Source organism: Nelumbo nucifera, chromosome 6 (assembly GCF_055504915.1).
Source record: "Nelumbo nucifera cultivar China Antique chromosome 6, China Antique-T2T, whole genome shotgun sequence".
Taxonomy (NCBI): domain Eukaryota; kingdom Viridiplantae; phylum Streptophyta; class Magnoliopsida; order Proteales; family Nelumbonaceae; genus Nelumbo; species Nelumbo nucifera.
In genome coordinates this window covers 12851825-12912772 of record NC_142654.1, presented here as the reverse complement: position 1 = coordinate 12912772, position 60948 = coordinate 12851825, and the positions used below count along the sequence as shown (strand labels likewise).

The window sequence follows — 60948 nt, the reverse complement described above, 5'->3', positions numbered from 1 at the left end:
ATTTTTATAAATAAAAAAACTGAGTTAAAAAATATAAAAAATACATATAACATATCTAAAACATATATATATATATATATATGACGTGGAATGATCTGAACCGTTCGACCCGGCCGGTGGAACCGATGACCCGCGACCCGGAGGCTAAACGGTTTGGCCTCCGGGTCGGCTTTTAAAACATTGGTCCAAATAACCCTTGATGCTTTTTGGAGCCACGTGATTGGAAGTTACAGCTTTCGCTGCAATTTCATGTTCGTCAAGTACGAAGTACGTGGCTCTGTTGCGCAGGCTTGCATCAGAGTTCAGACCAAAAGGCATTTGCGAGAGAGATGGCTTCCTTCCTCGCGGCCGCAGCGGAGAAGGTTGGTCCGGCCGTGCGACGACAAGCTCTTACGCTGACGGAGGCTGCAGCTGCTAGAATACACCATCTGTTGGAGAAACGGCAGCGCCAGTTTCTGAGGCTTGGTGTCAAGGGTCGTGGTTGCAACGGTTTATCTTATACCCTCGATTACGCAGGTCCTAACTTCTTTAGTTTCGTTTATATGTGTTAATTTGACAATTGGGTGTTCTAAATTTCGATGAAAATTAGTCTTTATGAGATATGGTTGATGGAAAAAGGACGCCTTGCTTGATAGGTAGAAAGCAGAAAAAAGAGACACCTAGAATTTTGATTGATTTTTCTTTTAATTCATGGGGTTACCGATGTATAGATTCATAAAATGGAAAAGGAAAAATTTCATGTTTCATTACTTTACTGACTTTACCATGGGAAAATCCGTGGGGTATGCTTAAAATGAGCTTGATTGTGCTCAACTGTGGTTAGGGAAAACAATTGGGAATCGAGGAACAATTGAGCTAGCGTCTCTGCTGTAATTTTTATTTTTTGCTCTTTGTTTGTGTGTATATGGGTGGGTGGGTGTCTACTCGAGTCTCCTTCTAGATAATCGTGCGGCCATTTTGTTTTGCCTTGTTCATTCCATTCGTTTCCTGGGTTTAAACTTCTATTACACGTTAAATCCAATACAATATCTATAAGAGGAGCTCATGCGCTATTTGTTAATTTCTAGTTTCTAGTAAGGATGATGAATTGAATATATGATTGGTGGGTCTTTCTAGGAAACAAAGTATTGAGCTTCAATTAGTGTCACTTGTTTGGTTTCTCTTGCTTAACACAGTTACAGAGTTTTGACCAAGAGGCTAGGACCATTGGGAGGATGGGGTGGAAGTGGTGCTTGGTTAAATTGGTGCTCCACCATTTTGAGCTAAATATCTACTTTGTACATTAAAGCTAGTACAATCAATATTAGCTGACGTAGAGACTAAGCCTTGAGATCTAAGTTTCCTCTTTTTATGGATAATTAATAGATAGATATAAAATTTGTATCTATCTATTAGAGCTATTACACAGTATATAGACGTGTATACATACAGTCACCTTCAAATCATAATATACCTACTTGATCTTTCCCTTAGATTAGTTTTTAAAGTATGCATGAATGATGAATTAATGATGTATGACTGAGTTGTTGGACCATGGGCATAATAAAGTCAGATATGTAGGTGGAATCCATTTTTAGATTGAATCTAAAAACACTTTTCAAGAAGCATAATAGGAATAACTGAACAGTTCTATATAGTTCAAGGCGGTTATACAGCTTTGATATGAGATATGCATGATCTTCGTGCTTAGAAACTATTTTTGAACATAGAAAAAACTGAAGTGGTAAAAAATGATTTAAAGGCTTACAATTTGACAGTAAACATGGTTCTTAATAGAGCACAACATCAGGATGCGATTCTAGTAGGCAACCCCAAATAATTGGGATTAAGGCAGAGCACAACATCTGAGTTTTTTATACTTCTTATTTGGAGTATCTGCAGTATAGTTGTCTTATCTATTAAGTATGACTGAGAAGATTCATCATGCCTTAGCTGTGTTTGGTTTGAATGAAAAGGTAGGGAAAGGTAGGGAAACCTTTACATTTACAAGATTTGTAAAGGTTTCCCTACCTTTTCCTTCAAACCAAACATAGCCTAAGGAATTTTCTGAAAGTATCCATAGAATTGGAGCTAAAGGTATGGCCTTAAAAGGGAAAAGAATTAGAGCTAAAGGTATGAATTATAGTCAGATTGGAATTCAAGAGTGGATTGGATGCGTAGATATGGAGCTATGCAGTCACTTGGCTGGGGGCTGGGGTTCACTCTTCTTGGCTAGTAATAGATCTTACATTACTTGCACAAGGTTCCCTCTCTTTGATGTGGTAGACAAGCTTATGAATCAGGTTGGACCATGATTTGTAGTTGCCCAGGCAGTGAGTAGCCTTAAATATAATTTTTGAGATAACTCTAGTTCTTCAACCGTGTTTCTAAATGAACCTTATGACTGTAGTCCATAAAATTTTGGTGTATCCTAGAAATACTAACATTATGCTATAGGTTTGCATTGAAATAAACCCACATATTTACATGACTACATAATGTATTGCAGTGAACATTTAGGAGCATTCCTTCCATACCATTCAGGCTAATCTAGAAAAAGTGAAGAATTCAATAATTTAGCCAAGAAGCAATTTCATGTAGCTATCACTATGCACAAATTCAATTCAGAATTTTCGAACTGCTCAATTGCAACACAATGACTCATTATTACTTAAAATATTAGCAGTTAAGGTAAAAAAGGGAAAGCACCATCCTTTCTGTCAAGGAACAAAAATGGAATTAGATAGATATGACACCAAATACAGTTTCTGTAGAAATTATATTTAACAAGAACAGAGAATTGTAGACAATCTTATTGCTGCTCCTTCAATCAAATAATTTTTGGAATTGTAGTCCCAATATTTCTTTTAGTCTACATTTTCATGGTTGAAAGGGAAATCTAATACACGGCCTGTGATGGAAATTGTTGTCCCATTGCCTTCAAATATGCAGATGAGAAGGGCAAATTTGATGAGTTGGTTGAGGACAAGGGTGTTAAGATACTGATCGATCCAAAGGCACTCATGCATGTAATAGGTACAAATATGGATTTTCTAGATGACAACCTCAGGTAAGCTGCAACTTTCAAATGATTGCCACCTACTTTTACCTTTCTGCTTGTACTTAAATGCGTGCATGCATAGTTTTTTGTTTTTTGTTTTGAATGGTTTAGACATAGATACCAAGGAGGCTATTCAGTGGTTCAAGTAAGCTGTCAATGGTGATGTTTATTAATATTGGAGAACTATAAAGTCTGGACACTCCTTGACATGGCACAAAACTCAGACAAATTAAATTATCCAAACCTTGAACTATTGCATGCATATCCAAGGGTGACTATGATTGGATGGTCTGAATTGTTGAATTGTTTCCTAGGAAAATACATTTATGCATTTAATTATGTAATTTCTTTTTGTTCTCTGTTATATGGTGTTTTTTAATTGTTGCTTTCCCAATTTTCCTCTTCCATTTCCTTGATTCATGCAGTGTTTCCAATTTCCAGGTCTGAATTTATATTTATCAATCCAAACTCCAAAGGACAATGTGGTTGTGGGGAGTCCTTTATGACAACAAGCAATGCTGGAGCTACGGAAACTAGTGGTAGTTAAGAATTGTAGCATTATTGATGAAACTAAAAAACAAGATTCCAAAATAATCAAATCCCTTTGGACAATCTGGATTCTAACAGTAACCTTCCAAACTCCTTTTATAAGCACTGCTGAGGCTTGCCAAGTTAGTCTTTGTAGTTGCTAACATTGGATTTGGAGCCACATTCTTCGTATATATTGTTGCTAACCCCATCTCATAAATAATTATATTTTCCATAAGGAGTGTACACTTCTAACATTCTTGCTGTATTTTTTACAGAAACAAAGCAGTAGTGTAAATGGGAAGAATGAGGATATTGTTTGTGAGAACTCTTCTAGCTTCTCTGTTTGTTATTGATGTTGCATGGCAATTTCTTTTTGTGTTATCCTTCTACATTATCTTCTTTCATCATGCATGCCTCGTTGATACCATCCTAGATGGAGCAGTTTGAATAATGCAAATGATAGTGATGATTCTATTTTCTACTTCATTTCTTTCTTCATTTCCGTGACATGTACAGAAATCCAGATTAAGCAGCAATGTTTAGAAAAGATATTTAAGATGGGATCTTCTTGGTTCAGCAGTTCTGAATCCATGGCTTCTTTTTCTTCAATGATTAGGTGACGTTTCAACATCTTCGGCTGCTTTGGTCAAAATTCTACTTTCAAAAAATCACTATTAAAAGAATTACTTTGAGCCAAAATGATTCCTTTTTGAAACTAATTTTTTAGCTTTATAGAATCACTTAGAATGAGTTTTATGTGTGTGTGATTCTTATAACCACAAAATTCATCCGAATGTGCCAATATTTGTAGTAGCAAGTTTTAATGTGTCAATGGTTGATTGGCTCTTTCATGAGTTGGCCGTTATTCTGTCTAACATGCATCCCAACTGCGGCCAAAGAGAAAGGAAAAAGGGAAAAAGAACTTTGGTGTGAAAGGGGACCTTTTGGGCTGGAATCATAAAAAAGGACTAACTAATTAGTTGGCAAGGCCAAAAGAAGGAAGAAAGTTAACTTGGATTCTAGACTGTCTAGCCTGTCCGTGACTATTTTAGATCCCTGTTTGGGAGGGCTGAGATGAAGATTCAGCTAAAATGGCTGCTTCTTCAGATAAGCTATTCAAAGAAGCTGAAGCAGACAGCCCTTCAAATGACTGATTGACAGCCGATTTGGGCTCTCTGAATGCTTTACCAAGCTGTCCATGTGGAGCCCACCTTGGAAAGCCTCAAAGCCAGAAGTTGCTGCACTTCATCCCTCCCAAACGTGCACTTAAGCTTTGGTTGAGCTGCTTTGAAGATGCTTCAACAGGGGATGAGGGAGCCATTTATGTTGCTGACTAAAAACTCTCGGCAAAATCCTGCCATTACTACCCATGGATTCTAGAACATCAGCAATACATAGGGCTGTAATTGGGTTGGATTTAGATCCGAGTTAGACATTCAAATAAGATCCAATCTGATTATTGAAAATTTAAATTTGAGTTTGATCTGAAGTCCAATTGGATGTGAAAGTATACCGTTTTATTGTCCGCAAAAAGTCAATTATTTTTTTTAATTTATGTACAAATTTATATAAATACAAAATATTAATGGGTTAGACTCGCATTCAATCCAATCATTAAACAAATGTGGATTCTAAGATCCAAATACAATCTGATTATAGAAACGGATCATCCCAATCTGAAATAAGTGGACTAGAAATCAGGTCAGTGGACTTCTCAACTTCATTCCCATAATTATGGATTTAGTGACAACTCACAACTCAACTATGTAGTTATCTTCCATGCATTTTAAAAGAATGGCTGTGCATAATTCATTTTTAGAACCATAGTTTTGAAAATCGGACCGAACTGGATGGTTGGACTGGTTGCCCGTGAGTTGGTTATGGATTGGGGTCTGGTTTTAGACCCCAAAACCGTCTGACCTGGCACTGGACCAGGAAATTGGATGGTTTGACCCAGGAACCAATGGCCAAAATGGTTCTGTTCTGGTCTGGTTTTTAAAACCATGATTCAAACAATCAAGCTGAATCTGAACAATGGTGTTTTTAGGGTCCGTTTGGCCTGTGATTGGAATTGGAATTACTTGTTCCTTAGCGGCTCTGCCTATTTAGTTCAAACGGGAATTAGAATTGGATTCCCGATTACATGATTTATGAATGGCTCCTTGGGAGCTTGGCATTGGACAGAGAAATAGGGTTTTAAGGGAGGGGTGGGGTTAAGGCATTTGTCTCTTTTTTTTTTTGGCTAGTTGGAATGAGATTTCTGTTCCCAAGGGGGAGACTGTAATGATAATTCCCTAAGGTTATGTTTGGTTTGAAGGAAAATACATGGAAAGGAAGGGAAAGACAAGACCCTATCTTTTCCTTCAAACCAAACATAACTTAAATGATGGGGGAATTCCATTCCATTGGAATCCCATTCCGCCCAGCCAAATTTCAAACCCCTATTCTCGTGAGCCAAATGGATTCTTATGGTATGTTTGGTTTGAAGGAAAAAGTAGGAAAATGTAAGGAAACCTTTATAAACCTTGTATAGGTGTTCCTTCCTTTTCCTATAAACCAAACATAGCTTTAATGATTTCCCTGGCCTTACCAACTCGCCCAATAAAAAATTGGGATTCCAATGTTACTGACAAATTTCACATACATACATACATATATAACCCATCAACTTCTCTCTTTTTGCTCTTCACACACGTACACTTCCAGCTCCAGCAGATACAAACAATTAAAATATACATCGAATTTGGGTCAGGTCCTTTGGGTTGTCTGAGACATAACCCATTTACGCATTTAATTAAAGTTGGATCACTTTCTAGCTCAAAATCTTTTCTGGGCTGATCATTCGGGTTCAGGTAATGCAATTGGCAGGTGGCGTCCGACTCCACACTATGACAAGGTGGGTGCGACACTGCGACTATTTGTAGTAGTGAAGATGTTGGATTCGGGCTGTCAAGGGGTTGGGCAGATCTGAGAGAACCGAACCAACCCCGCCCAATTATATAGGGTCCATATCTGCATTAATGTCCTAGATTATAATTGAGTCGGATCAATTTCGGTAGATCCGAACCAATAAATATGCAAAATCGGTAATATATTACAACTGTGTATATAATTATGTATATGTATTTTGCTAGTACAGAGACATCCCCTATCAAACCTATATTTCTGATGATATAGTTATAGACTTATAGTAGATATTGTGATGCCCAAATTACACATTTAAAAAACATGTTAAAAGTATAGCTGTCAATTAATTGGGTTTTATTCAGGAGCCCAAATAAAAATTCTGCACACATAGCATCTAGCTCCACATTAGGAATATCTCTCTATATGTAAAATTCATGAAGAGATATTCTCAATGTGCGACTGGATTTTCATACTTACAAAGTATATACAGTTTTTGCTTGCAGGGAATCTTGTAACCTTATTGAAACTGATAAACCTGATCAAATTTGGGTTAGTTTCTAGGTCTCTTATTACAAACCCTAGAGGATCTTGTTCAGAACCGGTTCTAAACATTTATTTATCAAGTCAGACCAGATCTACCCTGACCTTGGTCCAACCTAACTCGTTCACGTCACTATGCTGGATAGAGCTTTAAATGGATCATAATGAATTGGATATAGGTGAATCTGTATTTAATTAATTTATTATACTTGAATTCAAATTGGATCATATAGTATAAAGAAATTAACTAAAAATCCTCGGATTTCCTACCCTGTACTTTAGGGGTAGTGACAATTACCACTTTAATTTTCATTTGTGACAAAGACCCCTTAAACTTTTAGATTCCAAAAAATATCCCATCTCCGCTAAATTGGGTGATGGAATAAGTTAATTTTCCCAAATACCCCACTCAATAAACTTGTATAAAATGGATATTGTAACATAAAACGAACAAACTTCTATGGAAATAAACAAACACAACATGCAATTATTATCAACTAAACTAGTAACAAATGGGAATTGAAAAAAATAAGAGAGTTAAAAATCATTAGAAAAAAGGGTAGAATGGGAATTTATAAAAGTTTAAATAGTCATGAAAATCTTTTTTGAAGTTAATTGATGGAACACTAATGGAGGGGTCTTTGTTGGAATCTGAAAATTCAGGGAGGTGTTTGCTACTACCCACAAAGTACAAGGTATTAATCTATAATCTATAATTTACCCTTTAATAAAAGCACAACATTCAAACCAACTTTAATGCCAATCAGATTGAGCAGGGTGGATCCATATTTGATCAAATTTGGGCTATGGGTGGGGTCAAATTCAAATTCAATTTTAGACAATTGGATGCCATTTGCAGTCCTAAAGTTGGACGGCCCTCTTACCATTGAAGGTTGTGTCTAGGGGGTGATCACATATCAACCCAAGTTGCCCTTCCAGGCCTGTAATTTTTTTTTTACACCCCAAACTTTACTCTAGGTGAATGAATGATCTTCTTATAATTTATTAACCATTTACAAACAATATAATAAAAAGATAGGGAGAATGACGATTCATCCCAGGGTCAGAATTAATAGGCTCAAAGTACATTTGGGATAGGTGTCATCTTGGAATTGATGCCAATTCACGGTGGGTATGGGTGCATAAAGTATGGGTTTTTAACCTTTTGAATGTTTATAACTCTGCAGTGGAAATCATAAATCTGCATTGGACCTATCCGTACTTCTCTGTAAAAGGATATAACTTGCCCTGCCCCAAAGCCCAAGATCACAAAAATCCCTCTCTCGCACTCTCAACCCAACCCCATACAAGCCAAGTAAAAAAAAAAAAAGAAAAAGAAAATACAAATAAACCTAAACACTACCATCTAATCTAGCATTTGACAAAGATCTAATCCTCTCTTGAAGCTTATAAAGATTAAGATAAATCCTTAAAGCATTTTTATCATCACCTGAGTCAATGCCCCCATTAGCAAAATAATCCACTGACTTATTAGCCTCCCTGAAAATGAAGAGAGAGGAAACACTCAACTGTGGTTTAAAACGAGTCACATCATATTGATGGTAGATATTCCAGCGGGGAAGAGCCATAATGATTTAGAAAATACATCAAAATTGATTATCATACTCTACCATTAAATCATACTACTTAAGAGCAAGACATAATTAAGGGTGCCAATTGGAGTGAATTTGGTCCGATCTAATCCAGTCCAATGTGAAGCCGTTACAAATGGACTAGGTTCAATCCAATTCAATGAATGTTTTGAACCATTTTAGATCAGTCCAATTTAATGTTTGGACCATCCAATTTGTTCAAATTCATTTTAATTTAGATTGGTTTCAACTCAAATTCGGTTCATTGACACTTATATTCTTATATTAATGAATTGGATATTGACTTAATCCAACCCAATCCAATATAACTTTATTATGAATGGATCAGCTTCAATCCAATCTAATAAATATTTTGGACTGGATTGGTCCAATCCAATATGTCTTATTGGTCCGTCCAATCCATCTAAATTGATTTTGGACTAGACGGGTCCAGTCCAAAACTACTCCTTACTTGCATGTGTACAAGTAAGGAGTAAAGATATAAATTAACGACATTATGTAATCGAATTTAACTTTTATATTACCTGCACCAAAGCCAATAAAAATATAGCTTTATAATAGTATATATGAATATATTATATAATGTAAAATATTATATATAATTATATAATATTTTACATTATGCAAAGAAATATAATTTTTATTGAAATGCAATAAAGTAAAGTATAATATATAAGTATATATTATATGTGCCATATTATACTTGTTCCGGCCACAGATTTTCGGGCCTGATGGGGCCCAAACGCGGGCAGAGCGCCAGAACCTGAACACAGAACCTTAGGCCCCAGTCCGGAAATTTGCGGGCCGGTCTAGACCTAGAAATGATCACCCCGACACGAGTCGCTTGACCATTTCTTTTTCTTCTCCTTCTGCGTTAGTGGTAATATTGAAATTACCATTGTATCCCCGTCCCTTCAAATTCTCCAAACTTAATCCCATCAGTTTCATCGATCCTTCGCCATCATTTCTCCTTCGAAGCCTTGCGTTACTCATTTCTTTCTGTTTCTCTGTTTGTCATCTATGGCTTCGGTCTTGTGATTTGCCACCTCATTCTTTAACTGCCCATCTACTCTGTCTTGAGACTCTGGGATCGTGGGACTTTGAATTTCGGCTGTTCCAGCGATTGGTTTCGGCGTTCCTGCAGGATCTCGGACTTCCCTATTCCCTGGTAAGAAATTCAGATGCTAGATTGCATTTTTCTTGGATTCTTCTCGTATGGGTGATGTTCGGATTCTACGTATTTTGTTCTTCAATGAACTGATTTTTTTCGGAAGTAGGTTGGTCTATTGTTTTTTATATTTTGTTAAATCGTATTCAATGTCTTTGATGTTCTCAGTAATACCCGGATGCTGGATTTTTCTTTTTGTTTTTTTTTTCTTTGTTGGGTTCTTGTAGAGTGGGTGCTTGATTTTTTGTTTAGTTTGGTTGGTTGATTTCCTGATTGTTGGTTCGGACATATCTATTATTGATTCAAATATTTAAGGCTTTAATCTTATTTTTCTAAAATCAGTTGCTCGTTTTGATGTTTCTGTGGTAATATACATATGTTTTAATCGATTCAATTGCTTAATTTTTCTACATTTATCAAAAAAATTGCTTAATTTTTCTACGACGACCGGGTTGATATTTTATCCTCAGCCATTTTGTGATGAAAAGCCAAGAAGGTTCATCCAGTAATTCTTTCTCTCGGTCCCCCCCGGGGAAAAAAGAGAAGAATCTGATTGAAAATCCCGAATTTTGGAAGATTCGATTGTGCTTCCTTATATATGATAGAAGTAAAACTTTGTATTCTTTTGATAATCTTTTGTATTTGTGTCCCCTGTAAACAGACCAGGTTTTGGATTTTAGTTCTCTGTTAATCATCTGAACTTGGGGCACGGATTATGTTCCTGTAAAGTTTTCTGAACAACTTAAAGGTTTCATGGAGTCTGATAGTTTATGAAAAAGTTGGATTTTTCTTCATTATGGAGAACCTTCCTGTTGAAGTCATTGGCAACATACTATCACGGCTAGGAGCTGCACGAGATGTAGTAATTGCCTCTGCAACTTGTCGCAAGTGGAGAGAAGCCTGCCGGAATCACCTCCATGCACTTTCATTCAACTCCAATGACTGGCCTGTATACCGTGATCTCACGACTAGGCGACTGGAGATCCTTATAACCCAAACAATATTCCAGACGACTGGTTTGCAGTGCTTATCTATTTTTATGGATGATGTGGATGAGTTCTCAGCTGCTCCAGTGATTGCCTGGCTTATGTATACTAGGGAAACCTTGCGCCATCTACTATATAATGTTCGCACTACCCCAAACGTTAACATTCTTGAAAAATGTGGTAGGCAGAAGCTGGAAGTATTGGTCTTGGCTCATAATTCTATCACAGGGGTTGAACCAAGTTACCAGAGATTCCCTTGCCTAAAATCCCTTTCTCTGAGTTATGTCAGTATCTCAGCTTTGGATCTGAGTCTTCTGCTCACTGCCTGCCCAATGATTGAGGTGTTGGTTCTTATTAGTCCAGAAATTGCCATGTCAGATGCACAGACAACAATGGAACTGAGCAGCCCAACATTGAAGAACATTTATATTGAAGCAATCAGCTTGGACAAGTTTATATTAGAAGCAGATTGTCTTGATACTTTGCATTTAAAAGATTGCATCCTTGAACTTTTTGAGCTTATTGGCAAGGGGACTTTGAAACAGCTAAAGATTGATGATGTTAGTGTCATTCATCTTGATATTGGTGAGAATACTGAGAACCTTGAAGTGGTGGATGTCAGCAACTTCACAATCATGTGGCCAAAGTTTTACCTAATGGTCTCAAGATCATCAAAGTTGAGAAAGCTTCGGCTTTGGGGTGTGGTTTTTGATGATGATGATGAGATTATGGATTTAGAAACAATTGCTCTTTGCTTTCCTCAACTTAGCCATCTTTGTTTAAGTTATGATTTAAGAGATGGAGTGCTTCACTATCGCTTGCCGGGATCATCTCAATTGGAGAATGTTGTTGTATTGGAGCTTGGTTGGACTGTTATTAATGATCTCTTCTCTCACTGGGTTGCAGGACTGCTTGAAAGATGCCCTAATCTAAAAAAGTTGGTCATCCATGGGGTTGTTTCAGAGGTCAAAACCCATGAAGAATGCAATATGTTGGCTAACTTTACATCTTCCATTGTTCGGCTTATGAGGAAATATGTTAATGTAGAGGTGAAATTTGAATATGAATAATTAAAGTGCCTTTGTTGGCATTCAAGTTTTGGTTTAGCACGTGTTGTACAAGCTGTAGACCCTACTTTGTGTAGTGTGAGCATCCTTTTCTGTCCTATATCTGAATTCAGTAACTTCCACTTTATCAGGTAAGTTTTTACCTGAGGAATTGTAAATTCAAGCTATTCTTTGTATAAGAAACATGCTTTGTATTCAATTTCTTATTTATTCGCCTTCAAATATGTCCAGCCTGTATTTTTGGTTTATCTTCCAGATTATGCTAAACAAATCTTTTTTTTTTCCGGAAAAAATTATTGTTTTTGTTTTTTTGAGAAAGATTATTGTGCTTGAAGCAATGTTAAAATCCCGAGGTGGCAAACGTGAGAATGTGGTCCATATCCAGGCCATCCCTCCTAATAGCTGGAGTCAGGACCAGCATTGGTCAATGGCCTTATGTTCTATGTGCTGTTTCTATCAAGTATGCATTGCTCTCCTTTCTGTCTATTAATTCTTATTACAATCATTCATGTTCAATGTTGTGACAATGTCAAATGTTTTCTTCTGAATGGTGAACAACACCGACAACTGCCTGGAACCCCTTAGTATAGATAGAGTCCATTGGAATTCTTTTTAACTCACCTAATATGGAAACATAATGTGCCATTCCTTACTGCAATGAGATCAATGACATTTGTGGACTTCTTGAAAAATGTCTTTGTAGATTCTGGCATTTTTTTGTTCCACACATTCCAAAGTACAGACAGTTTCATACATCTCTTCATTATTCTCCCTCTTTTGTTGCATTACAGGAGCTTACTGGACTTCAGAAAGTCCTTGAAATCAATCGTGAGTTTACAAGAGAGTCCAAACAAAGGGAGGAAATAATTCCACATTCATTATGTAGGAGAAAGAGAGGAGGTGATTAACACTATTCACTCTTCGAGCATAGGATGCACGGTGTCCACATGAGAGGAGAGGCACCAAGTTTTCTATCTCCACTGGAGCATCTCATCAGTGTTGATCATCTTGATATCTTTAAAATGGATACCCATCAAAATGTTTTGATTTTTGAATGAGTAGAACCATCCCAAAGAGTCTCAAGTCTTGACTGGGAAAGGAAGGTAGATGAGGAATCAGCAAGGTTATTGAAAGAGGAACAGTAAAATATGCCTTAAGGTTCCAAAATCCAATTTCTAGTGCCAAGTCCAATATGGAGAAGAAATATTCCATTCAGAGAGTTCATATGAGATGTAACCTCTTCATTTTCATGATCTTTAAGACTCCTTTTGAACCCAAAATTTCATGTCAAACCAGAAGGCAAGTTACAGACTAACTCAGAAATGGGTTAATGTTTGTACAAAGAAATACTGTGGTGCCTATAAAGAGTTGGAAATAAAGGTATGTCATCCCCACCAGAATCCCAACCACTTCCATGCACATACTTACTCTTGATGATAGAATGCTAATTTTATACATACCTAACATGCTGGTATTTGGAACGGTGCATACTTGACATGACGCAAGATACTGAATAGGCACTTTTAGATATATCCAATAATATTAACACTTACACTTATCCAATGGAAATTTCTAGCAAATCATACTATAGAAGTTTTGTCTATGTTAGAATGTAATTAAATTTGGCAAGAAAATAAGTCTTGAGAAATGACACTTAGCTTAAAAAATCTCTATATAAAAGCATGATATAAGAATATTAAATGGGACACCCATACCTGTACCCTTTTCTTGGTTTATTCCCACTTACTGTCTCTATGTCTGTGCTAGTATTCTTATCTGGGAATCATAGGAATGCCAGACCTGCAAATCCTTTTACCAAACAATGCAATGATGCATAGTGAACACCCTACTCAATCTGAACCTCTCATTATCAAATATCAAATCAAATTTCTTATTGTACAGTTCACTAGACTCATTTGAGCAGGAAACGGATAGTCATTAATCTCATAAAACAAGTTTGTGTAGTATCACGTATGGGTAATCATATAATGTTTGTCTACTGCTTTTTTTAATCATAATATTTGTTTACTGATGTTGCTGCTCTATCATTTATGGTATGTTCTAGATGAAGTTAGTTTCATTAATAGAAGCTTCAATAATGATCTCCTAGTGACAAAACATGAACACTCAGAACAAAAGGCACAAAAATGCATCATACAATGAAGAGTAGAAAATTGTTTCCTGAAAGAAAAAAACTTAAAGAAACAAACTCGACTCCCTACAGCCTAACCACTTACATTGTGGTTTTCCTTTCTATAAAAATAATGACAAAGTTATGATTTCAATGGAAAGTACCAAACTTAGACTAGCACCATAATGGTCCAAAGCCTTTGTCCTAATTGATACTTAACAAAGGCAAATCCAAATAATTTTGTTCACTTTAGAACTCTTAACCACTAATAGTTATAATGAACTTAATACGGTGAGGAGTCGAGGACAAGATTATGACTAACTAAGAAAAGACTATTCTAACATGATAAATTTTCAAAATATTAAGGCATTTTATAATGGATCTGAAATTTCTGGAAAAATCAATACAATTCAAACTAAAATTTTGATATCATGATTATTTTAATCCTATTTATTAGGATGCAACTTGGGTGGGCTCGAGTTGAGCATTTGCTAAATATTGAAAGTGCCTAACCCGAGGGTCTTGTCCAATGTAGTGGAACTCATGCACAGATAGCCTCCTGTTCGTCATTGAAGACCCAATTGCCAAATCTGGATCACTTTCATCATATTTTTTGGCAACCCAAATGTCATGAAGATCCTCACAGCCGACCAGAGTAATCACCCAACATGTCTCGCATATCGAACAAGATCTTCATCTTCTTGATCACCTGGTACAACTCAACACTGCATTGGTCCACCATTACCAACCCATTTGTTGCATTGCAATCAGAGCCTGGTTTCACATCATTCCAGTACATGCTGGATTTATCGCCCATGAAACACATCCCTCTGGTTTCTCCGGAGGAGCAATGAATGCTTCTTCAAAGGCAATGGAGGAGTAATAGGTCCAGTGGAGGTAGGAGCTGAGGTGGGGCAGGTTGCTGCAATGCTGGGACTAATGGCAGCCAACAAGAGGAAACATTCTGTGTTGAATTGGATGCCTCTACAAGGAAATGGAGTAGGTTGGTTTGCGTTGAGGGTGACGTCAACATCATTCGGTTCACCCAGGAGAAGAAAGGTGGGGTGTAGCCATCTTTTGGTATGCTTAAATTTAGGGAGTAAGTAGATTGGTTAAGCCTGGCGAATTTTACATTGCAGCGTGCATATTTTAAATGGAGCAATCTTCAAGAAAATCCAACTTTTTCAAAATGTATAGATTCCTTATAGATAGCAGTTGGAAGGATCTGTATCCAGGTGGCCCTCTCATGAGCTACTTTTTCACAGACTAATAATGTTATCAAGTAGGCCAGTGCAAACAGGCCCATCTCTATTTAATCTTGAGCTAATGTTATTCAAACACCCTAAATTCATCAAGAAACTAGAAGAATGGTGGGAGGAAGGTTCAACTTGCATGGAATTCTAGAAGAAGTTGAAATTCCTGAAGGAGAAGATCAAGAGATGGCCCAAGGAGGAGGTGGGTTGTGTCAAAATGAGAAAACATTAAGCTTGGGGATTTACTGTGAGTTTGAATGAGAAGAGTAGGGCCCCTTAGTTCCTGGAGATCATAAGGCTAGGGAAGGGTATTGCAGACAAGTACGCATGGAGGAGATTTCTTGGTGCAAGAATTCAAGAGTGCAGTGGTTAAAAGAGTGAGATAGAAATATGATCTTCTTTTGCAAAATTGCAAATGCTAGAAGGATATGCAATCTCATATCAAGTATCAAGATTGGTGATCAATCTTTTTAGGTTGAGCTTGAAATTTCTGCAGCAATTTTGAGCTTCCACAAGAATTTGTACTTGCCCCACAAAGCCACAAGACTGGAGCTAGATGAGTGAGCTTTGACAGGTTGACTAACAAAGAAAGGAATGCATTGGAAGACAAGTTTGAAGAAGAGGAAGTCCTCCAAGCCATCAAAGACCATGTAGGCAACAAAGCATCTGGTCTTGATGGCTTTCTGATAGAATTCTACAAAATATGCTGACACTTACTCAGGAGGGACTTCTTGGAGGTGATGCAGTAATTTCATAAGTAGGCCTCCATCTTGACAGGTATAGAGTTTACCTTTATCTTCTTAATTCCTAAGAAACAGTGGGTGGATGAAATAAAAGAATATCATCCTATTAATCTTATTGGTAGCATATACAAAACATTGTTGAAGGTCTTAGCAAATTGCCTTAGGAAGGTAATGGGAAAACTTGTCTCCCTGTTGCAAGGCACTTTTGTGGGTGGTAGACAAATTCTTGATAGATTTCTAATAGTGAATGAGTGCACTGATTTGAGGTTCAAATCAAGCGAGCCAGGGGTGTTATGCATATTGGAAATGGAAAAAGATGGAGCTTTCTGGATTACCTATTGAGAAGGATGGGGTTTGGTTTGAAATGGAGAGGATGCATAGCAACCTGCTTGTCTACGGCCAGATTCTCAAATTTCATTAATGGCAGTCCTAATAACTACTGAGGGGAAGAGGGGTATCTGGAAAGGGGATCCCTTATGCTCTTTCTTGTTCATAATTGTGGTGGAGGCCCTTAGTAGTTAATTAGCAACACTGAGGAAGGAGGATTTATAGAAGGCTTAGGGGTGCATGCAAACAACCGAATTATCTAATTGCTTCACTTTGTAAATGACTTGTATTTAGTAAACCTTTGACCTGTTCTTATGATGCTTACTAATCTGTTTCGAAATGGACTTTGGGCTGAAAATCAATACTTAGGAAAAGCAAATTAGTATCAGTTGATGAGGTGCCTCATAATAGGGAGCTGGTGGCCACATTAGGGTGCCAAAGTGGTTCACTACCCTCTTAAGTTCTTGGGCTTGAAGTTGGGTGCTGCAAATGACAGATCTAAAGAGATGTGGAGCCCAGTGATTGTAAGAGTCCAAAGGAAGCTGGTAGGGTGGAAAAGAGGGTATCTATCTAAAGGAGGGAAGATAACATTGATCCAAAGTGCATTCTCTCTAATCTCTTGACTTTGTTTCTTGTCTTTATTCAATGCTCCAATTTCAATGATCTAAGGTGCAATTTCCTTTGGGAAGGAATAAATGAGGAGAAGAGATTTGTTATGGACGCATTCGTGGGGAAGAAGTACCGCCGCCGGCAGCAGCAGTAACGTGGGACCCTCATCAGATTATCTAGCTAGCCACAGTTCATCTTACCTTATCTTTATCTTATCTGCTTTCTTACTCTTATCTTATCTGTTCCAATAAGGATTAGTATAGAGTCTGATTTATCTTAGGGAGTTTTTATCCTTCTTGAGTAGGGAGTCTTATCTATCTTATCTGTAAGCAGTTTAGTTAGTCTTATCTAGGAGTCTTATCTATCTTATCTGTAAGCAGTTTAGTTATCAAGGAGTCTTCCTACAAAGAGGACTCTTACCTCTTGTAATCTCCTATTTAAGGAGCTGAAATTATTGAATAAAGATATCAAATTTCCAGTCAAGAAAGAGAGTAAAAGGAGAGTTCGGTGATCTCTTGGACAAATCACCCTCTAGGACGCCAAGATAGGTTCAGCTAGGAAGGGGAGGAACAAGGGAAAACGGGAGCTTTTCCCCGTGGACCGACCCGTGACGAGATCCTATTCCATCTTGTTGCTTGGAGCCAAGCTTGCACACCCAAAGAGAAAGGTGGCTTTGGCATTTAACCACAATCTCCTAAATAAAGCCCTCCTAGGGAGGTGGCTAAGGAGATATGGCATTGAAAAGAGGGAATTCTAGAGGCAGTTGATCTGGCTTGAGTATGGAGGAGACGATCGGGACTGGTATACTAAGGTACCTCGATCTTCCTATGGTACAAGTGTTTGGAAAGGGGTTATAAAGCTCAAGAAAGAATTTTCTGAACACTCACTTCAAAAGATTCTCTTTTGGAAGGATTCATGTTGTGGACAGCAACCTTTTTTGTGAATCCCACCCTCACATCTCCAGTTTGGTAGTGCATGAAATGGGTTTAGTAGGCAACTACTTTCAAATTCTGACAGGTCAAGTGGTGTGGACTCCAAAGCTGAGAAGGAATATCCAAGACTGGGATAGAGTAACCCAATCCAAGCAAGGAGGACCAAATTTGTTGGAGGGTAGGTTCTTTCTTTACTAACTTAATTGAGCAGAAAGGTCACATGGAGGCTTGGAGATGGATTTGGAAGTCCAAGGTCCCCCTGAAGGTGTTGTTTTTAATGTGGACAACAACTCTTGATAGGATCCTCACCACTGACCACCTTCAATCCAAAGCAGTGGGCTAGCAGATGTAGCATGTGCATTCAGGAGGAATTTATGGCACACCTATTAATTCACTTTAACATTGTCAGCAACATTTGGTTACACTTCTTGTAGCTTTTTGGTTACTAGTGGGTGACCCCAAATGATACCGCACTCTCCTCTCTTCCTGGTGAATTAGTAGTCTTAGTAAGAGGGGCGTCATACAATGGAAGATGGTCCGATACTCCCATTTGTCGTTTGTTGGGGTATATGGTAGGAAAGGAACACCAAAATCTTTAGGGGGAATAGCTCTTGCACAGAAAGGATGATCATCTGATGGAGAGGCAATATTCTGGTTATGGACATGTAAGGATCTTTTGCAATTTTATACACTCACATTTTTGTACCTGTTGGCATAAAATTATAGCTAACACAAATTTTGAGCTTCCAAGCCTTTGGTGTATATAATAGAGCAAACTTGTGGGCTGTATCTGGTGCCTATCTTTTTTGTAAAGGGTAATTACTTAAACATGGAAATGAATGGAGCAGAATGGCATAACAGGATTAATGTAGCCAACCCAATATAGTTGGGATAAGTCTTTAGTTGAGTTGAGATGAATCAAATGTATCTTGTTTGAGTATTAAGCATGCAAGGTCAGGACACAACTAACAGGATCATGATGAAGGAGGTGATCGTGAGATCATCTGGAGATGTTCATAATCATCTTAGGATGTTGGAAAAGTGTCTGGTTGGTTGTTTCGTCAATCCAGACCCTGATGTTAAAGAAGTTAGAGATTGGTCAATGGCTGAATGAATCCGATCTCAGATATTTAGGTGAGAAAATTAAAAACACAATTTGTTTTTTTTTTTCTGTTCTTGTTTAGGAACAGTGAGGAAGAGAGTGATATTCTTGTCGGGAACAAGGTCAGATTTGATCCCCAGAACTAAGGTTGGGGAGATGGAATCCTTTAGTTGGGGTGTTAAGAAACTTGGGGTCCCCAAGCTTGGTGTGGATTGTTATATTTGGTATTCCTTTGCATGCCTGGTGTTTTGAGACATTTAGAACTGTGGGAGACACGTGCAGAATTTTTAGATTTGTGGATCCAAGAACCAGCTCTTGGCAGGACCTTGCATGGATTTTGGTTGAGGTGAATGAGATCCATGTAGTGCCTTCGTTTCTGGTGCTTTGTTTTGCTGGAGAACGGTTAACCTAATACTTGTTGTCAAAGGATCCTATCAGTTAAAGTGGATAGAAAACATGTCCTTGTGGAGAGATGAAAATAAAAAAGTATTGCATTCTGGGAGAAATGTTAGGAAGTCGAACAAACAGTCTACAGAGGAAATATTGGAGGTTGAAGACGTGGGCATTATGGGTAATAAGGAAAAATTTAATGCTGATGGGGGCTGTTCAATGGTTTTGGTCAAAACTCGAGATGTGCTGAATCCAAAGAGTTGAGAAGAGCGTAGGGCAAAAGCGGAGGTTTCCAAAGGTCTTTTGGAAGGACAAATTAAGGAAAGTTTGGGGATGGTTAATGGTGATTGGGGTTCTTTGAAAATCCAAGCTGAATTGAATAGTCTAAGGGGCAAAAAAGTAATTTTAAAAAAGTGGGTGAAAAGGAGCTTTTAGAAGGACACGTAGGTGGAGAAATTGCGGAAAGAGTTGAGAGGATAAGTTGGTAGGGGAGAACTCGAGGGAGGGCTCTAATAAAGGTGTATTAATTAGAAGAGATTATGGTGTTTTAAGTGGGGATCACTTCATTAAGAAAAATCTGTAGAGAACACTGATGTGGTCCCCACTGTGTTCGTATGACAGCATATTTCTGTTAGTTATGTCAGTGTTAGTTGGTAGTTATTTCAGCTTTATTATTAGTTTATTTTCCATGTAAGCAATAAGGGCAATTCGGCCCTTTTACAGTTAGTCAACATATATAAATATTAAGAGTGGGTTGGCTGATGTCAAGATCAACCCTCTCTCCTTTCCAAAATCTCTTCGTGTGCTTCTTCTCTTCTCTCCTTCTCTTCTTCTTCTCTTCTGAAATCTCTTCATTCTTTTTCTTTTGAATTCAAGACTGATTATAGTCTTGATCGACTACTTGGAATCAGAGCCAGGTTAGGAGCTCTTATGTTAGTCTAATTAGATTGACTACATGAGAATCTCCTAGGTTTAGAAGTTTTTCAACAAAGAAGGAGGATCGGTTGATTCTTGGAGGTTACTGGTAGTGTGCGGCTGCTACTAAGAAGATTGTAGAAGGCTGGGAGAGTTTCAGTAGTCAGGAAGAATAAAAAAAGGCTTCGGATCCTCAAGATTAGGGTTTCGCATCAGACAGAAGGTGGCGGCTAGAGATTTTCTTTCATAAAGTAAGTTTTTTCCTTGAGAATAACTTTGAAAAAAATCATCTTGGTTTATTCTGAGAGGTGCGACTGGAAAATCTGTGCTTTTCCCTTAGGGTCTTGAGAGAACCCTAAAATTCAGAACTGTTGGTTTCAGATAAGATTTTGAACTGGTTTCATACAAAATTCTGTTTTCTTTGTTCTTTGGAAGACCTAGGCCAGCTGTTATCAGTTGTTTGGGTGTTGTTTTTCTATTACAGTAGTCTAAGAAGTTTTTTTATTAATTCTTGACCAAGAATGGAGTTCAAGAATCAGGGGAAGGTGTTTTTGGGACTAGCAATTCTGGTAACATGTCTGAAAATGCCTTTCAGATTACAACTGTGAATTTTGATGGATTAAACTACTTAGAATGGGCTCAATCGGCCATTATGGCCATTGGGGGTAGAGGAAAACTCAAATACTTGTTGGAAGATGTGAAAGAACCAACTAAGGAGGACCAAACTTATACCAAATGGGTTCAGGAGAACTATTTGGTTATGACATGGCTGTGCAACTCTATGCAGCCACATATTAGCTGGAACTATTTGTGGGCAAAAACAGCCAAGGAAATCTGGGATGTCATGAAAGAGACTTACTTTCAACCCCTTAATGTTGCTAGGGCTTATGAATTGAAGTGTGAGGTTAACAACCTTAAGCAAGGAGAGAAACCAGTCTTGGTTTACTTCTCTACATTGAAACCTCTGTGGCATGAAATTGATCACCTAGAAACACTTGAGTGGGAAAGTCAGAAGGATGCATAGACTTACAGAAAGCAAGTTGAAACTAATAGGGTTTTTGAATTCCTAGCTGGTCTGAATCCTAACTATGATATTGTGAACTACTAACAAGGGACAGTGTGACCTTATCCCAAGCCTACTCCTTAGTGCATAGTGAAGAGACTAGGAGAAAGGTTCTGATGCAGCATCAACCCTTCCCACCAACCTTGGCAACAGTTAAACCTAAGTTTGGGGGTGATACGAAGAAGGATATAAAGAAGGAAGATAAGCAGGATCTAGTGTGTGAACATTGCAAGAAACCTAAGCATACTAAAGACACATGGTGGAAGCTGCACCCTCATCTAGTTCCAGCAAAACTCAGGAACAAAAGGGGTAATGCTAATAAGGCTGTTAATACTGATGGTGCATCCTCATCGGGCACAAAAGGCATGCCTCTAGACACCCTAACTGCTGTCTGGGCTGCCCTGACTCAGTTGGAAAAGGAAGTTGGAATTCAGCTCAATCATCTCAGCCTCCATCAGCTCCCCCCACATCAACCTTTGCTCATTCAGGTACTAGGGCCTCAGCTTATCATGCTTCAGCTCCAGGTAACACTGAACATTGTTGGGTAATAGACTCAGGTGCATCTGACCATATGACTGGCTTGCCATCATTGTTCACTATCTATCACTTATCTTCTGGCAGAGATAAAGTGTCCATTACTGATGGTTCCCTTGTTCCCATTTCTGGCAAGGGAGGCATCAAATTGTCTAGTACCATTTCCTTATCTTCAGTTCTGCATGTTCCTAAGCTTAATACTAACCTGTTTTCAGTCAGTAGCATTACAAAACATCAGAGTTGTTCAATAACTTTTTCCCTGACTGATGTGTTTTTCAGGACTTGGAGACAAGGAAGGTGATTGGGACTGGCTGTGATACGAATGGGATCTATCTGCTTGGAGAGAGTTCTCATTGAGAAGATAGTGAAGATAGGAAGTCTTTTGTTTCTCAGTCTGTTAGTCAGGTTATGCTTTGGCATAATCAATTGGATCATTTATCCTTTCGGTCTTTGAAGAGTTTGTTTCCAAATTTGTTCGAGTCTGTTCAGATGTCCAATTTGAGATGTGAAAGTTGTGAGCTTGTAAAGCATTGTGGAACATCTTATTCATTGAGTAATAAAAGTAGTAATTCTTTTGATATTGTGCATACTGATGTTTAGGGCCCGTATCACATCACTGCTATGGGGGGATACAGATATTTCTTGTTGTTTGTTGATGACTATACCTGTTTTTCTTGGGTTTATCTTATGCGTTCTCGAGATGAGGTTCCTGCTTTGACCCAGATCTTTCATCAGATGATTTTAACCCAGTTTGGGGTCATGGGGTCAAAATCAAAATGTTCAGGTCCAATAATTAAAAGAATACTTTACCAACTCATTAGCCTCTTATTTGCTTGATCATGGGATTTTTCACCAGAGTACTTGTCCTTATACACTACAACAGAATGGGGTTGCTGAGAGGAAGAAGTATCGGAGGTGGCTAGAAGCATTATGTCTAACTCCAATGTGCCTATTCGTTTCTGGGGAGATGCTATTCTTACAACAGTGTATCTCATTAATCGAGTTCCTTCACGGGTTCTTGACATGAAGCCTCCATTTACCCATCTATACCTCGATAAAGAATTGTTTGCTGTTCCCCTTAAAAACCTTTGGTTGCACTTGCTTTGTTCAGATTCTTAGAGCTCATCATTCCAAATTTGATCATAAGGTCTCCAAATGTATTTTTTTCGGTTTTGCACAAATTCAAAAGGATTATTGCTGCTATGAACCTACTTCTGGGAGGAGATTTATCTCGATGGATGTTACTTTCTTTGAGGAGGTACCCTATTATCCTAGGGTTTCTCCTCAGGGGGAGAGTAGTGAGAGTGGGGTTACCTGTTCCATTGAGTGATGAGGGATGTAATGGGGAGGGTTGTCAGAGGTGTCAGGATTTGAGAGTCTATCACAAGCGGTGGAGGCAGGTCGATTTTGGTTATCAGCAGTCCAGGCCAGTCCCAGTTCCTTCTACGGATCCAGATCCAGGTACCACAGTTCCTTTATCAAATCCAGGTCCCACTGAGATACCTTCCACTGTTGCACCCTTACCTCCTTTGGATGACCTTGACCTCCCCATTGCAGTCCGTAAAGGCACACGACGTTGCATCACATCCACAACTCATTGCATTTCCCAGTTCCTGTCCTATTCGCCTGTCCCCCTCTTACAGGTCCTTTCTCACATCCATTGCTGATATTCCTATCCCCAGAATAGTGCATGAAGCCTTGTCAGTTCCTGAGTGGAAAGATGCAATGAAGGTTGAAATGGATGCTCTTTTGAGGAATAATACTTGGGAACTAGTTGACCAGCCTAAAGGGAAGAAACCGGTTGGATGTAGATGGGTATTTACCGTGAAACATAATGCTGATGGTTCCATTGAAAGGTATAAGGCCCGGTTAGTTGCAAAGGGATTTACTCAAACTTATGGTATAGACTACTTGGAGACTTTTGCTTGCCAATTACTCTTGGCCCTTGTTCCAGATGGATGTTAAAAATGCCTTCCTCAATGGAGACTTATAGGAAGAAGTTTACATGCAGTTACCTCTTGGATTTTATGATGTAGAGACAGGAAAGAAGGTTTGCCGGTTGAATAAAGCCTTGTATGGACTAAAGCAGTCCCCTAGAGCTTGGTTTGATAGATTTAGACAAGCCCTTGAAAAATTTGGCTATGTACAGGCCCAGTCAGACCATACATTGTTCATTAAGAGAGTGGACTCTTCCTTGACTTTGCTTGCTGTATATGTGGATGATATTGTAGTGATAGGGAATGATAACAGTGAGATTGAGTCTTTTAAACAACTCCTTCATTAAGAGTTTGAGGTGAAAGATCTGGGAGAGCTATGATACTTCTTGGGTATTGAGGTAGTTAGATTTAAACATGGGATTCTTGTTTCTCAAAGAAAGTATGTTCTAGATCTATTGGAATAAACTGGAAAGTTGGGTGTTAAACCTACAGATACACCTATTGAACAGAATCACAAGATCAATGCAGAGGGTGGAGAGCCACTTGAAGATAAAACTATGTTCCAACGGTTAGTTGGAAAACTCCTCTATCTTTGTCTCACACGATTGGACATCAGTTATGCAGTCAGCGTTGTCAGTCAATATATGCACTCTCCTAGAACTAGTCACCTCCTTGCAGTTGGGGGGATACTTGCATACTTGAATAGGTGTCCACGTAGAGGTATATTATTCAAGAATAATGATCACATGAAGATAGAGGTTTATACAAATGCTGATTGGGCTGGGAGTGTTAATGATAGAAGGTCTACCTCTGGATATTGTGCTTTTGTAGGAGGTAACCTTGTCTTTTGGAGGAGTAAGAAACAAAGTGTTGTTTCTCATTCTAGTGCTGAAGCTGAATATAGATCTATGGCTAATGGTGTGGCTGAAATTCTATGGCTGAAGTCATTATTTGAGGAGTTGGGTATTGCTTATGAGAAGCCCTTAATGTTGTATTGTGATAATCAGGCTACTATTAATATATCTCATAATCCGGTACAACATGACAAAACTAAGCATATTGAAGTAGACCGACATTTTGTCAGAGAAAGGGTTTCATCTCAAGAAGTGTGTCTTCTGTATATCACCTCCAACATGCAGCTCGCAGATCTTCTCACCAAGGCTGTTCCAAGGAAGAAGTTAGAGGCAGACCTATGCAAGTTGGGAATGACAAATATCTATTCCCAACTTGAGGAGGAGTGTAGAGAACATTGATGTGGTCCCCACTGTGTTCGTATGGCAGCATATTTCTGTTAGTTACGTCAGTGTTGGTAGTTATTTCAGTTTGTTATTTCAGCTTTATTATTAGTTTATTTGCCATGTAAGCAATAAGGGCAATTCAGCCCTTTTACAATTAGTCAACATATATAAATATTAAGAGTGGGTCGGCTGATGTCAAGACCAACCCTCTCTCCTTTCCAAAATCTCTTCGTGTGCTTCTTCTCTTCTCTCCTTCTCCTTCTCTTCTTCTTCTCTTCATTCTTTTTCTTTTGAATTCAAGACTGATTGTAGTCCTGGTCTACTACTAAATCTAAAAGGATTTTACTATGGCTCTCAAATGAAAACACTTAGAGTTTATAAAGGAAGGGGTTGCAGCTTAAAACAATCAAATAGAGCTTTCAAGGTAGGTTTTTTGAACAGAAGAAGAAAAATAAAGGCTAGCAGTGGGAAAAAGGAAGAGTGGATTAGGTGATTTCCAGGTTTTGTGTTGCGGGGAGAAGAAAGGATGGGTCAAAGAAAATGGGACCTTCGGATGGTGAAAAGGTGGCACAATGCTTTGGTAAGGTGGATATTTAGGATAAAATTGACAAGAATACTGATAATATTGAGGAGACAACAACAGTGTCTCAATAGTGAATTTTGAATGGATCGAGTTCTCTTTCTAGTTCTGACATTGATAAGATCCTGTTGCCTCTAGTGAGATGATGTCTCCTCATCTAAGGTTGGTGGAAGAATAGGGGGAGAAAGAAGGGGGAGAAGGAATATTTGGAACTGGCCATGAGGTTGTCGCTGTAGGGAAAGGAGATGTTGATTTGGACTCTTTCTTCTTCTGGATCATTATCTTGTGCCTCTTTCTTTTCAGCTCTAGTTCAACCAAAGGTTTGGGGATGCCTTTTCTTTTTGGGGAGGTTTGGAGCAAGCCTATCCTTCCTTGTGTAGGTGCTTTTTGCTAAGAAGCCTTTCTGGAGAGAATTAACACCTTTGACCTCCTTCAAAGAAAAAGACCAAAGTGGTGCTTATCCCCTAATTGGTGCTCTCTCTGTAAGACTGATGGTTAGTCTTGCTACCACCTATTAATCTCCTGTTCTTTTATTTCTTTAATTTGGGATTGGTTTCTTTCTTTGTTTTGGTGCAAGTGGAACCCCCTGCCAAATGCTCGAAGCTTGTTTGCCTCACCTTTGTTAGTTGGTCAAAGAAGAGGGGAAGTTCCTTATGGAGATGTACAGGGGCAGCTGTGTGTTGGACAGCATGGGGAGAAAGGAATTAGAGGATCTTTCTTGATAAGGAGAGAAGTAGGGATACCTTAATTGAAGTCATTACAATTAGGGTGATCATTGGGTGAAGTCTCTTGATATATTTGAGGAAGTCCATGTAGTTGACTTGGTGAGGAATTGGAAGGCAGTTGCTGATTCAGGTATGTTAAGCTGAATTTTGATGGGAGTAGTAAAGGAAATTTGGGTCCTTCAGGTATAGGGAGCATATTTAGAAATGAGGAAGGAAGAATCATTGCTGTTTAGTTGGGATCGATTGGTGTTGGAGATTCTTTGAGGGCTGAAATAATGGCTGTGCTGGAAGGCCTTAAAAAGGCTAAAGAGCTGAATATCCAGAACCTAGTAATTGAGGGGGACTCGAAGTTAGTTATTGAATGGCTGCAGAAGGAAGAGGAGGCTGGATGGTGGTGTTATATAAATGAGAAAAGAATGGGTAAATGGCTGTCTCAGGGAATGGAAATCAATGTGCAATGGGTAAAAAGGAATGCTAATTCCTTTGCTGATGCATTAGCAAAGCAGGGGGTGGGAAGGGATCATCTATTTTGGGCTGTATTGTAGCTATTTTGTTTGTACTTGGGAGAGCCAAGTGAGTTTCTCTCTCCCTTTTCCCCTCTGTAACTCTCTTTACTAATTTAATAAATCAGTTTCTGTTATTCATAAAAAGGAGCTGTTGAGAAGGATAAAGAAGGAAGAACTGCTGAAGAAAAGGAAGAGGAGATTGAATCTGGGCGCTGTACTCAATCTTTTGATCAGAGTGGTGCAATGGTTGAGAAGACTTGTTCTCTTGTAGTTGGGAGTAAGCAGATGGTTACCAAAATCTGTGTGGGAAAACTTGGAGTCGAATTGGGTCGGCGAAGGAAGGACCCTAAGAAGTCTGACTACATCTCTAATCCAACGACTTCAAAGACTCATAGGATTGCGAATAAATCTCACATTGTGCATGCCACTAAGGTTTTCTCGCAGCTAAAAGACAGTCTAGTTGGTGTAGGCCCTACTAACAAGTACAAAAGAGTGTATAAAAGAAGGGGAGCAAAACAAAAAAAGTTTATGAACATGGGGCTCGGAATGAAGAGGAGGTTGGGCAGCTAGATTGCAGTGGCAAGAATAAGCAGGCGATGGGTGCACTTGTAGGGGAGGTGGTGTCAAGTGGAGTTTCAAAGGAGAAGATTAGGGAGGGTGGTAGTAAAGTTGAAGAAAGAACTTGTGAGGAGCCTTCAAAGGAACAGGGGACGAAGCAAGTGAGTGCGAAGATCGAGAAATTAGGGATGTTAAGGTGGGCAGATCACTAGGCTTATTTAATACAATTTTAACTTTAACTTTTCTCAAAAAAAAAAAAAGATCACTAGGCTTATTTTTCTTAGGAGGAGAGGCTTTTGTTGGAAGAGCTTTTGAAAAGTTTGAGAGGAACAAAAGGGAAGAAAAGTTGAAGAAATCCATTACTGAAGGAGGGAAAATTTGGAACGAGGAGGGTGGGCGGGACCGTGTGAGGAGTTTTTTTCTATCGTCGAAAGGGGAATGAGAGTTGGGTATGTAGGTGTCCGTCTTTTGGTGCTGGTGTTTTGTATTTTTGTTTTGTTGGTGCACCCTTTTTACCCTATTGGTGGCTGTATGTTGCTTTGTTTTTTCAATAAAATTTTTTCTTTTACCAGCATTTTTTTTGACAAATGCTTTAACCTCCCCTGTACTATGACCTCCCATAAAACTCCCTTCACATTTTGGATTAATTATACAAGCACACCCTTCCTGTTAGTATGCCTTTAAGAACCTAACAGAAAATGGCCCCCCCTTGCTTTTAAAATTTTCAAATTCCCCATTTTACCCATGGGCTGGTTCAATGGTTTCTATAATATCTTCCAATAACTCTGTTTAGAAAGTTTGCCCTAGAAAAATCTCTTCTTTTCTTTCTTTCCCTAGAAAAATCTCATTGGAATTAGGGTTATCAAAGGCTTTCGAAAGTCCAAAGCCCGATATGACATCCAATCTGGTTATTTTTATAATATGTAAAATTTAAATAAATATAAAAATTTAACATATAAAACTTATGCTATATGCTATAAGCTATATATAAATTTCTATATATAATAAATTCAATATTTCATATATATAAATTCTATAAATATGTCTATATATATATTATGACATATTATGGAAATGGACTGAAGTGGTACAAGCAGACATACATAAAGAGGTGGTTAGAATGGATTGGAAACTGCCAGAGGTGAATAAGATGAAGTTAAACTTTGATGGCAGCTCCTTTGGCAATCCGGGGAGGGCTGGCATAGGGGGAGTTATCAGAAACTTTCAAGGAGTAGTAATGGCTCTATTCTCAGGACCACCAGTAGGCTTTGGAGATTCAATTCAGGCTGAAATTATGGCTATTCTGCAAGGCCTGAAACTAGCATCACAACTAGGAGTTAGAGAATTGGAATTTGAAGGAAATTCACTCTTGGTGATTTCTTGGGCAAATAAAATCCAGTCAGAACCCTGGAAGTACAGATGTGCTCTCAGGGAGATAGATTGTCTTGCAAGAAAGGTTAATGCAAATTTTGGATGGGTAAGAAGGACAGCAAATGGATTGGCAGATGATTTAGCAAAACAGGGGGCGGATAGACCAACCTTATTTTGGGCAAAGCTGTAATTGCTGCAGTAAAAAGAAACTGGGTGACCTATGTACTTGAAAGTTATTGATTCCTTTGTAAATTGGGCAGCTCAATAGCTAAAACACTTGTAGGCCCCATTTGTTTTTCGGTGAGTGTATTTACCCATGTTCTTTTATTTCCCAGGTAAATAAGACAATGACCATTTTAGCCATAAAAATCCTTATTAAAAGGGGCATTTTTGTCCCATCCAAGTGTTGGCAACTTTCCCCTAGGTAGGAAAGTTATTTACCCACCTAGGAGATGGGTATGATACCCAGGAAAATAAAATTTCTCTGGTCCCCACACAAATCTGAAAAAAGAACGTGTCTAACTTTCCCCCTTCTCAAAATCCAAAAAATGAATTGCCCCGTAATCTTATTTCAGATTAATAAATGGAATTTATTTTCTGATAAAAAAAACATCTTTTATATATGTATATGCATATCTATATGCCCATCTAAGTTAAAAAGTAATTAATTTTTTTTTAAAATAAAGCGGAGTTGAATTAAATCCAAATCCAATACAAGGTCCCCAAATCTGGTTACATTTTGGATTGGATTCTGATTTCATTTTTCATTAGTCAGATTAGATTCAGATTTTGCTGACTCCAATCCAAATCCAACCTGATTACAGCCATAGTTATTGTTGCATTAGCTGAAACTTCTCTGTCTCAAGCTTCAATGACGGTGTCAATGACAGCTTTAGGGAATCTCTGTCCCAAGAAAGCTCATAAGGAATCTATAGCTTTGCCTTCTCGTCCCATGATTCATCTTATTGGTCCTTTTATACAAACTTGTATGGTTTGAATTCATCTCAAGGTTCATTGTCCACCCTTCCTCCCTGAGCATCACAGCCTAATCATGTGTCACATGGGGACAACATAGAGTTAAGAATCATAAGTCTATGTCTACACTGGCCTTGTTTTAAATCTGGCACTGCCTTAACTCCCAATTTTACCTTCTCTCAGGAAAAAGAACAAAAACAAAGTAATTCAACGAAAACCAAGAATTCCAAAATTTCATACTTGTGCCTTCCCTATATGGAAAACTGCCTCAAAAGCTTTATTAGAAAAAGGATTAGAGCTTCAGTTCCATGATTTGAAACCTCTCAAAAATTGCAAGTTTATCAACTATGGAGCTTTGACAACTCCTTCAAAGCTTCAAATCTCCAACCAATTGTCAGAAAGAGAGTAAGCTTCAATGCCTTATTGCTAATGTCCTTTTTGCAAATTTGAACCTCAAAAGAATACTTAAGATCTGCTAGTGCTAACCCTCTACTAAGACTTTTATTTTTATTTTTTTTACTTTTTGTTTGAAAAAGGTTATGAGGGCATAATAGTAACTTCATAGTCTCCGTCCACAGTATACTAATGGAAGGGGTGTATTTGTATAGTTATGCTGAAATGTCAAGGGTGTTTTCTAGGGAGGTTAAAGCATCTGTCAGAAAACACGGGATATTTAAGTAATTTACCCTTTTGTAAAGCTGTTTTGAGGATCCATCACACTCTTTTAATAGAAGTATACTTTTCAAAAAAAAAAAAAAAACAGTGGAACTAGCATGTTTTGACTAATATCAGCATTGCTTCTGAGCATTCTTGACCTCATTTTTCCCCCAGTACCTGCTGTGTTTTAAAGTATTCAAAGGGTTCAGACAAGTTTTATGATATGATAGCAGTTCTCTGTTTTTTGATAATATAGGCTGGTGGAAAAGTTCCTCTTGGATGTCATTAATCGTTGATGGTAATTGTGATAGATATAAAAAGATGAATTTGAGACCATGTATTTTTGAGTTGAGGTTGCTCTAAACTTGAACTGATTGGTCAGAAATATTTCTGGCATTTTTGGCTTCTTAACTATGACTTTGTTTTTCATTAATCCAGAATACTGCTTTTTTTCTGTATCACATTTCACTTGTAATTTAAGTTACTATTCTTCTATGGGTGCTAAACAATGTACCATGTTACCTCAAAAAACCCTATAAGTGTCTTAATGGAGTTACATGAGAGTAAAGTATCTTATGATTCTTATCCATAAATTGTTAGTTATGCAGGATGCTTTGAATTCTTATTAGGCCATAGTTTCATAGAAGAAAGAATTACTACATATTTGTCGAAGTCATCTCTGGTTATCTAGGAGATATAAATATAGGTTTTGAGAATATTCAAACTTGGTATGAGTTATTTATTTATTTTTTATGGTTAACCAGTGTTTGGTTAGACCATTTAACAGCAAAAAAGTGGAGCAACTTTCAGTTTTCAGGTGTCCATAACCCTTTTGTTAATGTTTTTCTACCAAGAAAAAGAATACTAGAAGGTGCCTAGAATTTATGGAACTTTTTTTTCCTGTTTGCAAGTGTCATCTTTATATGTTGATTAGTGTCCAACATATCTGCTTATTACTTAATATAATATATGTTGATATTCTTAAAGTGCTTGGAATACTTAACAAGTCAACTTGTTCTATTAGCCTAGTAATGATATTTTCGTGAATTAAGGGAATAAAGGCTAATACTTCTAGGTAAAACGTGATTGATCCTAATCAAATAATTACTTAAAAAATAATAATAATAACCACCAGGCATGTCAGTTGCGTGGAAGTTTCAAGCCTGAAAAGTGCTGTAATTGGGGAATGAATTCTTCATTGAGTGATCTCTACTTGTACATGAGCAAAAATATTCGGTCAGTAAATTTAATCTGTCATGCACCTTAAAATAGTGGGTGGGGGGCTGTATCAACAGATAGTAACACAGGTATTGACTATTGAGTCTGGCTTTTATGTGGTTAATTCACTGATTCATTTACCTAATGATTACTTTATTGCTTTTGATTTCAGCACAGTCTTGTTATTACTGGGTACACAATAGCACTCTATATCCATGTGCCCAAACAGGGAATCCATCCGTTAGCAACGCCATGGAGTATACATTGGCATCAAATAGTAGCAAGTCATTATCCACCTGTGACTACACAGGACTTGTGCCAGGGAATGAAGCTCCATCATTTGGCGTGCCCCACCTAGAAGATCTCTCAGTCTGAAATTTATGCAATTGAATCATTTCATGGCGAGTCAAAAGAAAGTGACTTAGTCCAGTGGTATGGTTTCCGACATCATTGGGTTGGGTGCCATGAGGTTGGGTCTTATCTTTGAGATTCTTGCGCTGGATGGCTCAATCAAATGGTAGGTCCTGACTCTGTACTAGAGAAATGCAGGATCTCTGGAGCCTTTCAAGTTTCAACATCTTCCCATTTGTCGTCTTATTCTCTGTGTACAAAGCAGTCAGTCCTCTGGTAATGTTGGGAATTGTTATGGGGTTCTTCTCAAAGAAACGGGAGAGGAGCCATGGTAGAATTACAGAGAAGCTACATAAATAAAACTTTCTGACATGGATGGTTTGTATAGGTTCTTGCTAAGAATCTTAATAAACTAATCTATCACCAAACTCGTATATAAGAATCAAATTTCAGAACTCTGCACCATACATACAATTCTTTGACTTTCTAAAAAGACATACATATTTGGGATACAGGTATTCAAAGCGCACCTTAAAATATTCTGGGGTGGTGAAGTGATTAAAGGGACCAGTATTTAACACAAACAACTAGCGTGCATGAACCCATGAGGCCATGACATAGACTCTTTATTGTGGTGGTCAATGTGTACAAAGCAGTATTGCTTACGTTTATTTTTAAAGGCTTATGGCGATGCCTAAAAGTTACCCACTTGGCATTATGGTTTTGAGTTAATCAGACAATCACTTATTTGAACTGGGTCCCTTCCTATAGTTCTTTTATTTAATTGGGGTATGATCTTTGTTGATGGGGAAAGGCCAAGGAGCTAAGAACCCCTCCATTAATGACATGTGACATCTTATCTTCGCGAATTTGCGCAATATAAGGGTTCCTCCTGTAGAGAAAATGCCTACGTTTTCAGGGAAGTGACGAATTTGGGGCATTTGAATCAAAATTAGAATGGTGAACACGTTACTATAGTTTAATCCAATATGATACAACCATAAGAAAGTATGACTCTGTTACCATGTTTTATTCTCAAGGAAAAGAAATGAAGTGAATCTAACTTAACAATCCCAAGAAATAAAAAGTACTACATATGGTTCTGGCAAATCAATGAGCACATTTGTATACATGTGAAAGCCAGAGCTAAACTACTTGGGTTTAAAAAGAGTGCAAGATTTGTGCAGTCTTTAATCTTAAGAAAATCTTCCAATATGAAGAACATGTAAAATGCATCCGGCAGGTATGTGGTCAGCTCAAATATGGGCTTACCTAATCCATGAACAGTTCTCTATTTGAGCTCAACCTCTTCCTCCTATTTGTTCTGAGCCAATCATTGACTTAGAAGGGAATAATTGGTGGAGGGCATGTTACCTACAAAAGGTAGATGATTAATTCGGCTTTTTAATATATACTACTACACTACTAAATTTTGTGTTCCATTTCTGTTTTAACTAAAAATAATTTTTATTTTAACAATTATTTTTATTTAATATGATGATTATATAACATTAGAAATGCTTCAAAATGTCTTTGACAAAACTCTTTACTTTTTTTTATTTTTTGTGTTTGATCTTTTTTTAAATATTTATTATTCAATTATGACATCATGATTTTTTTTTTTGAAAAGTTGGATCATTGACCCATCATTTAGATAAGAAAATAGCTTTGCTTTTGGATCAGTTTTAAATTATATATTCCATCTACATTATATAAATATTTTTTACTTATTACACTTAATTTTTGTTTGACATAATTAATATATAATTTTTTATATATTCTTTTGATTACTTGTACTTTTTTATTACTTTTTAAATATTTATTATTTAACTATTATATCATCGATTAATCCATTTGACCTAAATCGCTAACCCATGACCCAAAAAAAAGTTTGATTTCTAGGTTGACATTAAATTTTGTATTACATTTCCATTATTGATAAAATTATATCTTATGTATAATATTTATTTTTTGTTCAATATAATGAATGTATAATATTATAGATGTACTCGTTATTTTATTTTAATAAATATATAACATTATATCTTATGTATAACATTTATTTTTGTGATTCTTTGTATTTTCTATTTTTAAAAATTTTATTATTTGACTATGACATCATTTCATTTCTAGGTTGATTTTAATTTTGACATTCCATTTTCATCATTTATAAAAATACTTCTTACATTTCATACTTATTTTTGTTTGGTATAATGAATATACAATATTAGTGGCATGCCCAATTCTTTTTATTTTTTGTATTATATATTTTATTTTTTATTATTTAATTATGGCATTATTTATTAATGCATTTGACCCCAAATGGTTGAATTGCTTACCCACCATTGAGAGGGAAGAAAATGGTTTTGTTTTCAAAATATTTATTTTTATAATATTAAAATTAATATTGTGGATCTAATTAATAGAATTTAATAATGAGAAAAGTATATCTTAAATATAAGATTTAATAAGAGAATATATCTTAGATATGAGATTTAATGAGAGATAATTAGGAAAATAGTTTTACTTCCAAATGGTTTTAAATTTTACATTCCATTTCCATCATTAATAAAAAATATTTCTTATTTATCATCAATGTTTTCAACCTATTGTTGACCTAGCCAATTGAACCGTTTGAAACATCACTCGACCTTGATCCTAGGTATGGTTTTATCGAAACTCTCCCTTCAGTTAAAAACCGTCTAACCCGAGTGGTTCAACCATTGCCTCATTCAACCCAATAACCGGGTTACAAGTTGCACACTTAATTATGTGCAAACTTTTGGAAGCCATAACCTTGCACTCTGATGTTTGATTGGGGTTATCTTTTTTTTTTGAGTAACTTTTCAAGATTTATACTTCCCAAGGGCCTTAGGTGCCTTGCCTTGCTATTTTCGTAGAAAAACCCTTTTTTGGCCCCAAATTATATTTTTTATAAATTAAAAAATTAAAATCTGAATTAAAGAAACATAAATAAATGTAACATAATACATATATTATATGTAATATATGTAAAACATAATTATACTATTTATTGATAAAATATGTATTCTTACATACAAACATTTATAGTGTTGACGTAGAGCGATTTGACTCATTTGACCTTGATAGTCGAACCGGTGACCTGTGACCCGAAGGTAAAAAAGCAGGTCGGCCTCTGGGTCAGTTTTTAAAACATTGTTTATCATACTAATTATTGTTTAATATGTCAAATATATGATGTTAAAAATGTTCCCTTTTTTAACTTCTATATTTTTTTGCATTTTATATATTTTTGAATTTTATTATTTAATTATAGCAACATGGACTGACCCATTTGACCCAAATGGTTTAATTTCTTACCACCACCTAGTTATTGTTTAATATGCCAAATATATGATGTTAAAAATGTTTCATTTTTTAACTTCTATATTTTTTGCATTTTATATATTTTTGAATTTTATTATTTAATTATGCAACATGGATTGACCCATTTGATCCAAATGGTTTAATTTCTTACCACCACCTAGATGAAAACACTATTTTTTCCAGGTAGATATTAAAAGTATAAGTTTTTATGTTATTGAAATTATTAATTTATTATATATGAATTTAATTATAGAATTTAATGATGAGAAAAAACAAAGCCTTAAATATATGATTCAATGAAGATGAATGCAAATTAATACCTTAAATATTGGATTTAATGAGAGAGAATTGAATGCATTGAATATCTTAAAATTATCTCTTTTCAACTCATTTAATATCAATAACCAATTATCCTATTTTCCCTCATTTTTTATCAATAAATTTAAATATAAAGGGGTAAGTTTTGTCCACATAAAATTCCAAAAATATTCTTGAGGCTATTCGTACTTTTTAAAGTAGTATATATAGATATAGATATGAGAGAGAGAGGGCTCCCTACAAATGAACATTTTGGATATCACCAACCAGTACCTAATATTGGAGAGGACACTAACAACCTAATAAAATTATAATGGATCTCTCTGTCTCTCGGTCCAGGCAATTTGTAAGGTTTTCTGTTTAAAAATTAAAAAAAAAGAAAAGAAAAACATAGCGTTGGATACCAACAAACACATAGCCCATCCCTATTGTGGGAATAGGATCCCAATGAGAAACAAGCTGGGAGAATCCATGTTGCCTTGGTCCTGTGCTCAGGGGCCCCCTTTAAAACATATTTCTAGTTAAGGAAAGGAATCATGCTGTGACATGGGTTTTAGGTATTGACAAGTAATGGATGTTGACCCATCAACAAAGGGATAATACCAAACAAATCCATCTCAAGCCCAGGATTAAAAATACAAGTGGGTTTGCTTGTGCATGATTATACTAATGTTTTGGTTGAGAGGGTATGATCCAATTTTTTAAATAAAATTTTCTTTTCTCAGAATGGCCCTGATTTGTCAAATTTAAACCCATCCCTTATCAAGTAGAAAAAGAACAAGACAACTCCTCCAAAGTTTTCCTGCCTCTGCCATCTTCTTTTTTCCTTCTTTTCTTTTTGATGAAAGAAAAACTTGTCTCATCTCCTATTCAATGTTGAAATTATTTATTTTTCTTCTTAAATCTGTGAGGAGCCCACACAACAGCCAATGAAAAAGCACAGTCGGTTAGGGGGAGTGGAGTAGGAGTCAGTGATTCTAGTGGGTTCCTGCCCAAGACCCCACCTCTTACTTCTTTGTTTATTTATTTATTTTTGTTCGTTTTTTTACATCTTTTCTTTCTTCAAACGCCCACATCTTTCAGACAAGTCTGTAAGGACAAGATCTTCTGTCTTGCCATGGATGAGTTTGATATTTACTGCAGAGGGTGATAAAGCAACCCAGCTGAAATAATAAGGTTTCTTCGTAGAGAGGAGAGAGAAGAAGACAGAGACCCATGAAGGATCAATAGTTTCAAGAGTGTTACAGAGAGAAATAAAAACTGGACCCCTCGTTAAAAAGAAAGCTGCAATCTTTCTGTTTCTCTGTGTCCCTCTTTCAGTTGGGTGAAGAAGACTTGCTCGGAGCTTTCCAATAAAACTGAGGTACATAAATGGTAGGAATCAGTGAAGTATTGGTTCTATCTCTATTTTCTCCCTCAACGGTCAAAACTCCTCTCTTTTCATGTTTTATTTGCTTGAAGCTGATTTGCTGAAGATTTTCTTAGTCCAGAGAGTTGAATACCAGTGAGTATTTGATTTTGCTTTCTTCTCTGCATCTAAATTGGTTTTCGATTGCTTCTTTCTGTAAGATGGTCTGAGCACAAGATTTTGCATGGCGAGTCAAAGAGTTGGAGAGACTGGTCTATCAGATTCAGGACCTTCAAATTATCCAGTCTTTCATGGCATCAGCCACCCCACCACCAATTACATGTACTGCTCTTCAACCCTTTCCTTGTTCTTCTCTGTCTTCTCCTTGTCTACACGATTCAAAAATTAAAACTTTGAACTCCTTGTCCTTCAATGGGTTTTGGTTTTCTTCTCTTCTATTCATTCATTCTCTCTTCTTTTCACTTATACTTACCTTGTTAATATGCTTTTCTCTTATATGGGTTTCATGTTCAGTAATCAACAGGGCTCTGCTTTTGATTTCGGAGAGTTGGAACAGGCAATTGTGCTCCAAGAAATTAAGAATAGAAACGATGAAGCCAAAAGGAGTATGTTTCTCTATCCTTTTCCCTTTTGTGACGTTTGCTAAGCATAACCAACTGCAAAGAGAGAGAGAGAGAGAGAGAGAGATGTTTGAATTTGTCCAAACAAACCTCAAGGTGGCTTGCCTTTTCCAACGCAGTAATCATTCTCAGGCAGGAAACTTGAATGGCATGAGGCATCAAACATGGAAACCTGACCTCTCAGCATGATTTACTGACTCTTAACTGCAGAAGGGGGAATCAATTCCCCTGTTTGATATAGCTGGAAGATATGGGAGTTTTTATTTGATGATCCTCAAGGATTCTGCTTTTGTGATTCTTGCAGCTTTTTTAACTGCAACCAGGCCAGCTGCTACTCTGGAAATGTTCCCGTCATGGCCAATGAGATTCCAGCAAACTCCAAGAGTATTCTTCCCCTTTGACTCTTTTCTCTTCCTATGTGGCTTAATGAATCTCGATAGCAATAACAATGGAAACTGCAGCATATCTCTCTCCTTTTTTCTTTTCTCATTGTGATTAAGAAGATCCTTCTACTGCTTGAATTGAATTTCTGATCTGGGTCTGTGATAAATAAGTGGGGAAATAAGATTTTGCAGGTGACTTTGATGGTTCTGAACTGATTGATTTTTTGTTGTTTTGTTTTTTTCTTTCAATTCAGGGAAGCTCAAAGTCAGGAGAGAGTACTGACTCAGGGTCTGCTCAGAATACTCTATCCTGTAAAGCCGATTCTCAGTTGGAACCAGCATCTCCTATCAGTAAAAAGGGATTGGATCAGTCTATCGATCAGAAACCGATTCAGCAACAACACAAAGTAGAAATGGCAAACGATACATCAAGAGCAGGACTTTCACCAAATCAACAAGCCAAACAACCGGAAAAGGTCCTTAACTGCTACCAGCTACCACTCTAATGATCTCTTCTTCTCTCTCCAAATCCCAAAAACTCAGGAAAAGTTGACATATATTTAGCTAAGACCACTGTGACTGGCTTGAATTCTACCTGTATACAAAAAGGACACAAATCCCAACAACCCTTAGAGAATCAACCAAAGCCACAGAGATGTCCAGCAGTCCAGCTTTCCAAATGATTTTCTGATAGAAATCTGACACATTAAGAAGATAAGTTCAGCCCATCTCAAGAGAAGTTCCAAAGGCATCACTGTTCCATAATTTATTCTTGACTTATCATAGTAATGCCTTTACCTTGGCCCCCTAGCTCGAAGTAAAAGCCCTTATTTATAGTTTTTTATTGTCAGAATCATTAACTCTTTGATCTTGAAATCCTAAATCACACAGTTCCAGAAAAGGCAGATACCCCATATCATGATCACTTTAATACCCCAAACAATTAAGGGAAGGAAAAGAAACTGTGCGAGCTTTCTAATCGCTCTTTGTTGTCAAAAGTCATTAGCATATTGAAGAATAACAAACAGAAATCTTCAAACCCAAGAAAAGTTAGCATCTTAAAAAAGTTAAATCCCAAGTCCCAACTATTTTATTGTATTGCACTGTTTGTTACGCTTCAGCTCTAGGTTCTCTCTTCCTGACTTCTCAGATTTTCTCTCATAGCCATTTGCAGCTTCAGTCCAACACCCCCAACCCAACAAAATATAAAAAAAAAAGGAAAAAAAAAAGAGAATATGTAGTGTTCTTCTCTGAGTTTTTTCTTCTTTAGATTCTTCAATTTTAAAACCCATTTGCTAAACAAATCTTTAGGTTTTCCACCTTTAAAACAAGTAAACTGCAATATACTTTATTACTGTGCATTTCTTAATGGGTAGTGTTTAGTATCCTTATGTGGTCCTCAGCCTAAAAGCTCATTACCTCCTGAAAGGAAAAGCCAGCCGAAAAATTGCCCAGAAAGGCTCTATTTGCGTTTTGACTTATTGTTAATTAAAACATTTCTTTTTGTTTCTAAAATGTTGCAGAGAAGAGGAGCCAGTTCAACTTCAGAGAAAACACTCGATGCAAAGGTCATGAAGCGATGTAGAATTACTTTTTTTTTTTACTTCTTCTCCTCTCTCTCTCTCTCTCTCTCTCTCTCGATATTTTACGTTGTTTGTCCAACTGCTTCCCTTTAGCTTCAGACTGTCAAGCTGATATTGTCAAACTTTTGTTTGAATTTTTCAATTACTTGTTTCAGACACTAAGGCGGTTGGCTCAGAATAGAGAAGCAGCAAGAAAGAGCCGACTGAGAAAAAAGGTGGGTCAGATTCCGACGACCCTTTTGTCACTGGAAAACATAAATTCTGATTTACTTCAAACGAGAATACTCTAGAACCCCAGAAACCCATTTCTTTTTTATGTAAATATTTTCCGTTTGCAGGCTTATGTACAGCAGCTAGAGTCTAGTAGGATAAAGCTTACTCAGTTAGAGCAGGAGCTTCAAAGAGCAAGATCTCAGGTTCCAAATATTTAATTTATTATCATCTATATAAATTTATTCACAAATAACGAACACAACTATCTTTCCAGTTATAAATTTATACCTTAATTCATCATTTTTTTGCTGTTGAATTGGTGATCTGTAGGGTCTCTTCTTAGGAGCCGGTGGTGCAGCGGGTGGAAATATCAGTTCCGGTGAGGTTTTGTTTCAGCAGTTTTTGAAATCACAGTTCTTTCCAACATATTAGAAACAAAAATTCAGGAAAAAGTGACGAAAGATCTTTCTGGTTCCTAGTCCATTTTGATGGTGATCTGCTGTTACTTCTGGACTGGGGTCCATGCGAGCAAAATTATTATAACTGTTGCTGTCGATTATGCAGGAGCTGCGATATTCGACATGGAGTATTCAAGGTGGTTAGAGGATGATCAGAGGCACTTGTCGGAGCTCCGGACAGGGCTGAACGCTCATTTGTCGGACGGCGACCTCCGGGTAATATTAGACGGATATCTAGTTCACTACGACGAGATTTTCCGGCTGAAGGCTGTTGCTGCCAAATCTGACGTCTTCCACCTCGTTACCGGAATGTGGGCAACTCCGGCGGAGCGCTGCTTCCTCTGGATGGGTGGCTTCCGGCCATCGGAACTCATTAAGGTCCAAAACAGAAAATTCTTTAATTTCTTTTATACAACATTCTTCCTTACGTGTTCACTGTTCAGTTTTCTGTAAAGGATTGGTTGGGGGTATTTAAGTCTTTTTGAAAAGTTCAACCAGGTGGGTACGTTCGTAATTTCATTGAAAATTCAAGGGCCGACTTTGGTGGTTTCAAAGTCTGAATCTGACCTGAGTTTGAGGGAGAGGTCATGGTCATTCACCTTTCACAGTATGACTGAACCTTTGAGTCCTCCAATGTCCTATTTTACAGTTATGCCATCATTTCACGTAACAGTTAAAAACTTAAAAAAGCAAATGACCCAACTCTCCCTTGAACTTTACAAAAAGCCCAAAGTAACCTCACCCCCGGAGATCAATGATCCTGCAATGCATGGTTCTTTAGTCTCTACGTTCATTTCTTCTCCAAACTCCAAACTGTTGATTGACTTTCCCGCCATTTTTGTTGGGCTGTGTTTGTTTGAATTCATGAGCAGATATTGACGCCTCAGCTGGACACATTGACGGAGCAGCAGTTCATGGGCATATGTGGTCTGCAGCAATCCTCACAGCAGGCAGAGGAGGCCCTCTCTCAGGGTCTGGAGCAGCTCCACCAGTCTCTCTCCGACACCGTCGCAACCGGGGCTCTCAGCGACGGGACCCTGGTCCAGAACTACATGGATCAGATGGCCATCGCATTGGGCAAGCTCTCAAACCTCGAAGGGTTCGTTCGACAGGTAACCTAAATTCGAATCAAACTCAATTCAAGCCCTAATCCCAACTATTTGGGGTCAGCTATACGAATCTTGTCCCACCATTGTCCTCTATCTATCAAAATCACAAACAGTGGTTAGCCAATTACACCCTAATCTTGGTCTCTCAAGTTTCCATGGTGACATGGAGCCCCTGGTGTACATAATTTGCTTACACCAATTTTCTTTTAGCCTTAGAAAAGGGACTGAAATGGACCTTGATAGATCATGGAGCCAAATTCCTGCCACAATTCTGGCTTACAATCGAAGTGAGGGTTTCTATTATGTTAGAAAGGGGCATGATTCATTCTTTCTCTCTTGTGATGGAAATTGATTTAACATTAATTCTTCTATTATCTTGTTTTTCATATTTTTAATTCCTCTTAATGAAATAACCACCCTAAGAGAGCAAAGGCAATAATGGACTTTGTCTCTTTGTAGGCTCAGAGGCCACACTCGTGACCCAATCAAGTAAAGCCTTGGTAGAGCCCATAATACACAGATGGGGTTGGCCAGCCAGCTAGGTCCTTTACATAGTCCAGTGATCTTAGACGTGGAATCCCATTAAGGGGTTTGATCACCTTTGATCTCTTGCCATCTGGCAAAAGTTGGCGTTTTCAGGGAAGTTCGCGTGTAGGGTAGACATATGTATACGGTCAACCCCTTTGGAGACTTCTGAGAAATTCAGACTTTTTAATTATGATGTGTCCCTTGAGAACCAAGGTTGGAGACACTCTCTCTAATAATGCATAGAGCTTAGTCTATCACGTTAAATGACCTAAACACCCCTGACTTGTTATTTTTTTCCCTTTTTTTTGCTCTTGCTTTGATGGACGGTGGGGATATGCCACGTCACCCCCCTGAGGCACCAGATTGTTGCATGTTTGCCTCGACATCATGTGATCATCAACCATTGGTAGATGTGTGAATGGTCAGAAGAGCAATTTTGCTTGTGGGGCGGGATATTTAATTACACCTGAGAGAAAGTCAAAAGACTAATATTTCTCTTAATTTTTCCTTAAAAGTAGACAAGGGCAGTATATCGTATACAATTGGGTGTCATTTTCTATGCAAAGTCATTTTAATTCGGACACATTTTCCGTACTTATTACATGAGGGCCCCTCCCAAGGGCCTGCCCTTTTTTTTTCTTTAATTTTTTTCGAGGCTTCATCATAATATCAATGAGGTGGCATCAATTTAATGGCCATGTCTCCTACAACTAGGAGATCTGGACCCACCATCAATAAAAAATTCTCATGGCAGTCTATCCACCGTCTGATAAAGTGTGGAGCTCATTTGATTTGATGGTGGGTCCTGATCTGCTCGTGGAAGATTGGGAGAGCAGAGCATCCTCACTATAACATAGCCCATTTTTTTTTAATTAATAGAAAAAAGTTTTAAGAAGTCTCAATCAGGAGGTGGTAAGAAAGGGACCATACTATATACCCTAAGCACCTCCTGATGTGGAAACCCTAACCACACCCATCAACAAAATTAAAAAAATCTTTTGAGAACAAAGTTGAACAAGAATATTTAATCAATAAACCAATAAAAAATGAATAAAAAATGGAAATTCCATATTTTTTTATGCATGATTAGAAGAGTCCAAATCTCACACAATAAAGACAGATTCATGGATTTCAACTCTTTTGAAATTTTGTTTAGGGGTTTTTGCACAAAAGGACCCAATTGCAAATTGGGTTGTGTATGGATGATGGTTCAGTTGTCTGATTGAGCAATAAATTAATTAACATGTCTCTGTCAGTCTAGATTTGTTTACTTCTCTTATTTTCTAAGGGTTTATTGTTTTTTTTTTTTTACTTTCATTTTTTCAAATTGCAGGCTGATAATTTGAGGCAGCAAACGCTTCATCAGATGCGTCGGATTCTGACCATTCGACAAGCTGCAAGGTGTTTCTTGGCAATTGGGGAATATTACAATAGATTACGAGCCCTCAGTTCCTTGTGGGTTTCTCGCCCTAGAGAGTATGATCTACCTCTATTTATGCTATTTAATTATTTTTTTTTTGGTTTTAACAACTTGTCATCAACGATTAAATATTGTTTCATTATAAAAAACCCATTATTTTTAATGTTGAAAGAAAATAATAAAAAAATATAACTTTGGTCTTTAATTTCTTTGGTTTTGGTTTTTAATTAGATTTCACATATTTTTACAATGTTAGGAATTTGATCAGTGATGAGAATTCATGCCAGACCACGACGGAGTTACAGATGGTTCAGTCGGCACAAAACCATTTTTCAACCTTCTGATCGAGAACACGTTAATTGCAGCAAGTCTCCTTGCTGCTCATTAGCCATTGAAGAGTTCTTTTCTCTTTCTCTCTCTCTCTTTTTTTTGCTTTCTCTTTTAATCTTTTATATTTCTTGTAATAGTTCATATCGATATGTCATGTAAATGTCAATCAATTTCATGTGCCGTAAGAAAGCTTCTATTTAACCACAGAGAGAGAGAGAGAGTTAAAAAAAAGAAAAGAAGAGAAAAACAATATAGAATAGAAACAGTTGGGGGTGGTAGGTTGTGGTTGATCTCCACCAGTGAATTGTTAGGAACAAGATTAATCTAATGCAGAAATAATATGGGGGAATTGGGGATAAAAATGGGGAATGAGAGTTTAAAAAAACATTCATTCTTTAGAAGATAGAGAAATAAAGGTATAATTTGCATCAATTTGGGAGAGGATTAGAATCAATACCCTTTCTTTCTTTCTTTCTTTCAAGTAATTGACTAGAGCTGCAAATGGATTGGATCCAATTTAATCCATCAGAATTAAATTGAATTTGGAATGTATTTGGATAGTAAATAACATTAATAAATAAAACTCAAAATGGTCAAAATATTATTTATTATTAATAAAATGAACTAAAAGTAACTTTGATGTTGTATATCATGAACTTGTTTGAAACTTGAAAGATTCTTGCATCCAACTTATCTTCATTAATCTAATTCCTCTAATGAAAAGATTTAAAAAAGAAAAACTTATGACTCGCTCTTTGGTAAAAATACAACATTCAAACCAATTTTACTAATAACTGCAATATAAATTTTAAGTGTTTATAAGCATATATACTTAAATCAAATGGGTGGGTTCATATTCAGTCCAATTATGTAGTAGAAAATTGGAGTGATCACCCTTAACTTGATCAGCGCTACAACTGATTAATCAAAGTCAATTCATATACTTAATTTTATTTGTTATTGATAAAAGAAAATTTGACAGATTTAGTAGAGAGTTCAAGCTTTTGTGGCTCAATTGGATGTTGCTTTGTCTTGCAAGCCCAAAATCATAGGGTGGTAGATCCTTCTTCTTCTTCTTTCTTTTTTTTTTTTTTTTTTTTTGTATGATGGTGGTGGGGTCTATGGGGCTACACAACAGGGTTTGCCCATCCTCCAAACTCATACCCCCAACCCTGATGTAGATGGGATTCGATCTCAAGCCTCCACTACAATCGGCAAGAGGCCTTACCTAACTAGCCAGTTGGCACTTAAGATGATAGAGGTGGTTTTAAGGGGACATTCTTTTTTCAGATTTTGAGAAGGGGAAAATTGGTCAATGGGATTTTGGTTCTCATTGACCGAAAATCCCATGTTCTTTTTTTAGATTTATGTGGGAACTATGGAAAGTTTATATTCCTGGGCACCACTTACCCGGATAAGTGATACTCATCTCCTAGGTGGGTAAATAACTTTTCCACCTAAGGGGAAAATTGCCAACACTTGAATGGGACAAAAAAAACCCTTTTTAATAATGAATTTTTATGGCTAAAATGATCATTGCCTTATTTACATAAAAAATAAAAGAACATGAATAAATACACTTACTTGGATAAATGTATTTCCCTGGAAAAACTTGTCCATTTATCCGAGTAAGTAACTTACAAAAAAAGTGAAAGAGGCCTAAGTGTAAAGAAAAGGAAAACATTGTTCATGATGATGCTTCTTGGATTAGATAAGATAAAAGGGGTTTTAATAATTAATGATTGAACATAGAGACCCTCCGAATCCCTTTAAATGGTGTGTGGAAAGGTTAAAAAACTGACACGTATCTTATGATATGCACCAATAGTTGTGATATTTTGAACTTTAATATCAAGAAAATTATAGATTTAAAGCTGTATCTGATATCGGATCGGATGTATATCGTGTAATGTTGAGTCCGTTCAATTCGTAATTGATCTGTTTGGTTGGGTGGAAAAAAGGTTTATGAATGTTTTTTCCGGAAATGAATTTTAAGAAAAATTTCTCAGGATATTGGTTTCTTGGTGTTTGGTTGAAAAAATATGGAAAATGGCTAGTAAGACCACTTCCATTACTTGCAATGAGTGCTGGTAGCTGAGCAAGTGGAAACCGAGCCTTCTTCTTCTTCTTCTCAACATGGAAAAATGTTTTACAGTTCAATAAAAGAAAATTATAAATTTAAAACTGTATGTGATATTTGGATACGAGTCCATTCATTTCGTAGTTAATCTGTTTGGTTGGGTGGAAAACAAAGTTAAGAAATGGATGGTTTTTCTCTGAATGATTTTAAGGAAAAAAAAAATATTGGGGCATTGATTTCTTGTTGTTTGGTTGAAAAAAAAAGATGGAAAATGACTAGAAAAACCACTTCCATTATTTACAATTAGTGCTGGTAGAGGGAAGTTGAGCCTCTTCCTCCTCTTCCTTCTCAACATTGGAAAACATTTTACTGTTTGAAAAAGAAGTCAGCCGTTTTCTGAGGGCAAGCTTGTAAAAATGTCATTGGCTTTCTATCCAACCAAATAGAGCGAACAATGATTATCCTCATGTAGAAATTTTTAATTCGAAAAAAAAGAAAGGAAAAGAAAGGAAAAAAAAGAAAAGAAAAACTTTAAATGATTCTAGGAGCGAGCAGAATCCAATTTCTTGCAGAATTCCACCAACCAATACCCAGCCCACCCACCATTTGTATGTAGTGCATGGTATATTGGTAAGGGAAGTGTGAGCTGGTTGTACAGACGAAGTGTTGCTCAAATAATTGAACAGAAACTTCCAGGAAGAGAAGCAATGAAGCCATTAACAAATCTTTGGGATCTATCACTGGGTCTTCCCTTTTTTGTCTGTGTTATTTCTTTCACAGGCTCTCCCACTCTCCTTTGTTTTCTCTCTTTCGCTTTGTTTTTCATGTATCATTGTTTTCAACAACCTGTTTTTCTCCTAAATCCCCACAAATATAGGTAGGCAATCACATCCAGCTTTTGAGGAACCCCTTGCCATTTAAGATCATAATTCAGTAAGTTATGGGGAAATATTCCTTTTGAATGGCCTGGATTTAACAACTTCAGAACTTAGTTTGCCAATCAGGTCTCTTTGTGGGTTCATCAAATTCCAAAATTCCAAACCAAGAGTTGGGATTTTTAATTCTCTTCAATGACTCAGCCCCTCATTGAAAGAAAAGAAAATAAATAAATAAATAAAAGATTCTATTTGAATTGCTTAACATCAAGCAGATCTAAAGCCTAGGCAGTAGGTAGGGCTGCATTAGTGGACGTAGCACAGCTCAAAAATGGAATTTTCTAATTGTAATCACTGTAATTGTCTGTAATCTCCTCAATATGTTGTTGAATTGATGATCCAAAGTCTTAGTAATTGGACAAAATACTAAGAATCTGTTTGGTTCGTAATTGAAATCGGAATCAGAATTAGAATTAAAATCTATTGGCATTAGAATCCGAATGGTCTTTATTCCTTCTACCTGTTTGATTCAGATTGGAATTCGAAATCAGAATCCGAATTGAAATCAGTTGGAATAGATTCACATTCCCTAAGGGAGGGGGAGGGAATGGCTATTCCCTCAAATTGGGAAAAGCCAGTGAAAGAGAATGGGATCCCAATTCCGCCCACGCCCAACCAAACGGTTGGAGACCATTCCGATTCCTATTCCAGACGTTTATTCCCACAAAACAAAACAAATGAATCCTAAAAACTTAAATCACTGTAATTGTCTGTAATCCTCCCCCGAGATCACATACAAATTGAGGTTTCTCCCATTTTCTTTCAAGAAACTCAGAATGGATTTTTCTAATCACAATCACTGTAATTGTCTGTAATCTCCTCAATATCTGCACGCTATACTGGAAGGTACTCTGAATTTCTGAGTTTAGGCAGGTCTGATGCTTGATTTAATTGGGGTGAGCAGGACTCACTAATTTATATCCACTAAGGAAAATATCTAGATTAACAAAAAGCAACATGGAATCAATCATAATGCCCCACACATCCTTAAAAACAAGGGCCCACTACCATTCAACTTCTTTCTATAGGCCCTATGTATTATGTGGGCTCCATATATTTTGTGACAGTCACGAGACGTTACCATTGGTTCTACAGCCTATGACATAGCCATTCAGGGACAGAACTAGCATTTTATGTTGGGGGATCAAAAGCTAATAAACATGGATTAGGGGGCCAAGTAATGTTGAATCTAAAAAGTTTAATTTGCTAGGTGAGAGGTCCTTGAATTGGTTTTTATTCTCTAATATGCCCTTTTATGCGATGGTTTATTGGGCATAAAACATGGACAAATATAGGCCCATCCATACCTTGTGCTGAAGTTTGATAAATTATAATGGAGGAGGCGAGGATAGAACAGTAAGTCACTTAGTCAAATATTCTTTGATACCATCTCAATGAATCATTCAACCTAAAAGCTTAAGCTCTTAGGTGAGCTCCTTAAATAGGCTTTTATTCTCTAAGGGGTGTTCTTTTTTTTTTTGGATTTTGAATTGGTCAATGGGATTTTGATTCCCATTAACCAAAAAACTCATGTTCTTTTTCCATGGTTTTTAAAAACGAACCGATCAGGGGTCTGATTATCGGTTCGAATGGTTAATTGGCCGGTTCACCGGTTTGTTGACCAAAATCAACGGTTTTAAAGGAAAAAGCGGTTTTGGAGGAAAACGGAATCGGTCAGGTGACCGGTTCCCGGTTTTTTTGGTCTGATCGTCTGGTTCGGTCCGGTTTTGAAAACAGTGCTTTTTTTAGATTTATGTGAGGATAAGAGAAAGTTTATTTTCTTGGGTATCCCCATATCTTAGGTGGGTAAATAACTTTCCCACATGGGGGGAAGTTGCCAACACTTGTGTTAGGCCCAATGAGACGGAGAGTCCCAAGCCCAGTAAGAAGGAGGTTCCAGGCGAGGCTCTTCAGGCCCATCAAGCCCAACCAAGAACCCAGAACCTCACGAGAGTCACTCCCCCACTTACCTATGTGTACACGCGTCGCCCACGTATAGAGTAGAGCAGAAACGCTTAGAATTTGTTATGAGATATTATGAGTTGTACGGCCATGCATTATAAAGGCCAATCATGTATTGCGCAAAAGGCATGAATGAATCAGCCATTACTCTCTCTCTCTTTCTTCTTCCTCTCGTCTTCTACCTTTGTTTGTTTCAGGAAGGTGAGCTCCCTCGAACTAGCTCACCAATCAACCCGTAAGAGTAGGGACCTATCAACTTGAATGGGACAAAAATGCCCCTTTTAATAATTGAGTTTTATAGCTAAAATGTTCATTGCCTTATTTACATGGGAAATAAAAGAACATGGGTAAATGCACTTACCCGGGTAAGTCTTTCCTAGGAAACACTTACTTGGGTACCAAAAAGCAAACGGGGCATAAAAGTTTTTCTTATTTTGAGTTCCACAAACAAACCATCTTGTTTGGAAACAAATTATTCTTAAATAAAAAACATGGTAAACATGTTCTTGATTGTAAATGTGTTTTTCATTCCTAAAATCGGGAAAAAACATGTTCTTGAATTTCTGAATTGGAATAACATGTTTTCATTTTAAATCTTACAATATACATACAATATATTTTCTCCAACATTTATCATCATCTTTCATGAATCATACAATATATTTTCTCCAACATTTACTTTTATTTTAAAAACTATCATTTTGTTTTTGTTTTTTGAAACAAAACCAATTTGTTTTTGTCAAACCAAAAACAAACTTCAAGGACATGTTTTGCTTTTTCAGTGATGTGGCAGTTTCAAAGATAGATGAAAACAAAAACATTCACATTATAGAACACCCCTTTAATGAGTAATGGTGGCATCTGTATATCGGGGTGAGCATTTCTAACCCAGCCCATGCTGGCCCAGCCCAGCCCAATGCTTCATGCTTGTATATATATGAAGCTTCTTTTATGGTCTTCATGGAAGCAAAGGCTGGACAATGGTTTGATAAATCAACGGAGTAAACATTCCATTCTTGATTCAGTTCACCCACCTGCTCGTTCCTGTACCTGTAGGAGCACCTTAGAAGGTCCTTGAACTTGGGTTGGAAATGCTGCTTATTCAGTAATATTATTCCACACAACCCCTGTTGATTCATATACTCACAGAAGAAACAATTCAATTCAATTTCAGGCTATAAAGTCATGATCTCTCTTCATCTCCAAGATGGGAAGTTTCTACTCCCTTGGGCTGTGTTTGGTTTGAAGGAAAAAGTATGAAAAGGAAGGGAAAGGTAAGAAAACCTTTACAAAACTTGTATGGGTTTTCCTACCTTTTCCTTCAAACCAAACATAACGTTAACAATCGAGTTGCAGCCTTGAATGTTGCAGTAGCCGGAGGTGGAACAGAAGGAACATTTTGTGTTTGAGGGTGTTGGGCAGCAATTTTGGCACTGTAGTCTGTTTTAGTTGAGTACATTGATGGACTCCACTACTACTATAGGATCCTCCTCTGGGTCAATGAGTACAGATGATAACCATAGACATCAATGTGCTCAACTAAGACTTGCCTGGTCTTGGACTCATTTAGTCGGTGGTGGGTGCACAGATAATTGATCCATTCAGAAGATTCTGAGACTCCTATGGGTGCTTTAATTTAGTGCAATACACTCTGGCCAATGTATATAACTGCAACTCCATGTTGGTTTCTTTTCCTTCTGTTTGTGGGGAGATAAACCAGAGTGGACAGAATTTTAGCTTCAAATACAGCCACAATGTCAAAATTGCCAGTAATGGAAACTCTCTTGGTGTTTGGACCGAGGACGTACTGTTTTATCATTTGGAACAGAATCGATGTTCCTAGTTATTTCACTTTCAAGTACTAAAGCAAGTCCTCATTATTCCTCTTTTTTCAGTTACAGACTTCAACTCACACCGAAACAGTATAGGGCTGGACCAGCCTAAGAAATTCTCTTGATGGATTCCACCTCATCAAATCCTTCCATTTTGCCAACTTGTCCAACTCTATTAACTTTGTGTAAATCGGATTCCATCATGAGCAATTCCAATGTCCATCTAGTCCTATTCTTCAAGGTTGGTGATTTTCTTGTCAATCTGTCATTGGTAGTTCTTATTTGGTCACAACAGAGGTCTTCAATCAGGTCTTATTTGGTCTCATCCCTTCAGAAACTTTAGCATAACCAAAAGCTGGAGACAAGAACTAAAGTTGTCATGGGTAAGAATGGAGTTTCTGAAAGCTCAGAGTGGGATGGATAAAGTGATCATTCATATAAAAGTGTAATTTCTTTTCTTTCTACACCCTTTTTCAAGGTTCATTTATGTGCGTAACAAAAGGGCTCAACCATCAAGCCCCTAAACAAGTAGCAAGACCACAAGATGCATCTGCTGAGGTAAGTCCATAATAAATAATATCTAATCATCATCATCATCCACGCCTTATCCGAACTAACATGGTCAGCAATAAATAATATCACAATAATACTAAAAATTCATAAATTTAAGTCCCTAAATCTATGTTTGGTTTGAAGGAAAGAGTAGGGAAAGGAAGGGAAATGCAGGGAAACCTATACAAGATTTGTAAAGGTTTTTCCTTCCTTTCCTTTCTTTTCCCTACTTTTTCCTTCTAACCAAACATAACCCAAGAGAAACAGAAACCAAGTACATGCTCCTCTGAAACATACCCCAAACCAGAGCATGAGCTAATGATCCATTTGAATCTAAGCTTCCCTCATAGAACCGAGAATACATGGGGCTGGATTTAGATTGTAGGGGGATTCTGAGATTCAATGGGTAATGGAAACGGTTATCCTCGTCAATATACAAACAGCTAAAAATACGTTCTCTATGTTTCACTGAACTCTTTTGTTTTATTTTATTTTATTGAATTTTTTTTCTTTTTTCTCTCCTGGATCATTTTCCTCTCTGTGTTTCCACTTCAGCCACAATCTAAACACAGCCTGAAAGACGCTGAAAAAATAATTATATGAATGATATGGAAGGAAATACTAATAGCAGATCTGCAGATGTATTGATAAAACCCAAGTTTTTGTTCCTTCATAACCTTCTAGTTGAGGTCCTTACGAAAAACACAACTAAGATTTTACCAACTCAGCACCATCATCCACCTCCATCAAAATATAAACTTCAGCACCTTCCTCATTAGCCGATTTCCCCTCTAAACCATTCCTATATAATCAAAACCTCTGTTTGCATCTGCTTCAACATTGTCAGACTCAGATTGGACACAACCATTTTGGTCACTGAGTCACAGGTTATATGGTCTGGCCTTCTGGTTCAACCATTTGACTCAGTAAAATAAAAATAATAAATACTTTCAGATTATATTTCAAAGCTATTTTATATTAAAATAAGCTTAAAACAATAAATGTTTTAGGTTGTAATAGGTACTAATACACTTATTTGAAGTTTGACCAGGCCAACATTTCTAAGAACCGGGCAGTCTAAAAATCATTTTGGCTGCCAGTTCCCAGTTTTGATGGCCCAACTGCCCAGTGAGCCCACGTTTAAAGCAATGCTATGCTCCAATCTGCAGCCTGTCACAATTTCTTCCCTCACTAGAAGAACCAAGTGGTGAACTCTTCTTTTTTACATCATCATGAACAAGCATTGAAGGGCTTAGACCATTCTTAACATACCTTCCCTTTTGACCACTAGACACTTCATTGTATTGAAATACAATATCATGATCCCTCCTTGGATTTGCTGTGGCATTGTGGCAACCGTAACTCCAGTAATATTAGAAGCTTCCATTATAGTATTAGACCTCTGAACCTCTCAAATGAACTTGTCATGATTAATCATTAATGGTATAGCCTTGTTTTCTGGCAGAGAACTCTCCACTTCATGTTGAGATTCATCCTTCTCCACATTAACACCTTTTTTTAATCAATAAAACAAGGTTTTAACCACAAACACCTTTCTATTTACTGGAGAATGTAAAGAAAACTGATCAAAAGGGAAACTCAAAAGTCTTCCTCAATCAACCACAAACAGGGAGTAATTAACATAATACCCTCCATTAAATGATATTTGATTCCAAAACTTAACTCAGTCCAAGTGTAGATATTATTATGACTAAACCACACACAATGCAAATCCCAATTATCAAAGCCTCCCCTCCCCCCCCCCTAAATAACTTCCTTGTTCAACATGTTCTCATTGAAAGTTGTACAGACTCCCTCAATGACCCATTTAAGGCTAAATGGTGCATGACCTCCATGTATACTCCATTTGCGCAGTCAGGAGAGAGAACAAGCTCCTAACCTTCAAGCATGATTTTGACTTCATAAACCTCTCTTGCAACAATAAGTCAACATGTAGAGGTCATATCTTTGACTCCTAAGAATCCCTGCATGTCTAATGAACCTCAAGGAGGCATCCTTTCAGTCAAAAGTAATCATCGACATTTGTTAGCAACTGTCTCAAACTTTAGAATACACCAAGTATGAAGAGGGAAATACCAACTATGTTTATCCAAACATCTTAGAGAATTTGTCATTCTGATACTGCCAACCTCTGGAAACCAGCAATCAACATGAAACTCCATTGACCAATGAAGAGAACATTCACATACAAGAATAAAAAAATCAGCCAACCAAACATCTGTGTAACAGCTCATCTTTTGCATAAACCTCCAACTGACTTGAATTCAACTGTACTGCACTGAGCAGTTCCACAATCTGTTATCACCTCTATCATCTTCAAATTTCTACTAGATAAAAATGTGGCATGGGCATTGAATCCAATGCACCACAGATATTCTGAGTAACAGTAATAGAACTATTATGAATTTTTCCCCTAGAGGAAATGAAAAACCAAATGATGCATTTCCTCTATGAACTGTTCTACTGGACATGTGGAACCTATAATCTCAGCTCTACAATATTCCAGGCTATCAAATTGTTATTAACTTAGGGTGTGATCCATTCAAGACATTCTCTTCCTATTGCACTAAGGATAAAGAAGTAATTCAACAAATCAATGCTTAAAGAGTTAAGAACCATAGTTAAAAGGATCTCTTACAATTAGATGAATGGAGCTCTTCATCTCTAGAGCTTGGATTGTTTGACAAGCACAACAAGTAAAGTTTTGATTTTCACAAAATAAGCAATTGAGTGAGAGAGAATAAAAGACATCCATAATTAGCTTAACATTTTGCATTTCACAAAGTTTCACTGCCAACTGCTTGGTTGCAACAAGATTTTCAGCTCATCGTGTCAAAGGTACAGGAGACACCATATGATGGATTTTACCTAGGAAATCCCCCATACCAAATAAGTTCATCTTAAACACCCAGTCTATAAGTTATCCAACTCACGGAATTTAACAGAGATTGGGATATGTATATCTCTTGCTGCATTCAAATTAATTATAATTTTTGATTGGCACATGTAAAATTAATTGTTAGAATCAAGAATCAGATCATTCAGAAACTTAAAGAGAAATCCGATTGAAAATCATATTTTTGAGTCAACATGATCATTCTATCACAAAAGAATGTTTTTCAAATTTCAACTTTGATATCTCTATTCTCTAGCTTCGAGAAGCATCAGCCAGAATCACAGAACTCACATCCAATGCTTCATTCCTTTTAGAAGTAAGACGATGTTTCAACCATTCTTCCAAGGTTTTGCGATGAAGAGCATTCATGCTTATATAAGGTCGCCGTTCTTTAATTATCTTCTCTGCTTTTTTCCAATCTTCAGCAATGCCCATGGCAACTAAGACAGCACACATCACCAAAACGCTTCTTCCATGGCCTGCACATCATTCAGAATGACCTGTTAGCTACAAATGAGAATATAACAAGCAAATTATGAAATTAAATTAGTGAAGTACAACTTCTAAAACAAGTTATCATAAACTTGTAGAGTCTGGGAAACAATATTGCAGTCATAAGCTTCCAGAGGAAAATTTAGTTTGCTGATTTTGGTGTCTTGAAACACAAACCACCCCATGTGATCCAGAACAATCAATCGAGATTTTTTTTTATCAGCAACAAAAAAAAAACATTAATTAAGAGAGGAAATACAAATTTAACTTAAAAAATGCAATGTATCACTTATCATGTCCTCTTTAACATCTCTCCTTGCACCATATTCCCATTTTCTGAAGCTCTTCCCCTCTAAATTAATTCTTTTGAATTCATTTTAATAAAATTTTATGGCGAAAGTTATTTGAATAAAAGTACTGTTAGTATCGGTTTAAATATCTTTTAATTTTTTTTTTGAAATGTAAGGTAATAAGTATCTTTTAAATTTTAACTTTATAGGTTGTATATAGTTTCTGTTTATACTTCATTGGAATTAATATCAGGGTTCAAATATGTAAGAAACAGCTCCTGACCCATTGCAACCTGGGTGACCAAGGTTCAAATCTTGGTAACAGCCTATCTCTATGTGCAGGGGTAAGGCTGCATACAGCTGTCTCTCCTCATACCTTGCATTGGCAGGAGTCTCGTGCACTGCAATGCCCTTTTATTAATCTTAATATCAAGATTAAGAGTCAAATAACAAATTATATTATTCCATTTGAAATACACCAACCCATGAATCACACAGGTCCTCCTGACTATTCCAAATTTTCCTTCTCAAGTTTTAAAATAAAAGCATAATAATCACTAATATATCTCTAGCCATTTTTTTCCAATAATGCATTTCCATTACTGTTTTTCCCCCTTGCAACCAAACTACACATGAATGTTTCCCATATAATTTTTTCCATATAGATAAGAACAGGTAAGACGTTCCAAATATGTAAGAAAGAAGCCTCCTGTCTATCCGTAAACAGAAATTCAAGCAGATCATCTCACCCTTAGCCTCCTTCAAGACTCAAGAGTTGAATGTCATGCTACATTCCCAACTGGGGAGATCTAGATCAGCTTGTGTATATAATCATGGAGAATTCCTATAGTAAAGTTGGTTAAGATTAGAAATAACTGAACAGATTTATGCAACTGCCACACAAGCAAAGAATATTGATTCTAACAAAAGATGAACAAACAGCCTTGAGCAACTCCAACATGGCTATAGAATGCAGACCAAATTGAAAGCTCCACAAAAAAAAAAAAAAAGACTAGACCAAATAAACAAGAAGAGTTCACTTGCATTTCATGTTCAAGTCACAAGATGGATTTAAGCATCATAACTTACCAAACGCACAGTGGATAAAGACTGGCTTGTTCTGAGATCTCTTTCTACAAGCCCAACGAACAGCATTATCAATTTCCAACAGTTGAGGTGCTCTTGTATCCCACGTTGGAATGCATAGATAAGCATTTCGAGAGAAAGCTGGATTTCTTGGGAGTTCACAAGTACAATCAATAATGGCGGGGTCGCCGGGAGGCAATTTATCCAATGAATAAGGCCACCCCCCAACATATAAACCCTCATATACTTCAGTGTAAGGGGGCTCCCTACTCCTCAACCTCCGCAAGAGCCCAAAACCCCGAACAAAGTACAAGAATGGGCCAAACAGAACTAACGACCAAATGGGAAACGTGCCATCTGAGCTTTTCCCCAGAAGCAGAGGAAGATTGATAGCTGGATGAGAGGCTATCGAGACCAAGAAACTAACCAAAGATGCATACAAGAAGGGAATTGAGAATAGCGTCCAGCCTGAATCTCTAAGATAAACAAACGTCAAGAACAGAACTGTTGCTTTAAATCCAATTAATTTAGATATACCCAATTTCATATCTTTCCCTTCTTCCTTGGGGGGTTTGACTTGGGTTTTGTTGGTGAAGAGGTGTGTTTCTTTTCCTACTAAATTCAATGTTATAAAAAACCAAAAAGTAGCTGGAGCAGAAAAACAGGCAACACTAAAATAGTACAAAGAAAAATCAAGCCACAAATTTTACTGGGTAATATCGTTTGATGGGTTTCTAGAAATTTTCTCTCTAACACTGAAGCAGCAGGAAAATTACAACAAGACGGTCTAAATAGCTTTTTCTCGATGAACAAAGAAACTAAGTTAAACAGAAAAAAGGAGAATGAAAAGGCATAAAAAAACCCAGTAGAGCTGAATAAACAAAAAAACAGGAAGATTTCGAATAATATATAGAGGGTTTGATAATTAACCAAGTTTACAGAGAACCATTAGCGTCTCCTTCTCTCTCTTGTCTCCGTTTCGCGAAGAAACAAAAAGCCTTGGCTACTGGAAGCGACATTGAGGGCCCAATACGTGATGGATGTATGTGGAATGTGGGATCAGGCCCGCAAAACATCAAACTTGAAAAACAAAAAGGGATCAGCTTGGAAGGTCGTCACTTGTCAATATCCAGTATTTACACACGGCTACAAAACAGTGATTTCATTTATAAGCGGAGCGATGTTCGCAAAACAACGAGCGCCTTTTTAGCTGTGCTGTGCTGCCTCGATGCAGGCGTTTTTAGGATACAGGCTTAAGCCTTAAAAGGCGTGAGGCGTAACTAGACTTGAGGCGTATCTATGACCTGGCTTGATTAAAATACTGTTAGGTTCGAATTCGAGCTCGAGATCGGCTCGAATTATATTTTTTTTGTGGCTCGAGCTCGATTCGATTAAATATTGAATGAGTTCGATGTCTCGTAGAAAGCTCGAAAATAAATATATTTATATATTTTATATGTATGATATTTTTATAATATATAATATATTTTTATATTATATAGAAATATAGAATATAAAAATATATTTTTATAGTATTTTTTAGAATATAATATATGATATTTTTTATTATATCTATACTACTAATAAAAGAGCCAATAGCCCCATTTTTTAGACTTTTTATTAGACATGAATTATAAATAGTTTTGTCTTGGAGATACTGTCACGTGCAATTGTACATACATGTTTACTAGTATGTATGTATGTATGTACATGGTTTTCAAAATCATATCGGACCGGAAAAATTGGGAATCGGTCAGGTGATCGATTCTGTTTTCCCCAAAACCGGATGTTTGCCAAAAAAAACGTTGATTTGGTCAGAAAACTACTGATTCGGGCGGTTGAACCGTTCGGACTATTCAATAGTTTTGATCATTTTTTATTTTTTAATTTTTTTTGTCAGATGGGTCGTCCGTTCAGTTCAAACGATTAGACCGTTCGACCCGAGAACCGGACCCCTGACCGTTTCGTTATCTGATTCGGTTTTAAAAACCTTGTGTATGTATGTGTTAATCGAGCCAAGCTCGGGAGCTTTTGAGCCAAACCTTTTATTGGTCGAGCTCGAATAACTAATCGAGCTTACCCCAAGGTTTGAACTTGATTCAAGCTCAATTAAAAACGAACTTGAATTGAGCCTAATCAAATTCGAGCCCAAACTGTTGGATTAGAGCTCAATTTGATTGCAGCCCTATTTCTGCCATTCATGATTATTTACTGGTTTATTAAAAATATATATTTTATATATGAACAAATAAAAAATAAAAATGAAAAATCAATAAGACAAATTAAGTTATATTAGTTTCTCTTCGAGTTTTAAAGAATTCAATGCAAAAAAGTGTGAATCAAGAAATCAAGTGGGATTTTTTTTTTCTAATTATTCTAAATCTAACATCCCAAGTTTGTTATTTTTCTTATTTCTCTTTCTAATGGAATTATTTTCTTTCATATTGATTTTTTCTTTGCATAGATTAAATCAATCAAGTTGTTTCCTTTCTTCTATATTGTTATGTGACCTAAATCTAATATATGGATAATTCATCATATGATCCTATTTTTGAAAACAATTTTTTATGATAAAGAATTTTTTATCATCTAAAACATTATGATTGGTCATTTGAATACTAGCAAATTTGCACACGCTTTGTACATAACAATTTTGGATGATAATGGCCATGATAGTACTAATATGTTTTGAAAATTTTATACAATCTTTTTATATTTTTGTGTGTACAAATAATTCATATTTATCACACTTATTATTGTTTAATATGATGAATATATATAATATTAGAGATGTGCTTAAATCTTTTCTACAAAGCTTTTGTATTTCATATTTTTTTTTTATTTTTGTCATTTTAAATTTTATTATTTAATTATGACATCAATGGTTAACAGATTTGATCCAAAAGGCTAATTGGTTGACATGCCACCAAATAGGAAAACAATTCCTTTTTTTTGTTTTTTTTTTTAATTTTGTATTTTGTTTTCCATCATCAATATAATCACACTTATTTTTCTTTAATATCATTAATATATAATATTAGGGATGTACCCAAATGTTTTCTACAAAATTTCTGTTTTTTTATCTTTTAAATTTTTATTGGTTAATTATGATATCAAGGGTTGACACATTTGACCCTAAAGGTTGAATTATTAACCTTCCACCAAATAAGAAAATAACTTCATTCTTATCAATTTAAAATTTTCTATTTCATTTTCATCATCAATAAAAGATAATTTTTTATCATGTTTATTTTTATTTAATATGATTAATATAAAATATTAGTGAGTTTCTACATTTTTATATTTCATTGTGATTTTATCTTATATACCTTAAATATAAGACTTAATAAGAGGGAGTTGAATCAGGGTATTTTAGTCAAAAATGATTCAATGAAAAATAATAACTAATCAACTAGAGAGAATCAAATTCAAAAACAAGGGTATTTAAGTCAAATAAAGTTTTACACTCTCATTCCTACTTTTAGTACTAGTACTATACTATATAGATTTGAGAACTTATTATTTTGAAACTTGAAATGTTAAAGGTTTATAATTGTTAGTTGATTAGTTATTATTTTATTGCTTAAAAGTTATAACGTATTGTGTATAAACTTATATTTTATGGATATTTGTACATTCTATCATTTTAATTTGATATATCATTTGTTTTATTATCATCTATAAACTTTAAGTAATTTTCCCTAACCTTTAAGGCTTACAACACCTTGAAACTTGCACTTTAACTTTTTGGGCCATTATACCTCAACTACGCATCAACGCCTTTAACCTTTTAAAACCTTAGGTTCGTGCCTGTAAGTGCAACCAACCCAACCGGTTAAAAAAGTTGGATTTGGTTGGTGCCTTTAAGTACAACTTGGGTTGGCCCAAACCAACCCAACCGATTAAAAAGCTGGATTTGGTAGGTCTGAACAATAGGTTGAGTTAGGGCCATTCCAACATTAAGTCGGCCAAATTCAAGTTTAATGTCTTAGATAGGGATGGGGATGATTTTTCCCTTGCGAGGACGGGCATTGAGAGAGCACTCCCGGCCCCTGCGAGGACCCCAATCCCCGCCCTGTGGGATCTCCGTTACTATATATGTATGCATATATTTATATATGTACATATGTATACATGCATCTATATATTAATATTGAATATGTTTAAATCTTTTCTAATAGGATTATAAATTTTAATTATTTTATTTTTTTATTCAAAAAAAATAAAAATAAAATGATTAACATTATAAAAAATCACGAAAAGTAATAAAGCGGAAGTGTAGATTTTCGTGGGAACGATGGAGAAGGGGAGAGGCTCCCCGTCCCCGCCTCGCCCCATTGCAATTCCTGGCCTTAAGACAGTCTGGCCCAACTCAAACACGATGTAACATCTTCATAATTAAAAGTAGGCCTGAAAGAATATCATTTTTAACTATTAACATCATCATGAATTCACAATAGCCAAAAAAGGGAGTAGTTGTTTCTTGTTTGAATGAATTAAGAGGTAGAACTTTTAGCATCATTATTACCTCACTTTTCCTCAAAGAGATAATAGACATCTCAATCTCATTTACTTTGCAAATAACCCCTAGAGCTAACACAAAGTGCTATTGCTGAAGCCTGATTTTAGCTGTTGGGGGCCAACAACCTATGCTGTTGAGAGAATTTCTGGAAATGCCACGTTACCATGAGAATGGATAAATTAGTAATTACATCTTAATTTATTTTGACTAAAAACCAAAGTATGGGCGTGAATAGATGAACTGCCTAGAATGTGCCAGTGAGAAACTGTCTTAACAGCTTATGCTGTTGGACCCCAACAGCCAAATTTAACCCTCTTTGAGATATTGCCAAATATGGATCACTCGAGGTTGAGGCTTATTTGAAAGCTGTCTCAAGTCTAAATAGTTTTCTCAAGACAAAATCCACCCTGGTTTATGGTTAATATGGGTTTAATGGTTGCAAATATTCTTTCAGGTTATTTGAACTTTTGAAGCAACTGAATGTTAATTAGTTGTGTGTATGGTCGGACCAACATCTGTGTTGTAACCGTAAGAGTTCAGTCCGACTGAAAGTGCGGTGTGGTATTGTATAAAGCTTTGTATTGTGGCTGGATGTTGTCACCCTCGTTTTGTATCTATAAAATGAAATTCCCAA

At 36.7% G+C, this 60948-nt stretch overlaps 4 protein-coding genes across 14 annotated transcripts; 3 read left to right on the top strand and 1 right to left on the bottom strand.

Moving 5' to 3' along the window:
• The first annotated feature begins 265 nt into the window (after nt 1–265).
• Nucleotides 266–4200, top strand: LOC104588561 (iron-sulfur assembly protein IscA-like 1, mitochondrial). Of its 2 annotated transcripts, XR_016077126.1 has the most exons (4): nt 266–516; nt 2932–3049; nt 3482–3889; nt 4088–4200. XR_016077126.1 is itself a non-coding variant. In XM_010246546.2 (3 exons), exons 1-3 carry the CDS (start codon nt 330–332, stop codon nt 3585–3587), a joined length of 411 nt encoding a protein of 136 aa, XP_010244848.1. In that variant the 5' UTR covers nt 266–329; the 3' UTR covers nt 3588–3896. The 2 variants fall into 2 exon arrangements, 1 of the variants encoding a protein (XP_010244848.1); XM_010246546.2 differs by lacking the exon at nt 4088–4200 and having other exon boundaries at nt 3482–3896.
• A 5282-nt stretch (nt 4201–9482) lies between these two features.
• On the top strand, nt 9483–32366 carry LOC104588544 (F-box/LRR-repeat protein At1g67190-like). 8 transcript variants are annotated; one of them, XR_016077766.1, is made up of 5 exons: nt 9483–9799; nt 10461–11983; nt 12644–13232; nt 14519–16013; nt 31789–32366. XR_016077766.1 is itself a non-coding variant. In XM_010246524.3 (2 exons), the coding sequence occupies exon 2, from the start codon at nt 10596–10598 to the stop codon at nt 11853–11855; it is 1260 nt and encodes a 419-aa protein (XP_010244826.1). In that variant the 5' UTR covers nt 9483–9799; nt 10461–10595; the 3' UTR covers nt 11856–12100. The 8 variants fall into 8 exon arrangements, 1 of the variants encoding a protein (XP_010244826.1); XR_016077765.1 differs by lacking the exon at nt 14519–16013 and adding an exon at nt 12188–12312; XR_016077768.1 differs by lacking the exon at nt 12644–13232.
• A 4358-nt stretch (nt 32367–36724) lies between these two features.
• Nucleotides 36725–43850, top strand: LOC104588531 (transcription factor TGA2). 3 transcript variants are annotated; one of them, XM_010246496.3, is made up of 13 exons: nt 36725–36996; nt 37203–37323; nt 37516–37607; nt 37927–38006; nt 38260–38481; nt 39529–39573; nt 39744–39803; nt 39927–40004; nt 40132–40180; nt 40366–40637; nt 41132–41371; nt 43230–43372; nt 43573–43850. In XM_010246496.3, the coding sequence occupies exons 2-13, from the start codon at nt 37226–37228 to the stop codon at nt 43658–43660; spliced, it is 1467 nt and encodes a 488-aa protein (XP_010244798.1). In that variant the 5' UTR covers nt 36725–36996; nt 37203–37225; the 3' UTR covers nt 43661–43850.
• Nucleotides 43851–53965: 10115 nt separating this feature from the next.
• On the bottom strand, nt 53966–57022 carry LOC104588520 (uncharacterized). The gene is made up of 2 exons (XM_010246487.3): nt 55796–57022; nt 53966–54403 (listed from the first exon to the last, which is right to left on the bottom strand). The coding sequence occupies exons 1-2, from the start codon at nt 56337–56339 to the stop codon at nt 54177–54179; spliced, it is 771 nt and encodes a 256-aa protein (XP_010244789.2). The 5' UTR covers nt 56340–57022; the 3' UTR covers nt 53966–54176.
• Nucleotides 57023–60948: the final 3926 nt, after the last annotated feature.

Coding starts and splice junctions, on each gene's coding strand:
- LOC104588561 (XM_010246546.2), top strand. CDS start 330: ATGGCTTCCTTCCTCGCGGCCGCAGCGGAGAAGGTTGGTCCGGCCGTG. Junction 517..2,931: donor TTATACCCTCGATTACGCAG/GTCCTAACTTCT, acceptor TCAAATATGCAG/ATGAGAAGGGCAAATTTGAT. Junction 3,050..3,481: donor TTTCTAGATGACAACCTCAG/GTAAGCTGCAAC, acceptor TCCAATTTCCAG/GTCTGAATTTATATTTATCA.
- LOC104588544 (XM_010246524.3), top strand. CDS start 10,596: ATGGAGAACCTTCCTGTTGAAGTCATTGGCAACATACTATCACGGCTA.
- LOC104588531 (XM_010246496.3), top strand. CDS start 37,226: ATGGCGAGTCAAAGAGTTGGAGAGACTGGTCTATCAGATTCAGGACCT. Junction 37,324..37,515: donor CACCCCACCACCAATTACAT/GTACTGCTCTTC, acceptor TTTCATGTTCAG/TAATCAACAGGGCTCTGCTT. Junction 39,574..39,743: donor AGAAAACACTCGATGCAAAG/GTCATGAAGCGA, acceptor TACTTGTTTCAG/ACACTAAGGCGGTTGGCTCA.
- LOC104588520 (XM_010246487.3), bottom strand. CDS start 56,339: ATGAAATTGGGTATATCTAAATTAATTGGATTTAAAGCAACAGTTCTG. Junction 54,404..55,795: donor CTTTATCCACTGTGCGTTTG/GTAAGTTATGAT, acceptor AATGATGTGCAG/GCCATGGAAGAAGCGTTTTG.